This window comes from Sodiomyces alcalophilus (assembly GCF_042370955.1).
Source record: "Sodiomyces alcalophilus JCM 7366 unplaced genomic scaffold ACRALscaffold_1, whole genome shotgun sequence".
In the NCBI taxonomy this organism is placed as follows: domain Eukaryota; kingdom Fungi; phylum Ascomycota; class Sordariomycetes; order Glomerellales; family Plectosphaerellaceae; genus Sodiomyces; species Sodiomyces alcalophilus.
Genome location: NW_027263532.1, coordinates 8,683,763 through 8,755,851, shown reverse-complemented (window position 1 = coordinate 8,755,851; position 72,089 = coordinate 8,683,763). Strand labels below are relative to the sequence as shown.

Here is a 72,089-nt window from a genome sequence, read left to right as displayed (position 1 = left end):
ATCACCTTATTAGGAAAGGAAATCTCCTTTCCTTCTAGAGCTATTAGATTTTCTTAAACCTTATATAGGAAGAATTCGAGGGTTTTATGGTCTAATAGGGAATCATTAAAAAAGGTTCCTAGGGTATTAAAATCAGCTTAGAAGCCTCTCCTTTCGTATAGGCTTTTTAGCTTTTCCTAGACTTTATAGGCTATATCTAGCCCTTAAACCTGGGAGAGATATCCTTTAGAAAGGGTGGAGAGTATTTTACTAATAGGCTTAAGAGAGTCTTCTTTCTGCTTCTAAGAGGGATTCTGTAGAGGTTTGGTGATATCGTTTAGGAATTTCCTTTTATAGGCAAAATAGGCGTGTATAGATATCCTTTAGAAAGGAAAATCGGCACTGACCTATAGTTTCTTAACCGTGGGGATAAAATCCTTACTAGTTATCTTTCTAGCTTTAAAACGGTAGTCTTTTTACTAGTATTGGAAGGGAAAAGTGGAATTACCCGATTTCTGGTTCTGATTACCTGAGGGGTTGGATATAAGGGTGAAAAGTAGGTCTAAAGCGGGGAAAGGTGGGGCTATATAATAGTATAGTTTATGGATATTAAAAAAGTAGAGCCGTTTCTTATATATCACGAAGGAGAGATTAGCTTTTTTTAGAGACTAGGGTTTATAAGCCATGTAATATTATAGCCTTTATAGGGGTATAGTGGGGCGGTATAGCTAGTGTATAGGGGGTATAGATGCTAAGACTTAACTATTCGGAATAGGGTCCCTTTATAATATTTTTCCGTTTTTTCGGAAAAAAAAGGAAAAGAGGAAAAGGGGAAAAGGGGTTAGCCTTAGTTAGAGGCGGCCTAAAGGGGGCTTTGGAGGTGGACTTAGTTAGAGGCGGCCTAAAAAGGGCTTTAGAGGTGGATTTAGTTAGAGGCGGCCTAAAAAGGGCTTTGGAGGTGGATTTAGTTAGAGGCGGCCTAAAGAGGGCTTTGGAGGTGGATTTTAGGGTGGAGATTGCCTAAAAAGGACTTTAAGGGTGGAAGAAAGAGGGGATCTAGAAATTCCTTTGCTTTCCCGGGCTTATAACCTATTTAACGGGCACTAAGAGATAGAACAGAAGTGGAAGATATAGACGAAAAGAGGTAGTTTAAATTATAGAAGACTATAAAGACTATAGAAGTAAGATATAGAGAGAGAGAAAGGAAAGGAAGAGGGAGGCGGGCAGCCTAGTATATATAACCCTTTCCTACGGTTTATTTAAGCTACTGATTTAGTATCCGGACCCTAGAAGTATAGGCGAGGGTCCGTGGGCTCTTAGAGAGCTCGGGAGGTCCGTGGGTTCCCCCGAAGGTGTCGCACAGGCTGGCCCAAAGCAGGCCCGGAGCGGGTTGTTCCGGGCCCGAAAGTGGGAGTGGATCTGCCACAGGAATAAGGGCAGGAATTTAGCACTACGATCAGAGATTTCCACAGAGTTAATTAAATTAATAGATCGATCGCTTATTTTTACGTAATTGAGTTATACGCTGTTTATAATAATTAAGAGTCTTATTTTTACTCGATAACCTTTTAAAGCTTTTTACGCCGAGCTGCCTATAGCTATAACGATAATAACCTCTAATACGACTATCTATACGAGCCACGAAGACTAGGAACTATAGAAGCGCCTCTATAAAGTCAGGGCCCGTAGTAACGGAGTCTGGGACTTCCTACGCCCTAACGATCCGGCTCCGAGGCCATAGCGAGCCATCTATCCCGAATTTGCCTCCTATACCTCTATCGCTAACGCCAACGGGCAGCCTACTAATATATCCGAGCTAACGGTTATAGGCAAGGCCGCCTACGCCGAAGACTACCGAAGATATAAAGAAGATCGTAAAGACTATAAGACCTATTAGAAGGGTATTAACGGCATGCTTAAGTGGGTGGAAGAGTCTATCGCCGCGAAGAGACGGAAGGCCCTGATAAAGGGCATAACCCCGGAAGAGATCTACGTAGCAGTGTAAGCCAACGCCGTACCCTATATCGCGACCCGCATAAAAGACTCCTAAAGGAACTACGATATACATAAGAACAAGCCGCCCACTAACCCTCGGAAGGTAGGCGCCTGGCTAGACGATTAGCAGGACCGGCTTTAGGACTATTATAACGTCGGGATATATAATAAGCCCCGGGAGATTTGGATCAACGATTTCTTTAACGCTATAAGACCTGCCCTGGGTAACTGGGTGGATATAAAGGAAGCAACGCTAGACCTTAAAATAGTGACGGTGATAGCTCTTATCGCGGAAGGGAAGAAGGCGGCGGAATAACTAAACATGCCGCCTACTCGAAGCCATAGAACGGTAGCCTTCCCGGCCCTAAACCTAGGTAAAGGCGATAATAAAGAGCCGTAACGGACCGGGAGGGCTAACCGGACCGGAGCCTAGCGCGGCCGCAAGCACCGGCTACCCTAAAGGCAAGTTAACTAACCGTATAAGCTCTAAGCGCCGGTAATCACTTTTCTATAAGGATAAGTACCCCGCGTACTACCGGCGCGGCCACGATCTACAGGGCTACTAGATACTATTCCCGGAGTTAGCGCCGGAGGGTTTTTAAGCTAACGACCCTATCAGGAGGCTTATGGAGAAGTCCCTTAGGATAGACCGGGATTTATAGCACGCTATAGAGAAGATTAGGTCCCGGAATAAGAAAAAGAGGACCGCCGCCACCGCCGCCACCGAATATAAAGTGACCGATAATAATAATAAAGGTGGCGGCGGCGGCGGTAATGGCGATAATAATAATAAAGTCTTCGAGGAAGGGTGACTACGTACGGCGTCTAAGTACACCGCGAAGCTAGAAAAGCTTATAGGAGCTTTGTAAGGCAAGGCGCTAAATACCGTCCGTTACGAGCCACGCCGGCTAGAAGCTCCGGCGGCCGCCTTCTCGGCAGCTGTACATCCATTACGTTAGTCCGCTATATTAGACTTAGGTGCTATATCCCACGGTTTTTATAATAGAAGCAGATTTACGGATTATAGACCGGCCCGTCCCGATAACGTTATAATCGCCGGTACTATAACGGTGCCGATTTAAGGATACGGAGACGTTATTATTATAATAAAAGCAACGCCGGCCCGATAAAGTTCCGGTTAAAAGACGTGGCCCACTATAAAGATTTTATCTATAACGTAGTCTTAAATAAGAAGATACGGCAGAACGGTTACTAGTAGGATTAAGAGCCACTGAACGATTATATACGCCGCCGTGACCGATTAATCCTTTATAAGCTAAGTGTCCACTACGATTAAACCGTTATAGAGCTGTTTCTAGTTACTAACGCCCCCGCTACTACTACTCTTCTAGCCCCGAGTCTACTAATCCGAAAACCGATTAAAAGAGCAGCTAGCTAAGCCGACGGTAATCTATAGTATCTACGGTTAGGGCACGCTGGCCCTAATATAATAAAATAACTAGAAGAGCAGTCAGAGGGCGTTAAACTAAAGGGGCCAGGAACGGTGGAGTGTAACGCCTACGCCTAATCGAAGATAAGCCGCCAGATTAGCCGGCAGACCCGTATAGCTCTAAGCTACGCCGGCGAGAGATAGGCGATCGATTTCACGGATTTCCTACTAACCGCCGATAGATACGTGCGGATTATATTCTTCACGGATCGATATAGCGGCTTCGTGGCCTGCTACGTTATAACGTTAAAAAGGGCCTCCGAAATCTATATAGTTATAAACTAACATATCCGATAGGTTCAGAGTTAATTTAACCGGCAGGTACGGGTCTTTAAGTATAATAACGAACTAATACAATCGCTTAAAATACAGGGCGTGGTTAAGGGTTTTAGCATTAAGTTAGAGTCCTCTTTAGCAGAGACCCCCGCATAGAACGGTGGTGCTAAAAGATCTGGGGCTATTATTATAGAGAAGGCACGAGCTATACGAATACACTCCCGATTACCCGATTTTCTATAGGTTAAAGCCGTCCCTACTACCGCTTACGTACAAAACAGAACGCCTAAATAACGTCTTAGCTAGAAGACCCCGTTCGAAGTTATTTATTAACGTAAGCCGTAGCTAGGGCACCTTCGGGCCTTTGGTTACAAAGCTTTTCCTATAACCAGAGCAGCTCTAGCAAGGTCTGGAAAGCTTTAAAACCGGCTAGCGCCGCGGGCCTATATCGGCTACCTCGTAGGCTACGATTCAACTAATATATACCGTATCTGGGTGCCTGGCCTTCGAAGGAACGGGATTATCCGTACACGTAACGTTATCTTTAACGAATAAGAGTATTTTAATGGCAGACTCGAGACCCTAAAGGACGATTTACGTTAATTAACGGAAGAGTAGCTGGCGGATATTATTAATTAGATCCGCCTACTAGAGTCGTATATAATTAAATAAGGTAAACCGTAAGTAGCCGATAAGGTAGCTGATACGTTTATAACAGCATACTTCGAGCCTATTCTCTAGTCGGGTAGCGAGGTTAACGAACCTCTCCTAAGGGCTATGACTGCCGGCCTCGAGGCTTGGGGGGTGGAACCGTTTATAGCGCCCGAGAGGCCGGAATAGTGGGAGGAGCTTATAGAGCCTACGAGGCCGGAGCTAGAAAAAGACTTTTCTATATCCGTGATTAATCACTAACGCCTAGATAGTCACCTTCTAACTCTACTAGAAACCCCTCCTTAGGCAGGGCTTATAGCGGCTGCTTTCACGGGCTATATGCCTATAGAGCAGGGGGGAGCTAAATTTCGAAGCTATAGTAATAACCGAGTCTAGATCTCTATATTTAACGCAGGAAGATATACCCTATTAGTCCGTAATTTAAATAGCAAGCCGCTAATAAAGTTAAAAATCAAAAAGGCACTTAAAAGACCCCGTAAAATATACCGTAAATAACTACCGGCCCCTCTAAGAAATTAACAAGACCTTAAAGACCACCTATATAAAATCCTATTCCGATAAGCCTAAAGGGATCACTTAAAGAGTTATAAAGAGATAGGCTCGGGGATCACGGTGCCGAAAGACAGGGCGAAGGGGCATTAAGTCCTTAGCTGTATATAGGTGATAACCTATAAGTTTAATAAGCACGGCTTTCTATAGAAGTGCAAGGCTAGATTAGTGGTCCGCGGAGATTAATAGTATCAGGACTCGTTAGAAGATATATATACAGCCACGCTCGCTAGTCGCTCTTTTAGATCGTTAATAGCGATCGCTGCTCGCTTCGACCTGTCCTTAATATAGTATAACGTTATTAACGCCTTCGTGCACGCCCCCCTGCCCCACGATATATATATACGGTTCCTGCCCGGGACCGCGGTACCGGGTTAATTACTGCTACTAAAGAAGGCGTTATACGGGCTACGGGAGTCTCTACTGCTATAGTAAAAACATATCATAGAAGTGCTAAAAAAAGACGGGTTTAAGATAGTGCCGTAAGAGCCCTGCTGCTTTATACGCCGTGGGTTAATCCTGTTCTTCTATATAGATAATATCGTGATCGCCTTTAAGGAAGACTTTAGGGAAGAGATAGAATAGGCCGTCGTAAGCTTACGAGAGCACTACGCCCTATAAGGCGGGCAGCCACTATAGTGGTTCCTTAGGATTAAGGTTATTCGGGACCGTCCCTCAAGGAAGATATAGTTATTATAACGCGATTATATCGTGAAGGTAGGACATCCATTATTAACGGTATCTAACCATAAACCCATAAGTCCTATAAAGCCGGCAGAGCTACTACCGTACACTAGGAAGTCCACCACCATTAAAAGCTATTAACGAAAGATAGGATCCGTGCTATACACCGTAGTAATCACACGCCCAGATATCGCCTTTATAGTATCCCGACTCTATAGATTTAATATAAATCCAAGCCGTTAGTATTATAAAGCAGCCGACTATTTAATCCGATATCTGCTAGCCACCTAAACCTACGCCTTAGAATTAGGTGGTGGCGACTCTATTAAGGTGTTTATAGACGCGTCCTTTACGGATAATATAGAGGGGTGGATCGGAGACCCAGTGCCATGTCGTTAGGACGTCACGTGACATCATAAGACGCGCGCTTTTTCATTTATCTTATATATTATATATACGTGGCGACGCCACCTAGACACAGAGGATGCTTATTATCCTATACAATCATTATCCTTTTAACCCTAAGTTTTACCACGTTTATTATGTTCACTTTATTTAAGCTACGTTGCCCTGATTAGAGTAGCATACACCTCTAGGAACTTCTTTTAAAGGTCTCCTTATTATATATATTATTTTAGTTATATACACTTCGTGGTCTTAAGCACTCTTATTATCGAAGACTTATCCAAGATTATACTGCCTAAGCCGTTCTGTATAGTAACGGCTTCGCCTTTCTTTAATTAGTGCTCGGAGGCGGATCTATTCGGTGCCTAGGAAGTCCTAATCGTCTAATTAGGGTAACCGAAAGTACTTAAGGGGAGTTCCGGCCTACCTAAATAAACTATATATTAATTACGGAAGTAGGAAGGGAAGTATACGGCTAAGGGGCCGAGATTAAAATAAAGTATTAATATTTAAAATTAATATTAAGATTACGATAATAGCCTAGGAAACCTGCCCCCTATATAGCCTTAATAAAAACCTAGTAACTAAAAAACAAGGACGGATCCTCCCTACTAAAAATAAGATAAGAGCTATAGACGGAGAGACAGGCCCTTACCGCCGATAAGGTAAAGGTAGGAAGAAAAGCGAAAGATAGTTAAGAAAAAGGTATAACGAATAGAATAAAGAATAGATTAACTATAAAATAGATTCCGGATATAGTATAGATATAGATATAAAGGGCGCGCTCCCTTACCGGAATAGGAAAAGCTATAAATATAGACTATTAGGGGCTATAGAGCCTAGATATAAAAAAATCCTTTATTATAACCCTCTAAGTACGAAATAATAAAGGCGTAGGGTTAACCTTACTATAATCAGGGTAATAAAGGCCTATACGAATAGCGGTAAGTCCCTAGCCCCGAGAATTTTAAGAAAATCTAGTTATATAAGGCCCCGATAATTAGAAGAACTTATCGAGGAGCCCCGAGATACCGCGCCCTTATAGACCCAGCGGTTAAGTAAACCTACTAGTAGATCCCGGATACGACTTAAACTAATCTCCTATAACGGCTAGCGATACCTTATCCTATTCCTTATAGGTATCTCCGTTAGTCTAACTATAATAGGTTCCCTTCTAAGCCTTAGCGGAGAGTACTTATATTATATCCTTTAGGGCCCCTAAGAAAAGGGTTCCTCCTACCCCCTATCGCTAAGTGGAATTATCCTTAGACTTATAGACTTAATACACGACTACTTCTCGTTTCTTAACCCTTTCTTTCTTAAAGACCCTAATTCCCCTAATCTGCCTAAACCTATTATTATAATAGATTAACCCCCCCCTTTTAATAATATAATGGCTTTATAGTAGACTAACTATCGCGACCCTCCCCCTATAGTTATAGTCTATAACGACTCTAAGCCTAATAATAATAGTATACACGCGGCTATCCTAACCTTAGCGACTATAATTACGCCTAATTAGGGTAATACCGCTTTTACGGCTAACCCTCCTATTACGACCGCCTTACTTAGGTAAGGGGACGTAAACCCCGGTATCGGCCTATTAACGACCGTCGCTTATAGTCAGGGCGCCCCGGCGTCCGGCTATAAAGCCGTATCGGCCTCCCCTTCGCCTAGTTAGGGTAACCCGACCCCTATTAGCGGGCTAGCTCCCCCTACTCCCCCTATTTCCCCTATTCCCCCCGTTTCCCCTGGACTAAGCGCTCCCTAGTAGGCCCACGCTCCTAGTATAAAGGTCGCGCCCCCTAATAACGTCCTAAAGAACTTTAAGGCGAGCCTTACTATAAAGACGCTCGCGGCTATCCACTAGTATATTAGCCTATACGATAATAAAAAAACTCGAGCTATTATTATATCTTATGCGCCCCTAAACCCCTTCGCTATAAGAGCCCCTCGCTTTAGTAGAAAGGCCTTATCTAACTTCCTTAGGGACTATAAAGACTATACTAAGCTTAACCGCCTTAGCGAGGCTAATAAGATCTCCTATATTAGCCTATTCACGGAGCCTGGTATCTATCCTATAGTTAATAAGATAATCCGACTAGTTAAAGTATCCGGCGGCTAATAGAAGTATTTAAAGTAGCGGCTTATTAACGAATACTCTTACTTAGATCCCGACTAATAGCTTAACCTATCCGACTAAGTACGCTAATTATAACTTACTTATAGGTATAAAAAGGTTAAGACCGTCTAATAGGTTAAGTAGCTATTAATAAGCGTTATAGTTTAGAAGTTAAGAGTAGATAAGGTCGGCGGTACCTTTATCGAAGACTATAAGCTTTACGATATCTTCCTCGCTATCTTATATAAAGATATTAATATATGGCTTACTAACCGGATAAAGTATAAGTTCGTTAACCTAAAGGACCGACTACGCAGGTATTACGATTTATCGGATATATTAAAAGAGTGGGTAGAAGACGTCTAGGTAGCCGACGGGCGGCCTATTAACGAAGTAGCGAGTATTATAGATATTCCTACCCCTACGCTAACTATTAAACTAATACTAGCCGTTACGCCTTAGCCTGATTAGGCTAACCCGATAATATATACGCCGACTATTTTACGGAGGCCTACCGTAGTGCCTAAACCGGCTATATAGATAAGGAGTGATATAGATAAGTTAATAAAGCTTTTAGAGAAGTGCGCTATCCCTATAGTCTATGACGGTACGGGCGTTATTAGGAACGCGGTCCCCTAAGTCATAGCCCTCTCGCGCCGAGTAGGAGCCGATAAGGTTAACGCGATCCTGGCTACCGACGCCCACCTAAAGACCCTATTCTACGCCGCCCTAAAGCAGTCCACTTTAGAGAGGCAGGACGCCGCTCCGGCAGCTTATTATATTACCTCTAATTAGACTAATATTAGTATATATAAGGACGATATATAGTACGGGTAAGGGCCACCGCGGTATAGGAATAGGAATTCCTACCCCTATTCCGGCGGTCCGTTATAATACCACCCTATTAATAACTAACCCCCCTATTACTTTTATTATAGACAGGAGCGTTACCGCCACGAGTAATGCGCGGTACTATAGCTAGATAAGACCTAGCACCTAGTCAGGTTCCGCTACCCCGACTACCTCGCCTTAGACCAGAATAATAAGTAGTAGCCCTGCCCCTAGGATATATACCTTAAGCAGTAAGACTAGCCGCACCGGCGGTCCGTCCTCTATTAGCTTAGCACGCGCCTTTAAGGGAAGTATAAAGACCTGGCTAAAGCCTACCACGTTAGTATTAATTCTAGAAGCCTCCCTATTAAGATAAAAGATATTATAAGAGTAATATTAGAATATTATACTAGGCTAAAGGAGGAAGAAGCGAAGGCTAAGGCTCCCGTAGTAAGTATTAGTGTTAATTTCGTGTTTATTACGTCCGATTATTAGTAGGCGGATATCTATACCGTGTTAAAGGATACTCGGAAAGAGTAGCCCCCCGCGTAGCCTCTATACACGACTAGGAGTAGGAGGATCGTTAAACCCACTCCTAAGGTTATCCGTTTCCCTAATCAGGTTATTAAATAACGCCTATAAAAGTTAAACCCTGGTCCTAGCTACCGGGTACCGACCCCGATTATAGCCGAGGTTATTAATAAAAAAGTAGAGATAGATAAAGCGCTGATATAGCCCGATTAGTAATAACCTAAGGCCGTTAATAAAGGCAAAGGCAAGGCTAGTGCCTCCGCGGATAACCCTTACGACCTAGAGTAAGCATAGAAAGACCTGGATAGGTAAATTAGGGATCTCCGGATTAAAGTTCCTTTATAGTATCACCTTATTAACGACCTAGATATAAGGCTAAGAAATAATAAGAGAATACGCGCCGCCAAGACTAGTTAGCCTTAGCGTAAGATCGTTCGCCTAACCGCTAATAAAGCCTTCTTCCTTAATAGATAAGGTCCCCCTAGTATGCCTTCTCCCCCGCCTTTATCTAAGGGGTATACCGTCTTATTTACCCGACCTAATAACACTAACTCGAATACCCTTACTATTATCGAAAAGGAGGCCGTCCCTAAGACTAATAACCCTCTAGTTATTACCCGATATATAGTCTTAAAGTATAGGCTTACTTATAAGGGTACCCTAATATATAACCCCGACGTTTTTATTAAGACTATTATCGATATAGAGGCCACCTTTAATACTATCTTTATAGATACCGTAAAACGCTTTAGTTTAGAATATTATATTAGCTAGACCGAGATCCGAATTAAGGGCGTTAATAACCAGGAGGGGTAACCGTGTACTAGATACCTTAAGGAGCGTTTATAGGTTAGCGAGCAGAGTAGTGTTTTTAACTTCTAAGTTCTCCTTAGTCTAGGGCCCGATATACTACTTAGTATACCGTGGATCTAGGAGACTAAAGCGTCCTTTTCTTTTCGGGATAGTTAGATTAATACCGACTTTACGCTTAGTAATACCCGTATTCTTATACCTATCGCCTATTATAAGTGGATTAAGGAGATACTAAGGAACTAAAGCTAGCTAAACTATAAGGCTAATAAAAGGCGTCGGATCGATAAGGATTAGTCTAATTAGGCTAATCACTATTAGCTCTAGGATAGCGACCCTACCTATTAGCCTAGGGCCGCTACCTTACTATCCGTTAAGGAAAAGGCTAACTATTACCCTTTAGACGTTTTAAAGGAGGGCGATAAGATTTAATACACGATTAGGGACGCTAACGTAGCGTTTTTAGTAGCCTTTATATTCTTTAAGGAGATTAAGCCACTTTTACTAAGGGTATGCGTGGCCTTAAGGGCGATGCTATGGAATTAGGGCCGAGGGTATAGGAAATACGATAAGGAAGCCCGATAACACCGTAAATACCGTTTTTTTCCTTTACTACTATATTTTTCTATAAGCCCTTATCGTAATTACCTTAATTAGCCTAATTTATACTAAATCACTTATACTAATTTTAAGTTAGAAGCGTGGAAGTCTTACTAGTTATTAGCGTTATCGGCTCTAAGGGCTAAAGACGCGCGTATTATTAGCGCCGCCGTAGTGGCCGTGAAGAAGCTATAGACCGCGAAGAGGAAAAAGCACTAGGACCTAATTAAAGAGGTATACTATAGGCCTAATTAGGCTATTTATACTATATATAAGCCGAAAGCCCTTAAAATTCACCCTATTAATAACGCGCTATCCGATAATTCTGTCCCCGAAGGCGACCCCCTTTAGAAACAGAAGATCTTAGCGGAAATCCCCGAGGATATATAGGAATAAGAAGATAACCGTTTCGTTAGCCTAATCACCCTAAAGTTCTCTAAGATTACCCCTCGCTTAAGACTTACGGAAAAGCGACTTAAAGATATCTTAGACTCTGCCGGCTATCTGCTGCTTATAGAAAAGGAGCTCTTAACGAAGACCCTCCTAAACCACGAAGCTGCCCTTACGTGGGATTAGCAGGAATACGGGAGGCTTAACCCTAGAGTCGCCCCGTTATAAAAGATTAAGGTGGTTCCGTATAAGGCATAGTAGGCGAAAGGGATCCCTATCCCGAGAGCCCTAGAGTCTATTATTATTAAGATAATTAAGGATAGGAAGGATAAGGGGGTTATTAAGGAAAGCCACGCGGCTTACCGTAACCCCTGGTTCCTTATAAAGAAGAAAGACGGTAATATACGCCTTATTAACTCTGCTACTAAGATTAACGCTATTATTCTACGCGATACCCTTATCCCGCCTAGGGCTAACGAGTTTTCTAAGGACTTTAGTATATATAAGATAGTTTCCTTTCTGGATTTCTTCTCCGGCTACGACTAGGTCACCCTTAATAAGGAATTAAGGGACTTAATAACCTTCGCTATAGTTTTAGGACTCTTTAGGATATACACCCTTCTATAAGGGGCGACTAACTTAATAGCCTAATTTATATATACTATAACCTATATCCTCTATAACCTTATTCCCTAATACTATCGACCCTTTATTAATAATATCGCGGTTAAAGGGCCGACTATTACCTATAACGATACCCTAATTAAACCTAGAATTCGCCGCTACGTGGCTAAGTATATTAGTAATATCGATAAAGTCCTTCTTAATATAGAGCTCGCTAAAGGCACTATAGCTAGCGCTAAAAGCTAATAGTATTAGAAAGCAGCTATTATCGTGGGCTATATATACGGAACCGATAGCCGTTCCCCTAAGCAGGCTAAAGTGGCTAAATTAACTAAGTGGTAGAAGTGCCGGACTATTTCCGAAGTCTATTCTTTTCTTAGTCTCGCTACCTTTTACCGTATCTAGATCTACCGCTTCGCTATTATCGCGGGGCCGCTAATAAACCTACTAAAAAAGAGTTCTACCTTCCTATAAAGCGAACTTTAGTAGTACGCTATAAATACTCTTAAAGTTACCCTAACCTCTATACCGGTCCTAATTATTATCGAGTACGGTAAAGGGGCTAGTATTATCTATATTATTATCGACGTATATATTAAGGGCTAGGGCGGGATCTTAGGCTAGTATATCGATAGGAAAAAAGCTATCGCCCGGTATAAAAGCGGTAAATAGAACCCGGTAAAGAAGGTCTACGATACCGGTAAGCTAAAGCTAAGGGGAGTATTAAAGGTGCTTCGCCGACTTTATAACTATCTTTATAAAGTCCGCTTTATACTAGAAACAGATACTTAAGCCTTAGTGTCCTAGCTTAGTGGTTCTGCCACGGACCTGCCCGGCGTATTTATTACTTAGTGGATTACCTAGATCCGACTCTTTAACTTCGAGGTTAAGTATATTAAGGGAACTAAGAATACTATAGCCGATGGATTTTCGAGGATACCTACTACTCCGTCTAATTAGGCTAACGATACTATAAAAGGAGATATTAACGACTTTATTAATAGCCGAATCTTCTTTATAGATACGGATAAGAGGTTTAATAACCCTACCCTGGCCGAGGACGTTTTAGACCCGGATATTACTTAGAGCTAGTTCTCTTAATAAGTGGCCTTATATTTAATAAGCCTGCGGATACCCTCTGGAATAGACCCTTATAACGCCCGCCGCGTCCGAGATTAGTCGACCCGTGTTTTTATAAAGGACGGTCTGCTATAAACAAAAGTCATTAAAAAAGATTCGACTCCTAAAAGGTGGATTAACGATAAAGAGACTTAAGTTACCTTAATTAGGAGGGCCTATAACGAGTTAGGCTATTATATAAAGGACGGGATATACTAAAAGCTTGCCCCCTTATATACTTAGGACGGGATCTATAAGTAGACTAAGGAGGTTATCGAAGTATACGCCGAGTATTAGAGCCGCCGAGGTAAAGCACGCGAGGATCCCCTAATCGCCACTTAACTACCTTAATAAGCCCTCCCCTTTATATAGGTAAGTCTTAATATCTAGTATCTTAATAGGTACTACTTAGTAAAAGCTTAATATATATTTACGGGATAGGTTAAAGCCCGTTTATTATAGAAGAATATATCGTGAGCTATCACGATATTCTTATAGGAAGACGTTATTTACTAGCACGGGCTATATTAGTATATTATCGTGGATAGAGGTCCTAAGAATAAAGGTAGTATAATTAAGCTAAATCGGGCGTACCTAATAAAGCGGAAGGTTATCTCTGCCTATTACCCCCGCGCTAATAGTCTAAACGAGGTAGGATATAAGCCTATCGCCTACACGCTAGCTATCTAGTAGAAGATTTACCGCGGTATATTATATAAGATCCTGCCTATAGTCCTTTTCGCGGACTATATAACTATCTAAGTATTTACCGGGAGGACCCCCTTTTACCTCCTTTATAGCTATAAGGCTATCACGCCTATAAAGACGACCTGCCTTACTTAGAGAGTGCTTAACTAGGGCCGCGTTAAGACCCCTAAGGAAGAGATATTACTACGCCTAAGGGCCTTCGCCTAGTTAGAAGCCGACCGGAGGACTATTACCGATATAGTTAATAAGTAATAGTAGCAGAAGACGGACTCTATTAACCGTTTAAGAGTTAGGACCCTGCGTAAGTAAAGACTCCGAGTCGGCGACCTTATCCTTATACACGATACTAAGCTGGCTATCGATATAAGCCGCGATAAGAAGCTAGACTACCGCTAGAATAGCCTATTTCGTATTATATCGTCTAATTAGGATAATAAGACCTTTAGGTTATCGACTTTATTAGGGGAAGAGCTCTAGGGCGTTACTTTTGCCGCTAACCGCCTTAAGAAATTTATCTAGGATAAAGATAGATACTAGGAGCCGGAGGACTAGACGATACTAGAAAGGGACTGCGCCAGAGAACTAATAATTACGTACCCTGCCCGCGGCGTCCCTATTAATAGAGAGCTAGTTAAAGCACCCCTCCTTCTAGGTAAATCCACTAATAAAGATACTAGGGCTAAGGATAATAAGCGTTAAGATAACGCTGGTTCCCCTGATTAGACCGTTAACGCACTCCTATAACGGTTAGCGAGACTTCGGGATATACTAGGCGAGTATTATAAGAGGTTAGAAGCGGAGCTCTGGAAAGCGACGTAGTTAGGAAGAGTCGAAGTCTATATCCTTAGAGATCCTGACTTTAACTTAAGTGAGTATAAGGACTATATAGGAACCTTATACTTTATTCCCTACTATTACTTCCTACTTAGTTAACCTGATTATAGTAATACTATACTTAATAGGAGTCTTATGTGTAGTATTAGGGTTAAGGATATATAAGGCACCGCTATCTGCTTATTATTAAAAACTAACCACCACCCCCTAAAACAAAAATACTACTTTTAGGACTCCTTAACTCGCTTTTTTTCCTATTTCCCTCCTGTTTACTCTTTATTACCCTAATCACCCTATTCCACGCCCTTCCACTTATTATTTTATTTATTAGTTCCTTTTATTTATATTTTATTATTACTATTTTCTGTTTATACGTATTAACTAAGTAGACACCGTAAAGATATATCTACTAAATATATTTATTATTTATCTATCTTTCCTTTACCCGTTTACGCCCCGCACCGAAATAAAATATCCTAATTATACTAAGGTTACCCTGATTATAGTAATTATTACCCGAATCACCTATCTATATCTTACTCCGGCTTACTTTTATAGTTATTATTACTAGGGCCGTATACTTCCGACTTATACCGCTAAACCTAAGCCCCAGAGATAAAGGGAATATAATGCCACTTTACTGTCTTTTCTTAATCCCTTTTTATCGGGTTATTCTGAATAGTGTAACAGAACTTCTTAAGATCGTCCTTATATTTATACGCTAATATAGGGACCTATACTATTATATAGTCCCACGGTTTAAGACCCCTTCCTTTATAAACGTTACGTATCTGCTAAGCACTTTCACGGTATAGAGTAATAGTGCTTACTATAAAGACGCCGTATTAAGGTAATAGCCGTGGACGTATCTTATTATCGTATACAGACTATAGTAGTACTAGTAAGTCTTTAGTACACGGATTAGCGTGACTAATACCTATATAGTCACTGTTTAGCTATAAGACCTCCTAATTAGACTAATAGAACTGCTTTCGGAGCTTATTATCACGATACGTGTAAGCTATCTCGTAAAAATAGTAGTTAGCGTAGTCCGGAAATCGATTATTACGTTAAAGCGATATATACTCGAAGAAAGGATAAGTGATCTTATTATTAACCCGATCACTTATAGCCGACCACCGTTCCTTATAGCACTAGCATAGCACCTTATTAATAACCCCGAACCCTTAGATAATTAGGGCTCTAACCGTATAGGCCCGGGTCACCGTCTTTATAATATACTCCCTTTATAGACTAGTAAGGTCCTTAGCCACGAATACGCGGCGGCGAAATAGAGACGAACTATTATTAGACCTTACCTTCTTAAATAGCTCCTATTCTATATCTTTATTAGTAAGATTTAGTAGGCTATCCTATACCCGGCCTACGATAATAGCCTTAGAGTCGCCCTAGATAACCTAGCCTATAAAGTTAAGCTCGATATACGATACACCACCTTTACTAGCTATTTTATACTAAATAAAATACGAGTTTGCCTATATCTATAATATTAGCTTGCCCTGATTAGGGTAACACGATAAGAAGCGTAAAGAGAACTCACTACTATGTCTTAGACTATCGTAAAAACATTATACTTATTAACCGCACCCGCGATAAATCGTGTCTTAAACTAAAAACACGGTATAGGATAAACTAACTCTTAACGAGCCACGGCTTTCTTATACTTATAAGAGCTAAGGTTATTAAGCCCCGTGATTAGAGCTTTAGCGGATATATCGATAATCTTATTATTAATATTAATAGTAGGAAGTTAGTAGGAAAACGCGATATCGAGTTATAAGATAATATAAAGACGTAGAGCCCGAAAGATACGCCTCTAGCTAGCAGCCCTCCGCCTTATATCCCTTAACGATAGGTGACGTGGCTTAGCGATTTATAGTTTAGTGACTTAAGGAGGCGTAGTTAAATAAGCAGCCTATTTTAAGTTACTAAAAAGATTAGGCTTTAAGCGTGATTCACGATTACCTTCCTTATATCGCTTTATTATATAGTCGCGATTATAGGTATAATAGAAAAGGTACTATCTAATCTTTTTATCTAATTAGATCGGTTACACGGCAAGCCGACTTCCGTATTTAGATCCCGCGCCTAATTCACTAAGTTACCTTTATCCGAAAACCATAAATAGTATCAGGATTACCCTTTCTTTAATAATCACGACCCTATTTAACTAGTAGCCGTAATAGGAACTCCGGTTAAAGCTAGTCTTATAAGGGAGGCACTGCCTAGAAATATTAGATATCGATAAAGGATATATATCCCCTATTACTAGCTTTAGTTAACCCGTTTTCCCTCTCTTCCTCTCTTTTCCTATATTATTAAGTTTATTTTTCTAACTTACCCCCGCTATCCATTTCTTTACTATCTACTGCCTCGCCGCCCTTATATATTTTTCCCTATATCCGCTACCTATATATTACTATAATTAGGCTAATAAAGATATTTAGAATATCTATATCCCCTACCTTTAACTACTAGGAGCCGGCTCCCGCTAGTCCTATCCTTACCGCTAATATTATTCCCGCTACCCGTGTTACTATTAATAAAACTATACGCCCCCGCCGTATTAATAACCCTAATAATAGCCGATAGGTATTCCCTATATAAGGACTACCGTACCGTTTATTTAATATCCCCGATAACGCTACCCCCTTTATAGGTTTTCCCTAGTAACCGGAAGATAATATGCATATAGTCTAACGCCTCCTTAAGAATACTATAGATAGCGAGCTTAATACTATTACGGTTAATATAATACTGCCTTATATTCCTATAGTAAGTATATTCGCCGAGAGGCCGCGGGATACTTACCCGGTAGTTTAGTCGTCTTTTAGGATATATTATAACCTAATAAATAAAAGATAGTTAGAGCGGGGTAGTCTAGAAGATATAATACGCGCTATATTTAAGCGTAGATAAGGGGACACCCGTCCTATAGCCTGGATTAGTATTATACCTTACTAGGAGCTAAATAGCCGCGCGGTAGTCTACTCTCCTTAGCCGCTTAAAGAAATTAACTATATTAAGAGAAGTCGTTTTATCCCTATTATTTATTACTTTAAGAATCACTTTATTAGTCTAATTATAGATTAAGAGATATAGTGTATATATAGGTATAATAGTATTTAGAATACTAGTAATACTAAGGACCGCCTTTTACGGTTATTTAAGTACGCTATAAGATAGTTACGTAGTATTAATACACCTAATAAGGCCGTCTCTAACCTTACCCGCCGTTTCTATATTATTCCCGGTCCTTATTAAACGGATAATTACTTATACGGCCTTTTTGTTATTAAGTAGATACAAGCTATTATCTAAGAGGGCTACTTATTCCCTTAAAGCTTTAAGATTCACCGGTTTATATAAGGACGTTACTATAGAAGTGATAGCGTAGCTTATACTCGTTATATTAAGGAAGAGTGGCTATCCTATACTAGAGTAATTCTCGGTTTCGGTTATTAGAAGATACTAGCGGTCCCGGTAGTCCCTTAGTCCCCTCTGCCACCACCTCCTAAGAGTATAGGTTTTACCCCTATTAATAAACCTGTTATTAAGTCTAAGCCCGCTACCCCTAGTTCCTCTAATTAGGCTAAGAAGAAGACTTAGGCCCTAGTTACGAGTACTCCTAAGTTATAGGAGCCTAAGAAAGATGCTAGTGTCCCGGTGCGTCCTAAGACACCTAAGGTTATCTCTAAGAAGCCCTTGGCACCGAGCACGCCTAAGAAGATCGCTAAGGTCACGAAGAGTCCTAAGAAGACTCCTAAGTCCTCTAAATCTTCTAAGTTTACTAGTATTAACCTAAATAGCTATAAGATTATTTAGATATCGCTAAAGAAGGTCTTAGTATAGCCTAGGAAGATTAATATCTAAGGTAAATAGGTTAAGGATATAGAGGAGCAGGATAAGGGCGTTAAGATATCTTATAGTTATTTATTCTATAGACTATATAATCCTCGCCCTGCGGACTCTTATATTAGTCCGATTAGACCTAGCTTATTCTCTCGAGATAATTAGGTTTATTTATATAATAGTGTCTACTAGGCGATACTTTATAATACCGCCGTTAATAGTTCCTTATATATACCGCCTTTACGCGCGATTCCCTAGGAAGGATAGTTACGGTATAATACTAGGATTAAGTGGGATAAGGATATAGTTACGGCCACTATAAAGCGAGTATATACTAAGAAGGAGGATTATATAATTAGTAGACGGACTCTCCGTAAGCGTAAATAAGTTTTAGGATAGTTTTACTAGATTATACTTAGCTTAATTAGGGTAACCTAATTATATTTAGAGTTATTATAGCCACGAGGGCGTAAGTAAGATAATTAGGGCCGATTATAAAGGGGTGGATCGGAGACCTAGTGCTATATCGTTAGGACGTTACGTGATATTATAAGACGCGCGCTTTTTTATTTATCTTATATATTATATATACGTGGCGACGCTACCTAGACATAGAGGATGCTTATTATCCTATAAAATTATTATCCTTTTAACCCTAAGTTTTGCCACGTTTATTATATTCACTTTGTTTAAGCTACGTTGCCCTGATCAGAGCAGCACACACCTCTAGGAACTTCTTTTAAAGGTCTCCTTATTATATGTGTTATTTTGGTTATATGCACTTCGTGGTCTTAAGCACTCCTGTTGTCGAAGACTTGTCCGAGATCATACTGCCTGAGCCGTTCTGCATAGTGACGGCTTCGCCTTTCTTTAATAACTTAATTCATCGAAAGAGTAGTTAGGCGTTTATAATACGTCTATTTAGAGGCATAGTGGCCTAGCGAGCTAATAAGTAAGTAACGGTGATAACGTTAATAATAGAGGCAGAGCTGCTCTTACTTATATAAAGTGCGAAGGAAGGGATATTCACGAAGAGGCTATTAGAGGCGATAGGTATAACTTTTAACGACGATCCACGATTATAAATATAATACGATAATAGCTAAACGATACGCCTACTAACGGCGGAGATCGCTTAATTAAATACACGATTACGGCACGTGGATATATATAACTATTAGTTATAAGAGGCGTAGTAGAGTAAAAGGATTAAAGTTAGTTACGTTATAAGCGCCGATATAATTACTAATAGATTAACGAAGGTCCTGTCTAGGGAAAAGTTTATAAGCTTCAGGAAATAGGTGGGAGTAATGGATATACAGGGACGTCTCTATATAAATAAGCTAGAGGAGATCTTACCGGAGCACCTAGAAGAGCTAGAAGAGAAGTTCGATAGGAGCTACGTGGACGTTATAGAAGGAGATATATCGATAGAAGACGCCTATAAATAACGTTAACTAAGTAACTGTCATATAGTTATTTAGTTAGGGGGGTGTGTCGCATAGGCTGGCCTAAAGCAGGCCCGGAGCGGGTTATTCCGGGCCCGAAAATAGGAGTGGATCTGCCATAGGAATAAGGGCAGGAATTTAGCACTACGATCAGAGATTTCCACAGAGTCAATTAAATCAACAGATCGATCGCTTATTTTTACGTAATTAAGTTATACGCTGTTTGTAATAGAAGGTCCTAAAGGTCCGTGGGTTCACTTAAAGGTTCGTAGGTCTACCTAAAGGTCTATGGGTCTACCGGAAGGTCCGTGGGGCTACCTAAAGGTCCGTGGGTCCACCTATGGTCCCGGGGGACTCGGGAGGACCCTAGAGGATATAGGAAGTTCCTAGGGGACTCAGGATATCCCTGGCTTATAGGAGGTTTCGTATATCGTACTATACCGTATATAGATATCTTTATTTTCTGGGTATAGTACTAACACCGTTATCGCCCGAGATATATATAATAGTATACTTTAAGATTATTCTTTAGTCGGGTAGCGAGGTTAATAAACCTCTCCTAAGGGCTACGCTTACCGGCCTCGAGACTTAGGGGGTGGAACTATTTATAGAGTCCAAGAGGCCGGAACGGTAACAGGAGCTTATAGAGCCTGCGAGGCCGGAGCTATAAAAAGACTCTTCTATGGCCGCGATTAATCACTAACGCCTGGATAATAGTCACCTTCTAACCCCACCAGAAACCCCTCCTTAGGCAGGGCTTATAGCGGCTGCTTTCACGGGCTATATACCTATAGAGCAGGGGGGAGCTAAGATTCGAAGCTATAGCAGTAACCGCGTCTAGATCTCCGCGTTTAACGCACTTAAGAGACCCTATAAGGTATACCGTAAATAACTGCCGGCCTCTCTAAGAAATTAACAAGGCCTTAAAGGCCACCTATATAAGATCTTATTCTGATAAGCCTAAAGGGATTACCTAAAGAGTTATAAAGAGATAGGCTCGTGAATCACGGTGCCGAAGGACAGGGTAAAGGGGTATTAGGTGCTTAGATATATATAGGTGATAACCTATAAGTTTAATAAGCAAGGCTTTTTATAGAAGTGCAAGGCTGGACTGGTGGTCCGCGGAGATTAATAGTAGTAGGACTTATTAGAAGATATATATACGGCTACTCTTACTGGTCGCTCCTTTAGATCGTTAATACCGATCGCCGCCCGCTTCGATCTATCCTCAATATAATACGATGTTATTAACGCGTTTTTGCACGCCCCTTTGCTACGCGATATATATATATATACGGTTCCCACCCAAGACCGCGGTGCCGGGTTAATTATTATTACTAAAGAAGGCGTTATACGGGCTACGGGAGTCTTTATTACTATAGTAAAAGCATATTATAGAAGTGCTACAAAGGGACGGATTTAAGATAGTGCCGTAAGAGCTCTGCTGTTTTATACGCCATGGGCTGATCCTGTCCTTCTACGTGGACGATATCGTGATTGGCTTTAAGACTTCAAGGAAGAGATAAAATAAGCTATCGCGAGCCTCCGAAAGCACTACGCCCTATAAGGCTGGCAGCCACTATAATAGTTCCTTAGGATTAAGGTTATTCAGGACTATCCCTCGAGGAAGATATAGCTGTTATAACGCGATTACATCGTGAAGGTAGGATATCTGTTACTAACGGTATCTAACTATAAGCCTATAAGCCCTATAAAGCCGGTAGAGCTGCTGCTATACGTAGGGAAGTCCACTACTATTAAGAGCTATTAATATAAGATAGGATCCGTCTTATACGTTACAGTAATATCACGTCCCGATAACGCCTTTATAGTATCTCGACACTATAGATTTAATATAAACCTAAGCCGTTAGTATTATAAAATAGCCCACTATTTGATCCGATATCTACTAGCTATATAAACCTACGCCCTGGCATTAGGTGGAGGCGACTCTATTAAGGTATTCACCGATGCGTCCTTCGCGGATAACTTAATTAATCGAAAAAGTAGTTAGGTATTTATAATACGCCTATTTAGAGGCATAGTAGCCTGGCGAGCTAATAAGTAAGTAACAGTTATAACGTTAATAATAGAGGCAGAGCTGCTCTTGCTTATATAAGGTGCGAAGGAAGGGATATTCACGAAGAGGTTATTAGAGGCGATAGGCGTGATATTTAATAATCCACGATTAAGGATTAGATACGATAATAGCTAAACGATACGCCTACTAACGGCGGAGATCGCTTAATTAAGTATATAACTACGGTACGTGGATATATATAATAGTTAGTTATAAGAGGCGTAGTAGTATAGAAGGATTAAAGTCAGCTACATGGTAAGCGCTGATATAATCGCTAATAGGTTAATAAAAGTACTATCTAGAGAAAGGTTTATAAGCTTTAGGAAATAAGTGGGGGTGATGAATATACAGGGACGTCTCTATATGAATAAGCCAGAGGAGATCTTACTAGAGTATTTAGAAGCGCTAGAAGAGAAGTTTAATAGAAGCTATGTGGATATTACTAAAGGGGATATATCGATAGAAGAAGCCTGTGAATAATTTTAACTAAATAACTCCCGAATAGTTATTTAGTCAGGGGGGTATATCGTATAGGCTAGCGTAAGGCAGGTTCGGAACGGGTTATTCCGGGCCGGAAAGTGGGATTAGACCTGCCGCAGGAATAAGGGCAGGATTTTAGCACTACGATTAGATTTTTTTTATTATTATTATTCTCTTACTCCGCTATTCTATCTAATCTAGGAGCTCAGCTTAGGCTATACGGTCCTTCTTAGATAGTTATAGGGGGGAAAAACCCGTACAGGTAGAAAAACCCCTATACTCTCCTTATTAGGGTCAGTGCCGCGTCAGGGCCTCGGCGGCCCCGGTAATAACTCGATATATATCTGGATCGCACCTCTAGTCTAATAGCTAACGGGAAAGTAGTGAGCTAGGGATTTCGGGTCAGCCTAGGGTATAGTATACTATACAGGGGGCTAAAAGAGGGCCGAAGCGGTTCCGCTTTCTAGGAGTCCTCCCTGCGTCGGGGTAGCCGGCTTTATTTACACCTTCCTTTTAGGCGGGGGTTTAGTAGGGGCTCCTGCCTTTATTATATATACCTACCGAATTCGACAGCCTTCTATAACTATAATTAGGTTAATTAGAAATTTTAAGGGCCTCCGCCCTTCTTCTTATTTTCCCTCCTTTAACCCTCTTATTATAATATCGTAGGTTTTCCTTTAAGCTACCCGCCCCTCTATTCCCGTCTTTATTCCCGGCCCTATACCGTAGTTACTAATAATACGTGTTTAACGCCTTATAAATAGATAGTGTCTTCTTATTTCTCTAATATCACCTATTTATAAGTGGTAGCGCAGGCGGGAAGCTAATAGTCTTAGGGCGGGCTAATAAGGTGGATCGTAGTTAGTTATATAGTAATAGTTAAGTTAATTAATCTAAGTCTATCACTATAAGTAAAGGGGTGCCGTAAAGGGCGCGTATCGGTTTAGGTTCGGCGCTAACTATTTCTAAGATACCTCCTAAGAAAAAACAGGCTAAGAAGAAGAATAACGCGCGGCTCTATACTACCGGCGCCATGCGAGTCTTACTATAGGTATTCCTGGGGACGCCCTTAGGGTACTAAAGTAATACCGATAAGTGGCCGGTTCTAACTTTAAGTAGATATCTTAGGTGCACTAAACGCCTTAGGGGCGATAAGCCCGAGGATATAAAAGTATATACTAATACTACTAGAAAAGGAGCGGTATACTGCTAGTATACTAATAGTTATCGGACTTATAAGAATATAAGTCGGTCTCGTGGTGGTGTCTTAGTAGTGCCGGAGCGGTAATAGCAGGGTTCTAATAATTAATATAGGTTCCGGCTATAGCCCTAAAGTATTAATAGCGGGTTCTTAAATATCACCGGGAGCTTATAGGGGCTATTAATAAGGTTAGAGACGGGGCGGTTATAAGTCGTGTCCCTAGGGGTGCTAAAACTATACCGCGCTAACTTCAGGTAGGCTCGGGGTCGGCTTATAGCGGCGGTAGCATCCTTTAAGCGCGCCGCTAGGCGTGCTCGCCCCGCCGGTCGCCGTCGCGGTAGTAACGCTACGTTAACGAGTCTAGAGCGTCGTCTAAACAGGCTAGAGGGAATAATCGCCATCCTATTAGAGGTGGCTATAGGTCTCCTAGCGGTCTCTTAGCGGTCTCTTAGCGGTGCAGTGGTGCTAATATAGTAGGACAGGGACGCGAGTATATCAGAGATTTTTATAGAGTTAATTAAATCAATAGATCGGTCGCTTATTTTACGAAATTAAGTTATACGCTGTTTATAATAAGTGCAGGCATAGATATAGTTCCCTAGGCTAAGTACCGGACTTTCGTATATACCGAGCTAAAAAGGGACTAGGGTGGTCCACTTCCCGATATTTTATACGGCCCCTGCGGTTAATCCATAAAGGTATATCCTAACAAAGATCCTATAATAATTCCCCGACTTATTTTCGGACTTATAAACGAACCGGCTCTTACACTACCGACCCGGAGTTAATTATAAAATAAATATAATACGAATGCCTAATAGGAAAGGGCCAGAACTACGCTAGGGGCCCCTAGCACCTATTACATACTGTCTCCATTCGGTTCCGAACAGGCTAATCTAAAGCCGTGGATAGGCCTGTAATTATTCGATAAAGAGGGTAGGGTAAAAGTTATACGAGGAAAGAAAGTATCTTATTATTCCTGCCTTAATACAGGGGTTAGAAGGTATCCACTTTTCTACCCCTGTCGCGTGGGTCTATCCTTCTTAGGTGTCCGAAGGTTAGGCCTATAGCTATTATATAAAATATAATTATATTATAGTTATATATTTCTATATAAAAATTACACTCGTAATACTATATAACCTCTATTTTATTATATTAAAGGTACTTACGCGGTTTACCCTTTTAGGAAATTCAAAAAGGCTTAAGAAACGTACGTTTACTAATATTACCTGCCTATATATATATAATATAATATATACTTCGTAACGTAATCGTATATTATATATTAATCCTGGATCCGATTTTAATTCCTAGTTAATATCAGGTGTAAATAGCGAATATTTCCAGCTAAAATAACTGTCTAGTCCCCGGGCAGTCCTAAAAAGAGAATAAGGATAAGAGCAAGGACAATATTAGTTACGTTAATGCCACGTTAAGGAGCTATAAGTTAGACAGATAGGATACTTAGTCCCTTTGGTTTAGTATATCCAAAACCCTGTATTTTATACAGAAAACGCCTTTTCTTAATATACCTACTTATACTCTATCCGCTTATTATCGTGATACTATTAGTGTATTTGGATCCGTAATAAGTATACCACACATAATGAAACAGGGCTTAGGGCGTATGTCCTGACTATGCTTGCTTCTTATTGGCTATGCACCTCCCAGGTCAAAGTTAGGATAGTGTCATTTCCAAGGATAGCTCCATATCCAAGGATAGCCATATATTTAGCCGAAACAAACCCAGCAATAATAGGCTTCTATCGGAGGATAACTAATACCCACGAACTCCCGGTAAGGTACATATATACGTCGTACTGATACTACCCGTTCGATTAGGCATGTGGATGCCCTGTTGGCTTTGAAAGGAAGACCCTGGATCCTGGAACTGTCTGTCTGGGCGATTGCGGCTATAGCCGGCACGATGAAGGCGCAACTCGACTAGGAACTGTACCCTGTACCTGCCCTAAGGTTGAGTATCACTATTTGTAGCCGCCCTGTTTGGTATTTGCAGCCCTCTTTATCCTATTTTAGAAGGTTACGCGAGCCCGCGTAGTAGTCTGTATACGCTATTATCTTGGCTGTATATATCGCGTACCGGTATATACCCCGGATCACGATAAAACTTTTATAGTATTAAGTTTTAAATAAGTCTAAGAAAGACTCGGTATTCTTAAAATCAGTTAAATTAGCTAGTAAAATAATATATTTCTAGATCGACTATCTTATTTAAAACTACCCTAAACTTAATCGCTATTTACTATAAAATAACTATTTAACTAATATAAGCGGCTGGTTATAGGGTAATCGTACTAAGTAAGGCCGAATAATTATATTAGCTAGAATTAAAGGAGAGGAAGAGAAAAGGTATAGGAAGGTGGGTATAGAATTTGCTAAGTATATACGAGTCCGCTATAAGGGCAGAGCATGGTCCGAGTATACGACTCGCGCGCTGGTTAGTTATTCCGGCTTTTACTAGATCTATATATAAATAGGGTTAACCTATAATAGTACCCCCCTCCCCCCCTCCTCCTCCCGGGTTAATTAAGACCCGAGCTAGATTTCCTAGAATAGAAGTAAGGGAGGCGCGACCTGCCTATTAACACTCCCTGCATCTAGCTTAGGTGGTCCGTGCACTAAGGTCGCGACGTGTTTGCCTTGATATATTCCTAAGATCGTATATCCCTTAGATCTCGCGACGTGCTTACTTACAGTATTAAACACGCTACGTTATTCCTGCCTTTTTATTTATAGGCCACGTAATCGGACGGTTCCGAGGGCTTTAATCGATTTCCGCCCTTATAGTATCGTAGTATAAGCGTAGTTTTCCTATTTTTTGTTTAGCGTAGTTGTTTTTTCTTCCTATAAGCCTATAACCTTATTTTAGTAGTAAGCTTAATCCCCTAGGCGTGCTAAGAATAGTCTAACTTCGTGCTAACTCGTTACCGGGTCGTGTGCTTCTAGCTTTATTAGATTTTGTTTTATTCGTTAGCGCCTTTAACTCTTAACTTTGTTTTCTTATATACACTGAGCCTGACCCACCTCAAAGGTGGTTATTCATTTAGTACAGGTACCTGCGGTCGGCCGTTTTCTGCTAATTTTACTGCTAAGTTCCTTGACTTACGTCCACAGTGCCGTACCAGGTACCGCAAACTTAACAATTATTGAAAAGTGCTTAACAATTACGAAAGGTACTTCCATAATATATGGGCGGGCCAGCTAGATTAGAAGTCACCGTATTTCACCCCCTTCTTTTACAGTATGGATCACTATTTCTACTGTCTTATAATACTGTGTTCTAATATACTTGCCTATGTCTATGTACCTATGTACCTATACTACCTTTAGAGCCATACTTAGTAGTATTATATTATATATAATAAATACCGCTATAGTTCTATTCTTTAGGGCTATAATAATATATAGTTTAAAATATATAAAGACTATAATTAAGTTATATAAGTGTTATAGTATATAGATAGTCTTTAATTTATATATTTTATATTTATAATAATAACTTTTTAACTTACTTTTATTTTAAAAGCATTATTAACTACTATATATACCTATAAAAGACTAAATAAATTTATAAACGATATTAAAGAACCTATAATATATTAGTATTATAATAATAAAATAAGAGAGTAATAATAGAAGTAATATAATAATAGTATAGCTGGCGAGTATAGAATTATATTGTTATTTAGTATTAGGTGGTACGTTATAGTGATTATTAATATTAAGACTTACTTTTAAGCTATAAAAAATATAAAGAACTAAAGCAGTACGAGAGACAGAGTGGTAACTATAGAAATAAAAAAGGTATTCAATAGATATAATATTAAGAATTATTATTTAGAGAGTAATATATAAGAGGATTTAAACTATCTAATAGTAGTAATAGTAGTATTATATATTATTTAATAATATAATATAATATAATATAATATAATATAATATAATATAATATAATATAATATAATATAATATAATATAATATAATATAATATAATATAATATAATATAATATAATATAATATAATATAATATAATATAATATAATATAATATAGTAGTCGATAATATATAAGAAAATTAAAAGAGAAGGGTAAATAGTAGTTCAAAAGTATTTACATAATATTATATAATCTAAGCGTTATACTAATAAGATATCTATTTTTAGATACTTAAGGATAAATAAATATTTTATTAATTAATCTAAATATTAAAACTAAACCTATAATAGAAGGTCTTATAATTGATAATAACGAAAGCAAAGAATAATAGAGATCTAATTTTAGTATATATAATATATCTATTATAGACTAAAAGTAATATATAAAAATAAGTTAGAAAGTTTAAAATCTAATTATAAGCATATAATTACTTAGAAAGATATTATAATATATAAAGTACTATCTTCTTTAATATACCATGCTTCTAATAGATTATACTACTAAGAGAGAGAGTATATTAAGGCTAAGAAATAAGTAATAGAAAATATAATAACTACATAAGTAGATAAAACTAAGGGAGTAGCCGGAGGTCGCTTTATAAGACTATAGAGCTTATAAATAACGTATAATACTATATAAGGGGCCGTGTTACTTAATAGGCTATCCTTATAATAAAATACACTCTTAATAAAAAATAGTACGAGGTACTTAGGGGTTAAAAGACTATTAACTTAGAGACTATAGAGAGAAATAAATAGATAGAATTTAGAGGAACGGCCGAGAGATAGCAGTATAACTAATAAGCATAGAATAATTAACTTAATTAAAATATATAATATTTTATTACAGCTATTAATATTAGTACTTTCTTTCTTTATAACTCTTAGACTTATCTAATCATATCTACGAACTATATGTAAGTAGTAAAGAGGTTTATTATTATTAGTTAATTTAAAGAGATATAATTAAGTAGTTATTAATTATTTATTCAGTTATTTAATAGTCTTAAATAGTAAAACGATTATTAATAATAAAGTTTCTAAGAAAGAGATAAACATAATTATTTATATATATATAAAGAATATAATAGATACGATTTATTTTAGAAAGCTAAAAATACCTACTATAAGCTAACAGAAATAAGCTAATTAATATTCGGGAGACTAATTACGGCTATACGATCGCTTAATAATCTATTATATTAGGAGCCCGCTTAAATTTATCGTATAGGGAGCCAGCTAAAAATCGCAGTCGCGCCCAAGGGGCGAGCTTTAGCTCGTAATTAATAACGCCTTTAATATAAGTGCCCTTATTCTTTAGTTATTCGCGGCTAGTGCGCTAAGGCTAATTTCGGAGTCGTAGATAGCTTCTCCTTATCGTAATAACCGTCGCGCCCGCGAGGGTAAGCAAGCGTCCCCCCTCCCCTAGTAATAAGGTCGCCGCGCCCGTCTCCCCTGCCGATAATAAGTTTAAGCGTGGAGCTTCTATAGAGGACGTAGCCGGTTAGGCCCTCGCTATAATAGCGGATTTAAGTAAGCGTTTAAAATAATAACGATATACGTGTTAATTCGGTATACTTTCTTACGAGTATTTTATTAACTTTTTAAAAGCAAATAACTCCCTTTAAGCGCTAGTAAGGACCCTGTAACCCCCCTAGTTAGCCCCGGAAGGTTATATATCGCCCTTATAATAATCGAGTTACTAGTATAAAATTCGAGTAAATATACTATTATTAGTCTAGGCCGGGAGCTGCCTAATATAATACTAAGTGTTATAACTATTTAGTCGGAACGTATAGTTATAGCCCTATAAGTTATCCGCGACTTTATATATAACTTATTATACTAATACTATACTCCTTATAGGTCCCTCCTAGCGTTATAGAATTTATTCCCCTTATAATTAAGGTAGGAAAGGCTTATAAGGCCGCTCTTAACGATATAGATATAAGTATAGCCTTACTTACTTTATAATTTACTTACTAATTCGTGTATAGTTTAAGGAGGCCTGGGTTATAGCCCGAGGCGATTATTATACCGTTATAGGTAAGGAGAATCCTGATAATACCGTTACCCCCGCTAAAAACGCTAATAACGATAAGGAAATCCGTTGGGAGCTTATAACGCTACGGCGCGAGACCGTAGCGTAGACGGAACTGTTTTATGGTATCCTAGCCGCTTTTTAGGTCAAGGGCGCCTCCGCGGCTACTAGTAGTAATAGTAGTAGCGAAGCTGCTAACTAAAATTAGCTTAAGGAGTATTTATACTTAGCCTAGAGGCTAGAGGGGGGGCCGGCGAATACCCCCCTATTAAATAAGGAATATCGGTTAACTTTTAAGAATACACCGCGGGTTCCTTATAACCTTATATTCTTTCCGTAGTATAGTCGCTAAGAGGTCCGTTATAAATATCCGCTATCCCGTATCGCTCCTCGAAAACGTCTAGTGCTTAAGTATCTTATACGGCTTTTAGGGGTTCCTAAGTAGGCTCCGCGTAACCCGCCTAGTATACTAGGACTTCGTGTTACGTTCTATAACCTCGCCGCTTACTCCTCGTGTATAGGATCTTTTTTACTTCCTACTCTTCGCTATTATAGAGCGCGTCCCGAATTAGTTCGGGTTAGGGGTCGGTTACGACCTAGCTAGGGAGGGGGTCGCGACTAGTTTACTTTAGGATATCGACGTAGAAATAAGGATATATTCCTAAGGGCACGTTTAACTTAATAATATAGGAGTTAATTACTTTTATTACTCTATACTTCTAATATAGCCAGCTTAGCTTCTTCGAAGGCCTTAGCGTGGAATAGTTAGCTATAGAAAGCCAGGTAAGGTCTCCTACTTCGAAGCGCTCTGCTAGGAGTCGCCGCTTATTCGCGGTTTCCTTATCCTATAGTTACTTTAAGGCTATAGCTACCTATACGAACTCTATAGCCCCTTATAAGCGGCTTAGTAGATCGTAAGCGGCGGCTTCCTTCGGGTATACGGGTATAGGGTTATAGATTTAAATAGGGTCGATATAAAACCCGTATGCTAGGAAAAAAGGACTTAGCTAGGTTATTAAGCTTTTCCTGTTATTTAGCGATAACTACGCGGCGGGTAGTAGGCAATCCTAGTTATCCTAGGAGTAGTATATAAAGGCATAGAGGTAGGCCTAAATATTTTAGTTTAGTTTTTTAGGTCCTTTATCGGCCTAAGGGTAATAAGCCGTGCTAAGTGGCTACTTAATCCTTATAAGCTTATAGAAGTGTTACTAGAACCTTTTAGTTTAGTTTAAGCCTTAGTCGCTAATAATTAAGAAGGGTATACCGTGGAACCTAAAGTAGTAGTTTAGGAAGCGGTCTACGTAGGCCTCCGTGTTTATGATTTTTATCGCTTTTAGTATCACTAACTTTATTAGCCGGTCCGTGATTATTTATAGGAACCGCGCCTTATCCTTACTAGTAGGTAGCAGGTCCGTTATAAAGTCTATCGCGAGGTGGTTATAGATTCGCTTTAGTATAGGTAGTAGTTTTAATAGTCCGCGCTTCGCGTTCCGCTATTAGTTACTCTTATTACACGGATCGTAGTTATATATAAACTTCTATATATCCTTATTTATACCGGGCTAGAAGAATTATCGGGCTATTATAGCGATTATATTCTCCTTACCCGGGTAGCCGCTAATAGTAAAGTCGTGGATCGCTTATACTAAGCGTCCCCTTAGCGGCGAGTTTTCTCCGGAGCTTAGAACCTAGAGGCGATCCTGGAAGGTCACGTATTCTACGGGGTTAAGAGAATATTCCGTGATCTATAGCTATAGTCTAAGGGATAGGTTAAAGCTATAAGCTCTTATCGTAATCATGGCGAGGACACCTTAGTATTAGGGGTCGGTTATTATAGTCTTGTCCTAAAATCGTTAAAGGTCTTTGTTTATTTTAAACACGCGCTTAATAGACGTTTTCTGTATCGTCGGCTTAGGGATTGTTTTTAGGATCGCGGAGTTAGGTATTAATTAAATTACCTATCCTTATTCTTAATCGTCTAAGCTATCCTTCGGGGCGTCCTATTTATAATAGGAGAGCGTATCCGCTATAAAGTTCTTTATACCTCGCCGGTACTTTAGTATAAAGTTAAACTAAGCTAATTCGCCGGCCTAGCGGCTTTACCTTTTAGTAAGGGACCGTTTAGTTATAAAGTACTCGAGGGCCTTATAGTCCGATAATATTATAAATTACTTATAGCTAGTTAGTTCTGCCTTCTAGGCGAGTATATAGCTTATAATTACTAGTATCTCCTTATTATAAATAGGGTAGTTATATTCCGGTAGGGTAAGCTTATACGAGTAATATACGACTATATAGCGATATCTTAGCTTATCTACCTAGGATAGGATACCATTTAACGCATAGCCTGAATAGTTAGTTTCTAATATAGTCTTATAGTCTAGGTTCTATAACTATAAAACGGGTTCTATCTAGAAAAGTTGTTTTAGCTCCTTAAAGGCGGCGTCTTCCTTAGCCCCCCACCTACAGAGCCGATCTTTCTTTATTAGTGCCGAGAGGGGGGCCGTGATACCTACGAAGTCAAATATCCGGTAGTAGTTCGTGAATCCTAAGAAACTTTATACTCCCTTTACCGAGGTAGGGGCCTCCTAGTCGCGGATAGCCTTTAACTTCTTAGGATCGTAAAACACTCCCTTATCTATTATAATAATAAAGCCTAGGTATTTAACCGTTATTATACTAAACTCGTACTTAGCCGGGTCTAGGTTTAGGCCGGCGCTTATAAGCCTACGTAGTACTAGCCGGACCTTCGCTTTATAGTCCTTATAAGATCTACTAGAGTAGATTAGGACGTCGTCGATATATATAGTAACGAAGTCGTCGAGGAACTCTTATAGCGTTTAGTTAATATAGCGTTAGAAGGTAGCGGGTGCGCCGCTTAGTCCGAAGGGGTATACTAGCCACTTAAAGAGACCGAAGCGCGTCCTAAAGGCTATTTTACTTTTATACCCGGGAGCTATACGGATCTTATAGAAAGTAGCGACTATATCGAGCTTCGTAAATTACTTAGCGTTAGCTAGGTTATATAGGGTCTTAGTGATTAGGGGGAGGGGGTAGCGATCTTACTAGGTAATCGCGTTTAAGGCTTTATAGTTATAATAAGAGGCAGGATGTTCCGACTGTACTATTTGGATATTCCGACTGTAGTTCTGATATGGGCCCAGTTTCTTCCTATTTCGGAATAACCGACATAGTTACGGTCGCAAACCACACTCTAACGCCTTTTAACGCTTTGGATCAATTTGATCGCTTAGTAACTGAAATGATTTTGGCTGCTTGAGTAAGAACAGCAATTCCATTTCGTATCTATTTACCACCAAATAGAGCCTCTTTACAGAATCCAGCTCCCCGTTATTTATCCTTATATATCCAGCCTACTCCTGCTGCTGCTCCTGTTGTTGTTGTTATTGTTGTTATTATTGCTGCTGCTGTAATTAACGGATAAGCGTTCGATTAAAGCCAATCGTAGAAGAAATAGCTCCGCGACCTCCGCTAGTAAGAACAGCTCCACGACCTCTTTCTTCCACGACCTCTTCCACGCCCACGCCCACGCCCACGCCCACGGATATCGCCTTGTTGTTATTGTTGTTGTTATTGTCGACGTTGTTATTCTAAGGCAAGGAATAGGTAGTAGAAGCGTAATCGCGTTGTTGATTGAAGCATATTGAGGTTGCGTGTATGGGTTGAATTGGTGATCGTAACTTTGTGTGTGTGTGTAGGGTCTAGGACGTAAAAGTTGATTGGTCGGAAAAGTGGGCCCACCGGAATTACAGTCGGAATATCCAAGTGGTATAGTCGGAATATCCTGCCTCTGTAATAAAAGCGTAACCCGCCCCCGGCTTTTTTATAAACAGGACTAGTATAGCCGCCGCTAAGCTAGTAGCTTATATAAATCCCTTATCTATTAGGTCGTTAAGCGTCTTCCGGAGTACTAGTAACTCTTCTCTAGATATACCGTAAAGGGGCCCCTATAGCAGGGTCGGCTTAAGTCTATCAGGACCTCGTTTTAGGGTGATTTCGTGGTCGACGCCTAGTTAGTATGGGGGTAAGTTATTAGCCTTATCGGGCGTAAAGACGTCGCCGAACTCTTATAGTATATTCGTAGAGATATAGTCCCGAGGGTCTATTAGTTCCTTTTTACGGAGGGCCTTATTAATATCCCATATATTAACGGCACGGATTAAGGCGTTAAACTCGTCTTTTTCTTTTCCTTTTAACCCCCTTTTTATCCGTTATATTATAGCCGTAAATACCGATCCCGAGATTAGCCTAGCCTCGTGGATAGCTTATATATTAGCTGGTTCTTCCTCGCCTACTAGTTATAGGTTAATATCGGCGACTCTATGATATAACCTATAGTTCTTCGTGTAATACGTAACGTCGTTATATTTTAGCCACGGCTTCCCTAGGAATATATCCTAATTTAGTCCTTTTACTATATAGGCGAAGACTCGTTATATATAGCCGCTAATCTCTAGCTTAAACATAGCGATCCCGGCGCTAATAGCCGGCTCGGATATATCCGAGAATCCTTTTAATAGTTATTTCCTTTTATCGACTAATAGTAACTAGAGTCTTTAGGTAAAGCGTTTATTTATAGTAGCGTAGCAGTTATAACCTATATCTATAAGAGTATATATATATCTTTTATTTACTCGCGTTAATATTAAGGCTAAGTCGCTGCTAGCTAGGTATTTAAACGCCTCCTACTCTTATTATAGGGCGGCCATTAGCTTTAACGCCTATTTTCGTGTTAAAGCTATTCTTTTTCCGACTCTTTATTATCCGAATTATCCGAGCTCGCGGCGATATCGCTATCCTTAGCCTAAACCTTCGCTATACGGGCGCCCTTAGCTTTTAAGCCCTTATCCTAGGACTTATAGTTTATACGGATATATCCCTTTTTCCTATACCCTTAGCACTCTTAGTTATTACGAGGTCGGTCCATGGTTATATCGGGCTAGACCTAATTAATCCCTCCTATTATAACGTCTTTATTAGCGTTAGTCTTTTTATATCGGCCCTAGGTTCCGTTCGGTATATAGGTATTCCGGCTAGTTAGGCGTAGGCCTTCTAGCTTCTAGGCGATACTTTAGACCTTAGTAATCTAGCTTAGATAATTATAGGGTAACTTCGCGATAACTAGGGCGCTATATAGCTTCTGGCTTAGGGCTCCCTCGAGGAAGGTGATCTTTATTAAGTCTACCTACTCGCTACCGCTTACTTAGGCGATCTATTTCTTAAATTTTAGTAGAAACTATATAAAGGTTTATTCCTCGCGCTATCTAAGGGAATATAGCATAAAGGCGGCGCGAGGCTATTCGTTCTGGTCCTTATATATACGGTCCAGGTAGGTAAGGAACGACTCTGGGTCGCGGGTACCTCCCGGCCTTTTAGCGGCGTAAAAGGCCGATATTATTTACTAAGCACTCCCCTTTAGGTATAAGTTAATATAATACTATATTTTAGCTAGGTTATTAAATAAGTGTTTATCTAATAGTAGCTTATTATATATCTGCTATAACTAGGTGGCGTACTCTATTCGCTTTTTACTAAACTTTGTAGGGTATAGTAGGGGCTTAGTATATAGCGGACGTGGTTCCTGATATAGCTCCTATAGGACTTCGATTTAGGGAGGGGGAGTAAAGGTTACTAGGGTTAGAGGGCCCGCTACTAACTCCGCGGGTGTATTTATAAGGGCTCCCTTTAAGGGAGGCGCGAGGTTAGAGTAGGTTACTACGGGACCTAGGCGTTCGCGAGACCGTTCGTAAGTTATTAAAGCAGCTCTTATTATTAAGCTATCTATTCTTATAAGGGACCGAGCGTCGTATTAATAGCTTCGGTGATCCTTCTATCTATCTACTCGGCTAGCTTAGCGGGGTTCGTGGGACCGCCGCCGCCTAATAGCGTGTTTATATCTAAGTCTATACTAACATAGCGCGTAGGGTTTACTGAATTCTAGCTATATAAGCGGCTAGTTATACGGTAATCGCACTAAGTAAGGCCGAATAATTATATTAGCTAGAGTTAAAGGAGAGGAAGAGAAAAGGTATAGGAAGGTGGGTGCAGAATCTGCTAAGTATATGCGAGTCCGCCGTGAGGGCAGAGCGTGGTCCGAGCGTGGGACTCGCGCGCTAGTTAGTTATTCCGGCTTCTGCCGGATCTATGTATAAGTGGGGTCAACCCATAACAACTAAGGCTACTAATTACGCTATATTACCTGCCGCTGCCGCTATGGCTACGGCGTAACCTAATACTTACTCCCGGCCGCCTATTAATTCGAAGGCGGTATATTTATATATGCTTAGAATACCTGCTATTAAGTAGACTGATATACCTGCTAAGACTCTAGCCACTATATTTAGCTAGGCGGCTGCCTTTAAGGTATATAGCGATGCCTATTAGTAAGTGCTAAAACTATCTCGGCCCTAAGCGTAGTAAATAATGCGCGGGTAGTCTTTATAGCAGCTACTATAGCTACCTAGACCGGATTAATCCTCCTACGCTGCGGCCTTAGTTAATCCCTCTTATGCTACGATAATAAGCGGCCACTCCGATATCATAGGATTTAAGTAAGGAGTAAAGGAAGCTATCATAAGAAGAATAAGGAGGCCTACTAGTAGACTAAGGGAGGGGGTATTATGCTGAGATTGTTCGTTAAGTTCCTTTAAGAAGATATAGGCATAGAGGTCTCTACTTATAGACCTCTGGGTGCCACTTAACAGGAAGGTATTAGTTATATAATCTCCTCTTAGAGTAACTAAGGGACCTTCGTAAATAAGGTAGCCTTACTAAAAAGGCTACCACCCCCTCTATATACTCTAAGCTAGCTCTCGTATTCTAAATACACGATAAGGCTTCCCTGAACACGAAGCCACCTAGTAGTTAATACGTAAGCCTCTAGAACCTCTTCACGAGAGGCCTCTATGGCTTACGCGATAATCTGGTACTAAGCACTAGTAGGAAGCCTAGAGCCTCGTGACACGAATTAACAAGACCTCTTTATGCCTCTCACATCCGAGCCCTAGGGCCTTAAGCCCTAGGCGCTTAACTCCTTTAAGTGCCGGCAGTGCGCGATCGCTGCGGCCGTCGCGGCTCGCTAGGAGTATTAGGCAGCTCCCTTAATTAATTCCGAGTTGATTGGACGGGAAGAGGATTAAGGATTCGGGTCCTTTCACGTATCTATCGTATTTCAAGCTAAAATAGGTGGTAAACGGTTAGAAATAAGATAATATAAAAGGAGCAGGTAAATATACTAGGCTCTAATTAACCCACTAGTACGGATTAACTTAAGTATATTCTAGTACGCCTACTACCTCTAGGCAGCGTAATATAGTATAGCGGTATAGTAGTCCGTACTACGCCTAAAAGGTCCCTGTATAATCAGGAAGAGGCTAATAAGTCCTAAAGGCTTCCTCTATAATCAGATACTATTACTAAATAAGCTCTAGCGCCTTAAATATAACCTCGAAGACGAGGCTAGAGATAACGGGTCGATTTATATATATCAGTGCGTGCTTTATACCCGCCTCTGCCAGGCTAATCCTTAGTCGCTTGCTCTTTTTAGCTATTATCTATTAGACTTACGAAAAGAGCTTATCGAGGTTGATTAGACGATTTCGAAGATACGTCTTAAGCTCTGCGTGGGCGGACTCTATACGGCTTATTGCTCTGATACCGTAGTTACGAAAATACTTTACTATGTAGTTATAGAACTAATCGCGATACGGGAGGTAGGTCTGTTTAAGATAATTAATAAGAGCTGTAGTAAGGTTAGTAATAATAGTGGTAGTAGAGGGTAATAGTAACGTACCGAACTGTTTCTGGCTAAACTGCCGCTTTAATAAGCCCTAGTACTTATTAAATAAATCCTCTGTTAGTGTATAAACACAGGACCTCTATAAAGCTAGGAACCCGTTAACTATCGGCTAATTAGACTACGCCAATACAGAAACACGCGAATCTCGTAGTGCCCTAGTATAATTACTATCTCCGATTTCGTTAATAATTAAGGCGGCGATTTCCGGATTACCGGCGAGTTATAAGGCGACGATATCGTTACTCTTATCCTTTTCGCGGGCACTAGTATCATATTTATCGTTAAAAGGATTATATATGGCTATTATTCGGTTAGTAAAAGATTTTTATATACTAAACCCGATTTAGGTAGGGTAAGCGATAAGATAGCTAATACTATTATAAGAATAATTTTTATAGACCCACTGCCCTACCCTATATATATATATATAATTAATCTATTTATATATAGTAATCTAAAACACTAAAAAAGAGATTATAGACTTAACTTACCGGGCGGGAAAAGGCTGCTTCCCTTAAGAGGGCCGTCCTATGTTTTCTTAGTATAAAGATTAACGTTCTTTATAATATACTATGTACAGATCTATTAGTTAATAGCAGGGAAAATAACACTTAACGTATTTTTAAGAGCTTTATCGAAATTAGTTATAATAGAACTTAGAAACTGGATAGCCTTAATTACGAAGATCGCCTTTATCCTTTTATAGACTTATCTAAAAGCCTCTTAATTTTCCCTGGATACTAGGGTAAAGTAGTAGTTATAAGAGCTATAGTCTACGGCTATGCCTATAACCTCGAAAAGAGGTATATGAAAACGATTTACCTAAGTAAAGGTTAGTTAATCGTAAATAATCTTAGAGTTCGTGGCCGGTATTTACTAACAGAATAGGTGGAATCCATAAGTAATAACTCCGGATTCTTTTTCTATTACTCAATATAGTCTCGATAGGTCTAAAAGATTATATCGATATAATTCGTATCGCGGTTAAAGTGCTAATAAACGTGGTATTCGCCTAACACCCCTATCTATAGCTTCTCGAGGAAATACTGCATTAACGATAAAGGTCCGTACTTCTCCCGCTATAGCTACCCTTAATAGTTACGGATATCCTATATGTTGATTAAGAGGCTGTAAAGGAGATTCTCCCTAAATCTTTACTATATTTGCCTAGTAATTTACGGGGCAGAGAGCTTATATATACCCGATAATTACTTGATTATTATCTTAACCCTTACTGCTTTAGTAGCCTGTTATGAATCTAGCCTCGCTATTACCGACGTAGCTGCTATGTCCGACGCGAGGGGAGGGTGGTTATAGAAATCCTTATCCGCGATAACGAATTCCCACGTCTCCCTAATCAGTATTATAATAGTAGCCTAAGGGTATCCGATTTTAGTTATTTTAGTAGCTCTTTTAGTAGCTTTAGATAGCCTCTATACGCCGCCGCGGTTATAGACGAGTCGGATATAGAAGAGCTTACCGGTGGCACGCTTCCTGTTACCCGACTTTACAATACTAAAGCTATACTAACGATAATACGCCTTTACGGCTATAAGGAGCTTATCGTGATTAGTAATAGCCGGGACAATAGGCCTAGGGCAGGAAAAGGATATCGTGTATTCTGAGATACTTAAAGATAAATAAAAATAATCGAAAAATAGCAGTGATTTTATAGTATAGAGTATTCGAGATAAGTTATAGTAAATAGCGGCAGTCTTAACACTATAAAAATTTTATCGTGATCCGGGGTATATACCGGTACGCGATATATATAGCTAAGATAGTGGCGTATATAGACTACTGCGCGGGCTCGCGTAACCTTCTCAAATAGGATAGAGAGGGTTGTAAATACTAGACAGGGCGGCTATAAATAGTGGTACTCCCTAAGGTTACCTCGAACCTGACTAGGCAACTACTAAGAAACTGGGTACTATACCTACCCAGCCTAGTCTATAAGGACTGAATTCATGCCTCGTAAAGATATTGTATTTTCTAAGTCTTCTGCCTACGGCCACGGCAGGCGTAATTGCTTAAGTTATAGTACCCCGCTTTCCTATAGGTCACCTAACCTGCCTATTAAGTCCAAGGCACCGCTTATTACTATTTAACCCCTGTTTTATTATGTTAAAGGTACTATCGCGGTTTACCCTTTTAGGAAATTCAAAAAGGTTTATCGAATATACCTTTACTAACAGCACCTATAAAAGTATAATGTATAACGTATTCGTATATTAATATCCTGGATCAGATTCTAATCGCCAGTTAACACCAGGTTCGAATAGCAAAAATACTAGCTAAATAACTATCCGACCCCCGAGCTGTCTTAAAAAGAGAACAAGGACAAGGGCAAACGAGGGTAAGGACGATATTATATTATATTATTAAGGAGTACCAGTATTTATAAGCGGCATGTCTACTATTTGCAAGCGTCCCAAACCTAATTAGGAAGGTTACGCGAGCCCACGCAGTAGTTTGTATACGCCAGGATCTTAGGTGTAGATATACTGTATAGATATATTATATCACGATAGACGTTTTGTATACGTAAGACAGCCGTTAATCACTGTGATTTATACTTAATGCCCTACGCTATAAAATCGTAGCTGTTCTGACCTGTTTTCTATTATGTCAAAGTACCCCAAAATGTATTATATCCTCGAGGTAGAAAAAGGAGGTCGAAAAGAAGTGGAAAAAGAGGTGGAAAAAGGAGATAAATTTTTTTTAAGGTAACACATAGTAGTGGTTACGTAACCTTATCTATATAATCTTATCTTATCTATTACATAGATAAGGTCTTATCTATTATATAGATAAGGTCTTATTTATTATATAGATAAGGTCTAATCTATCGCCCAGATAAGGTCTTATCTATTATATAGGTTACGTAATCACCACTACGTGTCTATAAAAATTTAAGGCAGGATATTCCGACTATACTATTTGGATATTCCGACTATAGTTCTGATATAGGCCCACTTTCTTCCTATTTCGTAATAACAGACATAGCTATAGTCGTAAACCACTCTAGCGCCTTTTAACGCCTTTTAACGCTTTTAATTAATTTAATCGCTTAGATGAATTAAAGGTAGTAACTAAAATGATTTTTTTTGACTGCTCGATTAAGAATAGCGATTCTATTTGGTAGCTATTTACCACTAATTAGGGCGTCTTGATAGAATCCAGTTCCCCGTTATTTATCCTTATATATCCAGCCTACTCCTGCTACTACTCCTGTTATTATTATTACTGCTGCTATAATTAACGGATAAGCGTTCGATTAAAGCCGATCGTAGAAGAAATAGCTCCGCGATCTCCGCTAGTAATAACAGCTCCACGACCTCTTCCACGACCTTTTCCACGACCTCTTCCACGCCCACGCCCACGCCCACGGATATCACCTTATTATTCTTATTATTATTATTGTTGTTCTAAGGTAATAAAATAGGTAGTAGAAGCGTAATCGCGTTATTAATTGAAGCAGATTAAGGTTACGCGTCATAATAGGATGGCTTAATGAGTTGAATTGGCGATCGTAACTTTTTGTATGTGTGTGTGTGTGTGGTCTAGGATGTAAAAGTTAATTAGTCGGAAAAGTGCATCCACGGGAACTATAGTCGGAATATCCAAGTGGTATAGGCGGAATATCCTGCCTTAAAAAATTTTCCACCTGCTTTTTCTACCTTCTTTTTGTACCTACTTTTCCTACCTCTTTTCCTACCTCTTTTTCCACCTGCTTTTCCACTACCTTTTCTATCACGATAGCGTGTATTCTTCTTAACTAGAGCTTTAGGCAAGGAGGTTAAAATAAGCAGTGAATTTACAGTAACGGATATTCGTAATAAGCTACGGAGAGAAAACCTTATCGTGATATATCTGTACAGGACATCTATAGCCAAGATCGTGGCGTATACAGACTACGACGCGGGCTCGCGTAACCTTCCTAATTAGGTTTGGAACGCTTGCAAATAGTGTCGCACAGGCTGGCCCAAAGCAGGTCCGGAGCGGGTTGTTCCCGGCCCGAAAGTAGGAGTGGATCTGCCGCAGGAATAAGGACAGGAATTTAGCACTACGATTAGTGCTTTCCACAGAGTTAATTAAGTTAATAGATTAATAGCTTATTTTACGCAATTAAGCTATACGCTGTTTCTAATAATTACGAGTCTTATTTACTCGATAACCTATTAAAGCTATTTACGCCGAGCTGCCTATAGCTATAACTATAACCTTAAATACGATTATCTATATAAGCGACGAAGCCTAGGAGCTATAGAAACGCCTTTATAAAGTCAGGGCCCGTAGTAACGGAGTCTGGGACTTACTACGCCCTAACGATCCAGCCCCTAGGCCATAGCGAGCTACCTATCCCGAATTTACTTCCTACGCCTTTATCGCTAACGTTAACGGGTAGCCTATTAATATCTCCGAGCTAACGGTTATAGGTAAGGTCGCCTATACTAAAGACTACCGACGATATAAAGAAGGTCGTAAAGACTATAAGACCCATTAGAAGGGTATTAACGGTATGCTTAAGTGGGTGGAAGAGTTTATCGTAGCGAAAAGACGGAAGGCCCTGATAAAGGGTATAACCCCGGAAAAGATCTACGTAGTAGTATAAGCCGACGCCGCACTATATATCGTAACCCGTATAAAAGACTCCTAAAAGAACTATAATCTATATAAGAATAAGCCGCCTATTAACCCCCGGAAGGTGGGCGCCTGGCTAGACGATTAGTAGGACCGGCTTTAGGACTATTATAACGTCGTGATATATAACGAGCCCTAGGAGATTTAGATTAACGATTTCTTTAACGCTATACGACCTGCCCTAGGTAACTAGATAGATATAAAGGAAGTAACGCTAGACCTTAAAATAGTATCGGCGATAACCCTTATTGCGGAAGGAAAGAAAGCGGCGGAATAACTTAATATACCGCCTACTCGAAGCCATAGAACTATAGCCTTCCCGGCCCTAAACCTAGGCGAAGGTAACGATAATAAAGGGCCGTAATAGACTAGGAGGGCTAACTGGACCGGAGCCTAGCGGGGCTATAATACCTACCCTAAAGGCAAGTCAACTAACCGTATACGCTCTAAGCGCCGATAATCCCTCTTTTATAAGGATAAGTACCCCGCGTACTACTAGCGCGGCCACGATCTATAGGGCTACTAGATACTATTCCTAGAGTTAGCGCCGGAGGGCTTTTAAGCTAACGACTCTATTAGGAGGCTCGTGGAGAAGTCCCTTAGGATAGACTAGGACCTATAAGGCGCTATAGAGAAGATTACGTCCCGAAATAAAAAGAAGAGGACCGCTGTTACCGGCCACGAAGTTAGTAGTAATATTAAAGCCACCGATAATAATAATAAAGCCGGTAGCGGCGGCGGTAACGGCGATAACGATAATAAAGTCCTTAAGGAGGCGTGACTCCGTACGGCTATAAGAGCTGCCGTCACCGACTATAAAGTAACCGATAACAATAATAAAGTTAGTAGCGGCGGTAAAGTAACCGATAATAATAATAAGGTCTCCTTTAAAATTAAGGAGACCACGAAGCTAGAAAAGCTTATAAATACATTCTATAAAGAGTAAGGTAAGGCGTTAAACACCGTCTATTACGAGCCACGCCGGCTAGAAGCCCCGGCGGCCGCCCTCTTAGCCGCCGTATATCCTTTACAGTAGTCCGCTATATTAGACTTAGGTGCCACCTCCTATATTTTATATAATAGAAGCAGATTTACGGATTATAGACCGGCCCGCCCTGGTAACGTTATAATCGCCGGCACTATAACGGTGCCGATCTATGGATATAGAGACGTTATTATTATAATAAAAGGAATGGCCGGCCTGATAAAGTTCCGGTTAAAAGACGTAGCCTATTATAAAGATTTTATCTATAACCTAGTCTCTAATAAGAAGATGCGTTAGAACGGCTACTAGTAGGACTAGGAGCCGCCGAACGATTATATACGCCGCTATAATCGATTAATCCTTTATAAGCTAAGTGTCCACTACGATTAAACCGTTATAAAGCTCTTTCTAGTCACTAACGCCCTAGCTACTCTTCTAGCCTCGAGTCTACTAATCCGAAAACCGATTAAGAGGGCAGCTAGCTAAGCCGACGGTAACCTATAGCACCTTTGGCTAGGGCACGCCGGCCCCGATATAATTAAGTAACTAGAAGAGCAGTTATAGGGCATTAAACTAAAGGGGCTAGTAAACGTGGAGTATAACATCTACGTCTAATTAAAGATAAGTCGTTAGATTAGCCGGCGGACCCGTATAGCTCTAAGCTATACCGGCGAGAGGTAGGTAATCGATTTCACGGAGTTCTAACTAATAGCCGATAGCTATATACGGATTATATTCTTTACGGATACATATAGCGGATTCGTGGCCTGTTATGTTATAACGTTAAAGAGGGCCTCCGATATCCATATAGTTATAAACTAATATATCCGATAGGTTTAGAGTTAATTTAACCGGCAGGTACGGGTCTTTAAGTGTAATAACGAACTGATATAATCGCTCGAAATATAGGGCTTAGCTAAGGGATTTAGTATCTAATTAAAGTCCTTTTTAGCAGAGACCCCCGCTTAGAATAGTGGTGTCGAAAGATCTAGAGCCGTTATTATGTTAAAGGCATGAGCTATGCGAATCTACTCCCGATTACCTGATTTCCTGTGGGTTAAAGTCGTTCCTACTACCGCTTACGTATAAAATAGAACGCTAAAATAACGCCTAGGCTAGAAGACCCCGTTTAAGGTCCTTTATTAACGTAAACCGTAGCTAGGTTACCTTCGGGCCTTTAGCTATAAAGCTTTACTTATAACCAGAGCAGCTTTAACGAGGTCTAGAAAGCTCTAAAATCGACTAGCGCCGCGGGCCTATATCAGCTACCTCGTGGGATACGACTCTATTAATATTTATTATATTTAGGTTCCTGGCCTTAGGAGGAACGGGATCGTCCGTACACGTAACGTTATCTTTAACGAATAAGAGTATTTTAATAGCAGGCTCGAAGCCCTAAAGGACGATTTACGTTAATTAACGGAAGAAGAGCTAGTAGAAATTATTAATTAGATCTGCCTACCAGAAATATATATAATTAAATAAGGCGAGCCGTAAGATAAGGCAGCTTTATCGCCTAATATATATATAACAGTATACTTCGAGCCTATTCTTTAGTCGGGTAGCGAGGTTAACGAACCTCTCCTAAGGGCTGCGCCTGCCGGCCTCGAGGCTCGGAGGGTAGAACCGTTTATAGCGCCCGAGAGGCCGGAATAGTAGGAGGAGCTTATAGAGCCTGCGAGGCCGGCGCTAGAAAAAGACTCTTCCACGGCCGCGATTAATTACTAACGCCTAGACAGTCACCTTCTAACTCCACTAGAAACCCCTCCTTAGGCAGGGCTTACGGCGGCTGCTTTTACGGGCTATATGCCTATAGAGCAAGGGGGAGCTAAATTTCGAAGCTATAGCAGTAACCGAGTCTAGATCTCTGCTTTTAACATAGGAAGATATGCCCTATTAGTCTGTAATCTAAATAGCAAGCCGCTAATAAAGTTAAAAATCAAAAAGGCACTTAAGAGACCTTACTATAAGATACACCGTATATAACTGCTAGCCTCTCCGAGAAATTAATAAGACCTTAAAAACTACCTATACGAAATCCTATTCCGATAAGCTTAACGGGATTACCTAAAAAGTGATAAAGAGATAGGCTTATAGATTATAGTGCCGAAGGATAGAGCGAAGGGGTATTAAGTGCTTAGCTATATATAGGTGATAACCTATAAGTTTAATAAGCACGGCTTTCTATAGAAGTATAAGGCTAGATTAGTGGTCCGCGGAGATTAATAGTGTTAGGACTTATTAGAAGATATATATATAGCTATGCTTACCGGTCGCTCCTTTAGATCGTTAATAGCGATCGCCGCCCGCTTCGATCTATCCTTAATATAGGACGATGTTATTAATACGTTTATGTACGCCCTACTGCCCTACGATATATATATACGGTTCCTGCCCGGGACCGCGGTGCCGGGTTAATTATTATTACTAAAGAAGGCGTTATACGGGCTACGGGAGTCTTTATTGCTATAGTAAAAGTATATTATAGAGGTGCTAAAAGGAGACGGGTTTAAGATAGTGCCGTAAGAGCCCTGCTGCTTTATACGCCGTGGGCTAATCCTGTTCTTCTATATAGACGATATCGTGATTAGCTTTAAGGAAGACTTTAGGGAAGAGATAGAATAGGCTATTATAAGCCTACGAAAGCACTACGCCCTATAAGGCGGGCAGCCACTATAGTGGTTCCTTAGGATTAAGGTTATTCGGGACCGTCCCTTAAGGAGGATATAGCTATTATAACGCGATTATATTATAAAGGTAGGATATCTATTATTAACGGTATCTACTATAAACCTATAAGGCCTATAAAGCCGGCAGAGCTACTACCGTACGCTAGGAAGTCCACTACTATTAAAAGCTATTAACGAAAGATAGGATTAGTTCTATACGCTATAGTAATTACACGCCCCGATATCGCCTTTATAGTATCATAACTCTATAGATTTAACGTAAATCTAAGCTATTAGTATCACGAAGCAGCTAACTATTTAATCCGATATCTGCTAGCTATATAAACCTATACCTTAGAATTAGGTGGTAACGACTCTATTAAGGTATTCACCGACGCGTCCTTTACGGATAATTTAATTAATCGAAAGAGTAGCTAGGTATTTATAATACGCTTATTTAAAGGCATAGTAGCCTAGCGGGCTAATAAGTAAGTAACGGTAATAATATTAATAATAGAGGCGGAGCTGCTCTCGCTGGTATAAGGTACAAAGGAAGGGATATTCATAAAAAGGCTATTAGAGGCGATAAGTATAATATTCGACGATCTATAATAAAGATACGATATAATAATAGCTAAACGATACGCCTATTAACGGCGGAGATCGCTTAATTAAATACGCGATTACGGTATATAGATATATATAACTACTAGTTACGAGAGGCGTAATAGTATAGGAGGATTAAAGTTAGCTACGTTATAAGCGCCGATATAATCGCTAATAGATTAACGAAGGCCCTGTCTAAGGAAAAGTTTATGAGCTTTAGGGAATAGGTGGGAGTAATAGATATATAGGGACGTCTTTATATAAATAAGCTAGAGGAGATCTTACCGGAGTATCTAGAAGAGCTAGAAAAGAAGTTCGACGGAATGTTATAGGTTGACCCTATTTGATATAGTTCCGGCTTATAGCCGGAACCGCTAATCCGCGCACGAGCTCCCACGCTCGGGCCACGCCGCGCCCTCACGGGCAACTCGTATAAACCTAGTAAATCCTGCGCCCCTTTTACACTTTCCTTCTTTCTTCCTTAATTCTAGCTAATATAATTACTCGGCCTTACTTAGTGCGATTAACCTATAACTAGCCGCTTATATAACTAGAATTCAGCGAACCCCACGCGCTACGTTAGCATAGACTTAGATACGAACGCGCCGTTAGGCGGCGGTAGTCCTACGAACCCCGCTAAGCTAGCTAAGTAGACGGATAAAAGGATCACCGAAGCTATTAATACGACGCTTAGTCCCTTATAAGAATAGATAGCTTAATAACAAGAGCTACTTTAATAACTTACGAATAGTCTCACGAATACCTAGGCCTAGTAGTAACCTACTCTTAACCTCGCGCCTCCCTTAAAAGGAGCCCTTACGAATATACCCGTAGAGTCGGTAATAGGCCCCCCTACCCTAGCGACCTTTACTCCCCCTCCCTAAATCAAAGTCCTATAGGAGCTATATTAGGAACTATACCCGTTATATACTAAGCCCCTACTATACCCCGCGAAGTTTAATAGAAGGCGAATAGAGTACGCTACCTAGTCGTAGCAGATATATAATAAACTACTACTAAATAAACACTTATTTAATAACCGCGCCGAAATATAGTATTATATTAACTTATACCTAGAGGGGAGTGCTTAGTAAGTGGTGTTAGCCTTCTATGCTACCGGGGGGCCGGGAGGTACCTATAACCCAGAGTCGTTCCTTACCTACCTAGACCGTATATATAAGGATTAGAATAAATAGCCTCGCGCCGCCTTCGCGCTATATTCCCTTAGATAGCGTAAGGAATAAACCTTTATATAGTTCTTACCGAAATTCGAGAAACAGATCGCCTAAGCGGGCGGTAGCGAGTAGGTAGACTTAGCGAAGATCACCTTCCTCGAGGGAGCCCTAAATTAGAAGCTATATAGCGCCCTAGTTACTACGAAGTTACCCTACGATTACCCTAGCTAGGTTACTAAGGTCTAAAGTATCGCCTAGAAGCTAGAAGGCCTATACCTAACTAGCCGGAATACCTATATACTAAACCGAACCCGGGGCCGGAATAAAAAGACCGATACCGACGGGGATATCGCGATAAAAGGGATTAATTAGGTCCGACCCGATATAACTATAAACCGACCTCGCGATAACCGGGAGGGCTAGGGGTATAGGAAAAAGGGATATATCCGTATAAACTATAAGAATAGAGTTAAAGGCTTAAAGACTAAGGGCGCCCGCGTAGCGAAGGTACAGGCTAAGGATAGCGATATCGTTACGAGTTTAGATAATTTAGACGATAAGGAGTCGGAAAAAGAGTAGCTCTAACATAAAAGCGGGTATTAAAGCCGATTGCCGTACTGCGGCAGGAGTAGGAAGCGTTTAAACACCTAGCTAGCGGCGACTTAGCCTTAATATTAACGCGAGTAAATAAAAGATATATATATACTCTTATAGATACGGGTTATAACTACTATACTACTATAAACAAATATTTTACCCGAAGACTCTAGTTACCGTTAGTCGATAAAAGGAAACGACTACTAAAAGGATTCTCGGATACGTCTAAGCCAGCCACTAGCGCCGGAATCGCCGCGTTCGAACTTAAGATTAGCGGCTATATATAGCGAGTATTTACCTATATAGTAGAAGGATTAAACCAGGACGTGTTCCTAGGGAAACCATAGATAGAATATAACGATATCACGTACTACGCGAAGAATTATAGGTTATACTATAGAGTCGCCGATATTAACCTATAATTAGTAGGAGAAAAGGAACCGGCTAATATATAAGCTATCCGCGAGGTAAGATTAGTCTCGGGGTCCGTATTCGTAGCCATAGTATAACGAATAAGAAGAGGACTAAAAGGGAAAAAGAGGGACGAATTTAACGCCTCTCTCCGCGCCGTTAGTATATAAGATATCGATAAGGCTCTCCGTAAGAAAGAACCTATAGACCCCCGCGACTATATCCCCGCGAATATCTTACGAGAATTCGGCGACCTCTTTACGCCTAATAAGGCTAACTAATTACCGCCTTACCGTCCAGGAGTCGATTATAAGATTAACCTAAAGCGAGATCGTTACCCCCTCCCCCTAATTACTAAGACCCTTCGTAACTTAGCTAAGGCTAAGTGGTTTACTAAGCTAGATATAGTAGCAGCCTTTTATAAGATCCGTATAGCTCCCGGTTACGAAAATAAAACCGTATTATAAATAAGGTTCGGTCTCTTTAAGTAGCTTATATACCCCTTCGGACTTAGCGGCGCCCCCGCGACCTTCTAGTATTATATTAACTAGACCCTCTAAGAGTTCCTAGACGACTTTATAACCGCGTATATTAACGATATCCTAATCTACTCTAGTGGTTCTTATAAGGAATATAAAGCGAAGGTAAGGCTAGTCCTGCGTAAACTTATGGACGCCGGCCTTAACCTAGACCCCACTAAGTATAAGTTTAGCGTAAAGTCTATAAAGTATTTAGGGTTTATTATAATAGCGGGTAAAGGAGTTTCGTGTAACCCGGATAAGCTAAAGGCTATCGCGGAATAAGAAGCCCCTTTATCCGTTAAGGGAGTGCAGAGTTTCCTAGGGTTCGCTAATTACTACCGGATATTTATACGCGACTTCGCTAGTATCTCCGCCCCGCTTATAGCCTTAATAAAGAAGGACCGACTCTTTAGGTGGGGCTTAAAAGAGGATACGGCCTTTCGGGAGCTTAAACGACTCTTCTAGATAGAACCCGTTCTATAACTCTAGGATCCCGATCGTGATACGATCCTAGAGACCGATTATTCGGGCTACGCGCTAGGTAGAGTCTTAACCTAAGTGGACCGCTTAGGGCGTAGGTGCGTGGTCGTATACTATTTACGTAAACTTATACCCGCCGAGTATAATTACCCTATCCACGATAAAGAGATACTAGTAATTATAAGCTATATCCTCGCTTAGTAGGCGGAGCTAACTAGCTACGAATATTTTACGATCTTATCGGATTATAAGGCCCTTAAGTACTTTATAACGAAATAAGTATTAATAGAATAATAAAGCCGCTAGGCAGGAGAACTCGCCTAGTTTAACTTCGTGCTAGAGTACCAGCGAGGTATTAAGAACTATATAGCTAATACGCTCTCCCGCTAGGAGCAGGATACCCCCCGAGACTTAACGGATAAATATAAATAAGGTAGGGTCGTTTAACTAATACCTAACGCCGCTATCCTAGCAAAGTCGCTAGCTATTCGATAGGTGCTCGAAAAAGGGGGGGTTATTCGACGAGTCTTTAAAGCCGACGACGACCTTTAATAACTATAGGATAAAGCGATACCTAATAACGCCTAATACTAAGGAGCGCTTACCGCTATTACCTCGCGTACTTACGGGTTTAACCCTTCCTTAAACCTTAAGCTATAAATAGCCGAATATTCCGTGAACCCCGAAAGGCTATTAACGTTCCGCGAACGCCTTTAGGTACCGGGCCCTATAAGTTCGCTATTAAGGGGGGGCCTTATCTAAGCGATCCACGACTTAGTTATCGGCGGATACCCGGGCTAAGAAAACACTATAGCGATAATAGCCCGGCAGTTCTTCTAGCCCGGAATAAATAAGGATATCCGTAAGTTCCTATATAATTACGACCCCTATTACTAAGGGAATTAGTAATATAATACTAAGCGAGGACACCTAAAGCTATTACCGGTACCTAAACGTATCTATAGCTACCTCGCGATAAACTTTATAACCGATCTCCCTCCTATAAGGAAGGAGAAGGCCCGTTACTTATAGGTTATTACGGATAGGCTAATAAAGGCTATTACGTTAAAAGCGATAAAGTCGATAAAAGCGGAAGCCTACGCAGAATGGTTCCTATACTACTATTTCCGATTCCACGGTATACCTTTATTAATTATAAGCGACCGCGGCTTAAACTAGACTAATAGGTTCTAGCGATACTTTTATAAGCTCGCATGGACCGAATAGCGACTTAGCACGGCGTACCACTTATAAACCAATAAAGGCCCCGAAAGGCTAAACTAAGATATCTAAGCCTACCTTAGAGCTTTCGTCTACTACACGCAAAACGACTAGGGTCGCCTATTACTAGCGGCGTAGTTATCACTAAATAACCGGAAAAGCTCTACGACCCAGCTAAGCCCGTTCTTCTTAGAACACGGCTTCTATATAGACCTAATCTAAGTCCGTAAAAAGGTGCCCTTATATCCTAAGGAGTTCGCGGCGTATAAACTACTAAGCCGCCTATAAGAAGCCGTGGAGTTCGCCTAGGCCTTTATACCCACGAAATAATTATAAGATAAGGAGACCACGAACCGGCGGCGATTTCCCGCTAAGCGGTTTAAAGTAGGAGACTTAGCCTAGCTATCTATAGCTAACTATATAACGCTAAGGCCCTCGCGTAAACTAGGTTAGTTATACTAAAAGTATAAGGTTATAAAGGTTATTAGCCCCTATATCGTAAAGTTAGATATACCCTCGGGGATCTATCTATACTTCTATATTAATATTCTAAAACGAGCTAGCCGCGACCCCCTGCCTAGATGAATCGTGGACGACCCTTAACCCGAACCTATATAAGACGCACTTTATAACGATAACGAATAGGAAGTAAAGGAAATCCTATACGTAAGGAATAAGCGGCGAGGTTACGGGACCCGATATAAGGTTTTAGTATAATAGACTAGCTACGTGGAACCTACCTAGGAACCCTTAGACGCCGTAAAAGAAACACGCGCGCTAGATAACTTCGAAAAGCAATACGGTCTAGTAGATATTAATAACGGACTATTATATAAGTATACCGTAAGAGGGACACGAGGTCGCTAGGAAACCGCGATACGTTCTTAAAAACCGGCCGATATTAATTATTTATCAGGAGGGTATTCGCTAGCCCTCCCCCCGGCCTCTAGGCCTATTAAAGTTACCCTAAGGGCGGGTCTTAGTTAATAGCCTCGTTACTATTACTACTATTACCTTTATCCACGGTCTTTTAAGCACGGATCGTAGCCAGGACGTTATAAGGAAGCTACGTCTGCTTCTTAACCTCACGATAAAGACCCGCGAGCTCGCGGCGGACCTCCTTATCGCCGTTAGGGTTAGCGGCGGGGGCGGGGAAAGCGTCGGAGTCGTCTTTACTAATAGCGGCGTAATAGTCGCCGCGTACTATAATCCAGGCGTCCTTAAGCTATGCGCGAGTTAGCTTAGAACGTAAAAGAGGAGGAGGAAACTACTTATATCTATATCGTTAGGCGATACTTTATACGCCTATCCGGCTATAATTATAAGAGTAATAAATTCTATAGTACTAGGGGGTAGCTATAGGGCGAAGAATTAGTATAAAGAACTAAAAGCGAGGTTATATAATACTTACCGGGTAATAACTATATATTCTAACCGAATACTTATAATATTTAGCTTTATACTAAGCGGCGCCCGGGCCCGACTAGTTATAGCACTTTTAATTAAATTTTTTATTAGTAATTCGATCTATATAAGGATAGTATATAACCGCTTTAGGATAGCCGGGAGGGTAACGGGGTCCTTGCTAGCGCTTAGAGGGAGAAGGCGAGGGTTATTACCGGAGAGTTAATAGGATATTCGCCGCTAAGATAGACAAAGTATTACTTATATTTTCTTTATTTAGGCGTTTACCGGTATTCGCTATTATAGCGAGGGCCTTACTAGCGTCGGACTTAATAAAAGCGGCCCGGTTATCTGCCTTACCGGGAGGCGGGGGAGTAAGAGCGGCGACCTCGCGGTTAAGGGGGGCGGAGTGCTGTTTACCCTTACGGGCACGACGATTACTATAATAAGGGGACGTTATCTGCGCTTATAAAGTTAGCCGGTACGCGCGCTAGCGGCGAGCCCCTAAGGATCGTGGACTTATATTAACGAATTTAATATAAAAAGAGAGGTGGATTAATAGTTAAGATAAAAGAAATCGACTAGGAGGGACAATGTCATAGGTTTGTGTGAGGAGTAAAGAGAGTCGTTAAGACTATAACAAGGATAGGTCACGAGGCTAACCTTAGGGGGGAATGATTATAAGATTATTCGTTAAGCCCTTCTAACTTAGGACTTAACGGGAAACACCCTACTTAAGGGCCAGTGACTATCCTCCCTAGGACCAGTATATAATAACCTAAGGCTCTAAGACGACAGGTCTTAGGCTAGCTTAATAGTCCTAAAATATAACTCGGTCCTAAATATCTCCTAGGGTTAACCTTAGGGCCGGTTCCGGGTTCCTAACGCATTCCTTACCGCCTCTAAGTCCCCCTCGAATAGAATGCCCCTAATATCACGCCCCTCCTTCTAAGGCTCCTGTCTATAGGAGCCGGTAACTGTTACTAGTCCGGACCCGTCCGTTAATCTATCCCGACCTAGGGACGGATAGGCCGGCCTAAACCCCACCTATCGGGGCTATTAACTCCCTCCTTATCTATCCGAGCTAAACTAGACGTCCCTGTTAACCTGGCCTAACCTTCCTCTAATTAATCCCATCCTCCTTATATAGTGTAACCGTAATCCTTATAAACCGGGAGACCTTATTGTCTTTAGATAAAGCATAACTCTCCTAGGTCCCCTTATTTATTACCACCACTATAACTATACCCTAATAAAGCCCCGAGCGCTCTGGCCGGGGCCCCTTTAATAAAGGGCTTTAGTCTAGATAAACTATAATTCTAAAGGCAGGTATTATATTAGTAAATAGTGGCACTTATAGGCAGTAAACCGTAGTCCTTATTACTTTGGTAATCCTTTAGGGCTCCTTTTATCTACTCTTCTTATACTACCATTATTATTAAAGCGGCCTAAGATATATATATAAAGGGCCTATCCTAAATAAAGCCCGTTACTATATAGTCCTAAATAATAAAGAACTTACCCCGTTTCCTTTATCGCCCTCTCGCGGCTTATCTAGCTTAAGGCCGGGTAATAATAAGGCGTGATATCTATTATGAATATTAATAATAATAAAGCCCCTCCGTAGACGCGTGTTCTATAATAGCACCCTAGACGCGCCCTTTATTAACTAAATAACCGTATCGTAGAAACCCGTAATAGGTAGTCGTATCTGGGTAAAAGGGGAAGGAGTAATATAAGTAGGGCCTATATTAGGTTATACGCCTATTCTGATATAGGACTTTTCTATCTACCTAACTTATCTTATTATTTTTCCTTTTCCTTACCTATTCTTATTTACCTATCTATAATAATAATAACGCTATTACTATTAATAGTAAGTTATCTGCCCCCGTCTATATTAAGGGTATTAACTTATCCTATTAACTCCTTATTAGGGTATATATTATCTTTGCGTGGTTCCGTGTATCGTATATAGGAACACGGGCGGCTTAGGGTCCGGCTAATATCGTAGCAGATTATTATTATTATCACCACCATTATTATTATTACTACTATATAAGTATTATACCCCCTTCGCGTAGACTATAGGCTAACTTATAGTATTAGAGCAGACTATTATTATATAATAGCGCCCCCTGCTTTAGCTAATAAGTATAAAAAGTCCGGTATAGCTAGTAAATCTAAGAAGTCCGGTAAGGCCGGTATAAAGTCTATTAAGGTAGCACCTAAGGTTATCGATAAGGGGATAACTAAGACTACTAGGAAGAAGGCATGGCGGGCCGCTAAGAAGGCTTAGGCTAAGGCTAAGGCCGTGGCTATAGCGGCTACTCTTAAGTAGTAGTAGTAATAGTAGTAGTAGTAATAGTCTGACTCTTTATCGGACTCGTTATCGGATTCGTTTTCGGATTCGTTATCTTCTTCCTCCTCGGAGGATAAAGCTATCGAGTAGCTAGGTACGGCGGCTACTCTAGCTAAGTAAGCTACGCCGGTTAGGACTATTAAGAAGCCGGCTATTATAGCTACTCCGGTTACTAAGTCGACCGGCCCTCTCCCTTTAGGGTATAATAACTCGCTGTAGGGTACTCTTAAGCCCCTCGGTAACCTAGAGGGCGTCCTTAACTATATTAGTCAGGACGTCGTTATAAGCGGTAGTGCCGATAAAGCCACCCTTTTTAACGATAAGGAAGCTAACTCTAATAGGTTATCGTTATCAGAGTTCGCTCTATCCATAAATGGGTTTAGCGATAGACCCTCGGACTTTAGCGACGGCAATAGTATTAAGATACCGGTATATCCTATTATCTTAGTTAGGTCGGGCCTAGAGCTTTATACTCCTTATAGGCGGTACGCCCGCGTACTGGGTTTCCTAGTACTACGTGGCGATAACGCCACCGGTCCTATTACTATACGGCCTTACCGTGGTAATAAGGTATCTAATAAATACTATTACTACTATAATAATAATAGCCGTGACTATAAGTTAGTACGTTTATATAGCTATAGTCCCCTTTACTTTAACCGCTCCCGAGGTTACTAACTGGATATATAGCTTTTATTATAGGCGGAGAGGGTAGCTAAGAAGCTATAGAAGATATTAGTGGCGGCCGCACGGGGCGGCGGTGGTCTAGACGACTAGGCGTTTATAAGTTAGCCCGATGTCTTTATAAAGAGCACCACTAATATATATAAGCGCCGGGCCTTCCGGGTCTAAATTAAGTTACGCCGGGCCCTTAAGGCTATAAAGAAATACGCCCGCGATAATAAGGGGTTCGACCCCCTAGAGCGTTGCTGCTAGGAGGAGGAGGAGGAGGCGGAGAAGAAGCGCCGCGATACTCCTATTAATATAGAGCGCTACCTAGCCACTATTACCCGCCGTCTAGGCTAGTTAGTTAAATAAAATTCGAAATTAGCCGGTCTTTATAAAAAAACCGGCTATAAAAAATAAATAAGGACTATTTACGGTTATTATTAGGCTCGGACTAGGGGGAGTTAGGGGTAGGGGGGGGGGGGGCGTTAGCGTTTGGTTTTTTTTGATTTTTCTTTTTTCTATTTTTTTTTTTTTTTTTTTTTTTCTTCCCCGGCCTAAATAAAAAAAGACCCTGCGGGGCACCGACGATACTATTAATTAGCTTCCCTCTTCCGATTATAATACTCCTTAATAAGCGTGTTAGGGAGGTATCTTTATGGTTCCTAAGTATTATATTTATACTCGTACCCGGCCTACTTAATAAGGTATTCGCGCCTATTCCCGTTATAGCGATAAGCCAGGACTTCCTTTACCTCGTATTTATCCGACTCTTATAGTTTAACCTTAAATATCCGCGGGTATAGGCGACCTGCCGTCCCGAGACTTTTATGGTTCAAGGAGCGAGATCGGGAAAACGTTATAAATCTTTATTAACTCTAGGAGCTATAGCTTACAGGCGAGCCTATACTAACTTATTACGGAGGTGATCTTATAGGGGCTAAGGAACTTATCTAATAGTTTCTTATTAGGGCGATATTACTTAATATTCTTCGAAGATAGCAGCACGTAGTTACTAATCTTAAAGCGCTAGGCTGCCCGGCCGGCGTTATAGTATTATTCGTAGGTGGTTTAGGCTTTCCTAATAAGGACCTTTATAGCCCTATAATTCGATATAAGGTGCTTTACCCTTTACTCGGCTATAGCGGCACAAACCTTACCCGACTTACGTATCTATATATTATATAGTCCGCGTGGGTTAAAACCTATTAGCGTAATAGAAGGGGTTTACCGGATAGCTAAATACTATACGGTGTTATAGGTGAACTAGGCTAGGGATAGCTGGTTAACCTAGTCGTCCTGTTATAGGGCACCGAATACCCGTAGAAAGTGCTCTAAGTTCTAGTTCTATTATTCTGTCTAGCTATCCGTCTAGGGGTGGAACGCGGTTAATAACCGCCGCTTAACGCTTAGGAGGCTATATAGGGTGGTCCAGAACTTACTAGTAAATAGGGACCCTTAGTCCGAAACGATACTATTAGGTAGGCCGTGGATACTAAAAACGTGCACTTATAGAATACTAGCGAGACCCTTAGCTATTAAAGAGCTGCTATAGGGGATATAAATCGTATACTTAGTGTATTAACACACTATAACCAGGATAGAATCCCTTTTCTTTCCCTATAAGGTTATAGGGGGGAGGCCTATTACAAAGTCTATTAAGATCTCTTAGAATGGCTATTCGGGTATAGGCAGAGGTGCTAGGTACCTAAAGGGCTTATACTAGCGCGGCTTAGTCCTTTAATAGATACTACACGTAGGCACGAACTTCTTAACGTCTTACGAGAGGTATTCTTAGTAATAGGACTCGGAAATCCTCTTAATCGTCTAACCTAACCTATAATAGCCCGTAGTAGGCGCGTTATAAAATACCTAGAGGACCTTATCGCGTAAACCTAACTAGTTCGGTATAAAGAGACGGTCCCTAAAGTAGACCGTACCCTGACCGTTATAGGATTATAGGTCCGCTAAGTTATTTTTCGATACTAAGGAGATATAAAAGGGATCGTCCTTCTAGGCAAAGATAATCTTATCCTTTAGGCTAGATAGACCCAAGGGCTTAGGTATACCTCGGGCCCTTATAAGGCTAATAATAAACTTCTTAGTAAATCCCTTAACGGGTTTCTGCCGCTCCGCTTCGAGATCTGCCTAATCTATAGCGAGCTACGGCTTTTATAAAAGCCTATCTACGGGGTTCTAAACGCCCGGGCGGTAATAGATCTTAAAATCAAAGCTTAATAGCTCCTTTAGTTAATAGGCGTGTTAAGGTTTAATTCGAGGCTTATTTAGTAGATACCGGTGGTTTAAGTGGTTAGTTAGTACCTTTACTAGGGTCTAACTATACGCTAAATAATAGCGTTATTACCGGAACGCTTCGATAATCGCTATTAACTTAGTATCTAGCGTCGGATAGTTTAGTTCGGGTCCCCTTAGCTTCCTAGATAGGAACGCTATAGGTCGCTATATTCGGTCCTTATACTAGCTAATTATAGCGCCTAGTACGAAGTTAGACGCGTCGGGTTCTACACGAATAGGCAGGGCTAGGTTAAAATACCGTAGCACGGGTACCGACTAGAATAACGATTATAACTTCTTAAAAGCGGCCCTCTCTATATCCCCTAACTAGAACGTACCTGGTCTACCCCCTAACCTTAATAGGTCCGTAAAAGGGGTAGCGACCTTAGAGTAGCCTTCGATAAAACGTCGGTAGAAACCGGTAAAACCCAGGAAGACCTGAATCTTTTTAACGGAAGTGGGTTCCTCCTAATCCTTAATAGCCTCGACCCTTTTTAGGTCTATAAAGACCCTATTAGGGCTATATATAAAGCCTAAGAACTCGACCTTTTACGTCTTGAACACGCACTTCTAAGGGTTTACGAATAGGGACTATTCCCTTAGGCGTATAAGGATCTCCTTAACGTGTACGCGGTAGGTACTAAGGTCCTTGCTATAGATTAGGATATCGTTTAGATATATAACGTAGATAGTGTTAATAAGACCCTTTAAGGCTTTGTTAATATAACGCTAAAAGCTAGCGGGGGTATTATATAGACTAAAGGGTATTACTAAGTACTTAAAGTGTCCGTACTTAGTTCTAAAAGCCGTCTTCTACTTATCCCCTTCTCGAATTCTTAAGCGATAGTAGGCGTCCTTAAGATCTAACTTAGTATAAACCGTGGAGGATATAAGGCGGTCGAGGATCTTATATATTAGGGGGAGCGGGGTATAGTCCTTACGGGTAACCTTATTAAGACCTCGATAATCTATATATAGGCGTAGCTATCCACCCTTCTTTAGTATAAATAGAATCGGGGCGCCTATAGAGCTTATCGATAATCGAATCTACCCTTTAGTTATAGCCTCCTTAATATATTCTTATAGGATAGCCAGTTCTTACTTAGCTAGGGGGTAGATAGGGCCGAATAGGGGTAACTTACCTTCTTTTATCTTAATAGCGTGATCCTAACGCTAGTAGGCGGGTAGACGGCTAGCCTCTATAATATCGAAAATATCTAAGAACTCTTAATAGTGCTCGGGGATAATATTTCTTAACTCGTCCTTATCTAGCGATTCTTAATACGGCCCGGGATTAAGATATTCTAGGATCCCTTTATTTAGTCGGGTCGGGTTAAGAGGTATAGGGGGTATAGGTTACGACGGGTCTAATTAGATAATAGGGATTAAAGGACTATTAGGTAATATATCCTCTTTTTCCTTAATAGCGTTCTACTTCGTGCTAATAACTTAGCCGATACAGGGGGTACCGGACTTTATAAGGCGGATAATAAGCTATACGTGCTCCTTCGCCTTCTTTAACTCTCTTTAACCCGGGACGCCTCGAAGGTCCTCTTACTAAAGTCGATATATCTATTCGCCGGACTAGAAGGAGGTAACAGGGTTATATTCTACTAACTAGGGTATACCGAGGATAACTTAGGACCTATCGGGGTCTATATCTAACACCTCGAACTTAATCGGATATATCCGGGTCCGGTCCTAACTATTCGTGACCTTAATATACGTCTTAAAGGTCCTAATAGACTATACGTTAACCCTAGGAATAACCTATCTAAGTCGCTTTAATAGTCCTAGGGGACTATAGGCGGGAGGCAGGGCCTTTTAGTCGATTAGGTTAACCTTAGCACCTTTATTAAGCTTAGCGCTCCGGCGGCCCTATCCGCCGCTTAGCCGTATCTTTAACTTCGCCTTAATCGCGCCCTTACTAATAAAGAACGGCTAAGACAGCGGCCCTTCCTAGGCCTAAGCCTATTTAATAATAGGGTGCCTTATATTAACCGGTAGGTTATTCGGGTTCTAATTAGCGGAGTATCCTAATAACTAACCTAACTTAGGGGGTTCCTTCGGGTATTCGTTCTGGTAGTGCCCCTTTTTATTATAGCTAAAATATATAACGCCGGGGTGGTAGCGCCTTTTAGGAGGCCCGGGGGCTTTTATATCGTCTATTTCGATTAATTCCACGAAACCTTAGGGAGGTATAGAGGGCCGAATAGTTATAGTACGGGCCCTATTAGGGGCCTTATTTCGCCTACGCTTCTCGCCGCGGGGCTGCCTTAGGCGATTATTCCGGGGCGTCTTTTCTTTATTCTTATATAAGAGAGTAATCTCTGCTTATTAGGCTACGATACCTAACGCCTTACTATTAGTAGGGATACCGGCGGCTATGATTTAGTTATATAGCGGCTTATTAAGCTTTATTAAGATTAACTATATACGCTACTTATCGGGGAAGGGTAGGGATACCTTATTAAATAACGAGTCTAGCCTATTAATAAACTTAGCGTAGGTCTAATTTGGTTTCTATATAGTCTAGTCCGAGAATAGCTTCTTAGTTATAGATATCTTACGGGTTTTATTATTAACTAATTACTTAGTTAGGAAGGTTTTAAGGTCCTCCTAGGTAGCACCTTTAGTCTTCCTATAAACGCGCCTATAATAGGCACGCTATCGGGACTTTATAATCTTTAGTAGTAGGGTAAAGGTAAAATAGATTTTCTTTGCCTTAGACGGCTTAACCTTATCGAGTATAAAGCGCTCCTTGATTTCTTCGATAAACGTTTAGAAATGGTTATAGGACTGCCCGTCCTATTCCGGGAGCTTCTACGGGACCTTATACTAGCTCTTACGGGAGTCCCTTTAAGGGGTATATTCGGAGGTGTCGGGGTCCTTCCCTTATTAGAGGGTAAGGAGACGCTTCTCCTTCTTTTCGCGCGCTTAGTAGTCCTCGTGGTGCTTAATCAGGAAGTCGAGTTCCGCCGATAATAAAGTGCCGGGGGGGCGGCCCTTAAGGTCTTTAATATCGAATTAGGGTCCTATACGGATAACTTAGGGGGTCCCTTAGTCGAGTAGTGGTCCTATTATAGGATCACGAGCGCCCGGGTTAGCTTATCCGCGAATCTCGAATTCGGGGTTATTATCTTTATCCTCTAACTTAGGCGTAAGGGATTACTCGTGATTAACGCCTAATAGCCCGGCTTCGGCTCCTTTAGTAGCGGGGAAAGTATCCCGGGTATAAACGGGGGCGGTGCGCTTAGGGGGTATCTTAGGTACTAGTTAGGGGTAATAATAGGATTTAAAAAAATAACTAGTCTTTTAAACTCTTAATAGTCGTTATACCCGTAAACGGTTAGAACGAATAAAATATTATAGGTTTATATAAGGAGTGAAGAGAGTCGTTAAGACTATAATAAGGATAGGTTACGAGGCTAACCTTAGGGGGGAATAATTATAAGATTATTCGTTAAGCCCTTCTAACTCAGGACTTAACGGGAAACACCCTACTTAAGGGCCAGTGACTATCCTCCCTAGGATTAGTATATAATAACCTAAGGCTCTAAGACGATAGGTCTTAGGCCAGCTTAATAGTCCTAAAATATAACTCGGTCCTAAATATCTCCTAGGGTTAACCTTAGGGCCGGTTCCGGGTTCCTAACGCATTCCTTACCGCCTCTAAGTCCCCCTCGAATAGAATGCCCCTAATAGATAATAATTAAGAAAACACTAAAAATAAGCCACTCCGCGGCTAGTTAGCACGATATTCGCCCGTATATAGCTTAAGGGGAATAAGAAAACGTATAACTAAATAGCGTTATGGACTTATAAGAGGAAAAGAACGATCCTATGTTATAAGCCTAGGAAATCTATGCTTATACTACGATTATAGGTATAAAAAACGGTAAAAACCCCCGGAATCGTCTAATATCGCGGTTTACGAATAAAGAGGAAGGCATAATAGGGCTATTATTTAATAGCTTAGGTAGGTATACTAAGGGAGCCGAAAACCGGCAAGGAATACTATAGGTCGCGGCGAACCTAACACGACCCTAGCGCACGGATTAAACGCAGGGAGAGGGTTACGGCTAATAGACCTTAGCGCACCCCTCCTTTATTTCCGTTTTAGGAACGCCGGCCGGCCTAAGGTTAACCCGAGCCGAGGAGGGGGGGGAGGGGGTAATATTATAGGTTAACCCTATTTAATATAGTTCCGGCTTATAGCCGGAACCGCTAATCCGCGCACGAGCTCCTACGCTTAGGCCACGCCGCGCCCTCACGGGCAACTCGTATAAACCTAGTAAATCCTACGCCCCTTTTACACTTTCCTTCTTTCTTCCTTAATTCTAGCTAATATAATTATTCGGCCTTACTTAGTGCGATTAACCTATAACTAGCCGCTTACACGGAAGCTACGTAGACGTTATAGAAGGAGATATATCGATAGAAGAAGCCTATAAATAACGTTAACTAAGTAACTATTATATAGTTATTTAGTTAGGGGGGTGTATCGTATAGGCTAGCCTAAAGCAGGTCCGGAGCGGGTTATTCCGGGCCTAAAAGTGGGAGTGGATCTGCCGCAGGAATAAGAGCAGGAATTTAGCACTATAATCAGAGATTTCCATAGAGTCAATTAAATCAATAAATCGATCGCTTATTTTACATAATTAAGTTATACGCTGTTTCTAATAAATAGTAGACAGCCTGCTTATAAATAGTGGTACTCGTTGTTAAGGAGCTATAAAGTGGACTAGCAGGGTACTTAGTCCCCCTGGTTTGGTATATCTAAAACCCTGTTTCTTATATAGAAAACGCCCTGCCTTTGATATACCATATAACCCCTGTTTTATTATGTTTAAGGTACTATCGCGGTTTACCCTTTTAGGAAATTCAAAAAGGTTTATCGAATATACCTTCACTAACAGCACCTACAAAAGTATAACATATAACGTATTCGTATATCAATATCCTGGATCCGATTCTAATCGCCAGTCAACACCAGGTTCGAACAGCAAAAATACTAGCCAAATAACTATCCGATCCCGAGCTATCTTAAAAAGAGAACAAGGATAAGGGCAAACGAGGGTAAGGACGATATTATGTCATATTATTAAGGAGCTACAAAGTGGACTAGCAGGGTACTTAGCCCCCCTGGTTCGGTACATCCAAAACCCTGTTGTTTATATAGACAACGCCCTGCTTTTGATGTATCTACTTGTACTCTATCCGCTTATTGCCGTGATGCTATTGGTTTATTTGGATCCGCAAGTACACCACACACAATTAAACAGGGGCTGGGGTGTATCTACTTGTACTCTATCCGCTCATTGCCGTGATGCTATTGGTTTATTTGGATCCGCAAGTACACCACACACAATTAAACAGGGGTTAGGGTGTATCACCGTTCCTTTCATGCAACCTGCATCCCTGTCCACCCCACCGACCTCTTTTATCCCAGGGCCATGGCTCTCATCCGTCACGACTCGTCTACATATTCTTTGTCGCCTTAAAAAGAGGCAAAGACGCCCCTAAAGGTCTATTCTCGCTTAGGATTCTTTTCGTATTCCCCGGCCCCTGAAGCCATGAGGCGATTCGAATAAGAACAGAAATAGCGACCGACTCGTCAACTAGGAGGAATTGCTTCATTCTATTCTTGCCGAATCGAAGATTCAGGTTTCCAGCAGCGCCTGTGGTATCGTTTCTACGTCGTTCCCGCTTCTTATCTTCTCCGACTATCTATACCTTACCCATACTTGATCTCGCGCCACGTTCTTTTTTGGCGGTCGTCCACACGCCATTATCTTTGGTTTACCAGTTCGCGGGGAGCGCAAACGTAACGTCATAACACCACGGATCTCGGATTTGCCTTGTCTTACATCCTATCCTGTCCGAGGCGGAAGCCGTTCTTCTTCCGGACTCGACCGCTGAATTTCCAATATCCTACGTTTACTGCTTAAAGGCCTGCAACCCCCTCATCCTCACTTGATCCAAACGTCCGGGTCATTTTGTCGGAAAACAGCTGATTCGTCGCTGTTCCGCCCCATACATTATTCTTCTTCGTCTTACTATTATAAAAAACCGCTCATTGCCCGTCCTCTCTACAATCTCTTCTTTCCCCCCACGGCTCGCCTGTACCTGGGCAACCCCAAGTCCTTCCTGTCCGCCCCCTATCTCGATTTGACTTTTCGTCCTCTATCCGCCGCCGGCCTCCCCGTTTGCGAAGGACTCACTGCGGTGGCAGTCGTCGCGGGGCACATCCATTCGTTTGACTATGTCGGTCTTTTCGTCTATCAGGAAGGCGCGATCGCACGCGAAGGAGCACAAGGAAAAAAGGACTGAGCAGGAGAAGAAGGAGAAGGAGTCTCATGTTCCCTACAGGCACATCCCTACCCATGCTGCCAGCGATGCCCTCGCCAATGCCCCGCCCAGCTGGAGGATCGACGATAGGGAGAAGATCGTCGAGCAAAATCGACGGAGAAGCGCCATGGCCGCCAGCGGCATGAACATGAAGATGCCCGGCCCGCCTCGTATCGCCAGCAGCCTTTCCCAGATCTCGTTCCCGGCAGCCCATGCGAACCCAATTGGCAATTTACCTCGAGCGTATAGCTATACCGGCGTTCCTCCGATGCCTGGTTGGGGAGACTACGGCAGTGACGCTGTCTACTCGCCGTCGCTGAAAGGTAAAGACGTGGAGAGGTCTTTTAGATTCGACTCAGGCCGCACCAGCTCTCTCTCGGGGAAGGGTAAGTCTCTCCAACGGGGTTATTTGGTCGTCTCCGCGGGGCCGAAATCCAAACAGCGTACTGACGCAGCGTCGTCGTTTAAGGTTCTCCGGCCGGTAGCTCAAGCGACTCCACCAGCTCGCAAGACAACCTTGAAATTCGGCTGGCTTCCCACCGGAACGGTGGTACCATAATCCCGCTCACCCCGAGTATCGCAACGGCGCCTTCACTTTTCCACCAGGCAGCACCAACTCGTCCCGCCCACCGCTTGCATCCTAGGTCACGAAGAGCGTCCGACACCTCTGACCGTGGCGACCCTACTCCGGCCCGGGCGGCCACAATATCCATGCACGATCGGAGACCGCCTCCGTCCATGATCACGCGCGGCTACAATACGATACCAACCGGTCCAGCCCGACACGTACAATTACCGGGTACACTTCCGCGCGCCGAGCCGACTGCTTCGTCGTCGGCCACCACGTCTACACCGAGCCTGCTACAGAGCAACCCTCCGAATCATCCATCAGCCTTCGCGTCGTTCGACTTCGGTACTGTCACGTCGTCAGTCGCGTCATCGGGTCCTCCCTCGCTATCCACCTCATCCAAGTCGTCCATGTCCAACTCGGCCCCAACGACGCCAGCCGCCATCATAATCAGGGACGAACCGATCTGGAAGGCGGCGCGCCTGCCTTTGCCCGCTTCCCAGCAGCAAGAAGTAGCTTCCCAGCAGCAGAAGCAGCCCCCTTCGCCGGCGAAAGCGAAGAACCATCGGGTTCCCAAGGCCAAAGTCACCCGCTTCACCGAGCATGATATGATTGACTCCATCGCGGGGCACTCCTCAAACATGGAACCGTCACTGGTAGCAGTGACAGTTAGGCCCGCTTCAGCATTGTCTCGCGAATCCGTTCCCCCAACGCATAAGACACCCCGGGTTGCGTCGCCGGAGCCCATGCCAGATAAGGTTGGAAAGCGACTCTCAAAGCAAAGACCCGGTAGAGGGAAGCTTCAAAAGAAGACGCGCCAATCCCAAGCGTCTTCAGCTGTTGCTGTGTCGTGAGGATGAGAGGATGAGGTTGACAGGTGCGAAGAGGTTTTCTGGTTCATCTGATCGATGAACCCTTTTTCCCCCCGTGTCTTATTTGTTTTGCCCATTTCACTCTGTTTAGTGTCGCAATCTCCTTTGCGATGTGTTCTTCTCTACGCTAGATTTGTACTTCACCCGAGCGGGATGGCTGGCGTTCCCTTCTCGAAGGCACTTTACAACCTGGAAACGATGAAACACAAACGTCTATTCTGTTACTGCTGGATGGTGCGGAACTGGATGATATGATAAGGTGCTCCTAGCGTTGGACCATTTACGGGTTTGTCTTCGGTGCCTTTTAATGTGGGTCTTTGAAGTTTACTGGGATGAGGAATAAAAGGGAAGAGGAAGGAGACGGGATATGCTAGGGCAGGGGATTTGATCTCGCCGCCACGGCACGTCGGTAGGCAGACATATAGGATTGGAAAAGCCATGGAGGCTGACGGAGAATGCTACGTTAGGTACGTAGACAAAGGTTAGAAGGGACGTGGTTCTAGGCCCGGACAATTGGTGACAATTGCTCTTTGAGGAGCCATGTGATGCTATAGGGGAGCATAGCAGGGCGTCTACGAAGTAATATATGCAATATATGTCATATGACTAGATAGGTTATGTAAATACAGCTTCTGTCAGGCATTTATGCCCAAGGTCCCCGAAAAGCCCGATAAGCCCGATGGGTTATATTCGCAGAGCTATGTTATACACTGCTCCGAATACGGCGGTACTTCTATTAGATATATTATAGTGCTTTTTCCCTGTTTTTGCCTATATATTTTAATATCGTAGACTGGTACTCTTTGATAGTCTATAATAAATATAAGTTATACTTTATACGATATTAGTATCCTGATAGTTATAAGCCCGGCGCTCTAGTAATACGCCTCTATTCCGGTCGATCTAATAGTTCTAGGCTTTATACCTCTCTCTTTTAAAGCCCTCTTTTTAAAGTTCTTAATTGTTAAGATTCAGCCTCCTTTTAAGTCCCTGCTCTGTTACGGATAGAGTCGTCTACTAGCCCGTCCGCCTGCCTATTATCACTAACCCCTTTAACCGCCTTTATTAATTCCTCCTCCTTTTCCTTCTCCTTCCGTCTAATTAACTACTCTTCTATGCCGTCACGATAACCTTAGTTATACTAACCTCCTCTAAGGACTAGTACTAATAGTATCTATATGTAATAGAAGTCGCCCTCTTTAATAAGGTTACCGAGCTTATAGACCCGGATCTTAAGGATAATAAATATCCGGAACGCCTCGAAAAGGTTAGTTCCCCTGCCGAAAGCAAAGATAGTAATTAGAGCCACAGATATAAGCTATAGCTCTTCGCCTATAATAAATATAAACAGGAAAAAGCCGCGATTAAGGCGGTGCTGGATTATATTACTATTACCGTGGACCGGAGCCTCGCGGAGTCCTATACCGGCTAAGACGGCCCGAAGGAAATCCTGCGAATCCTGAAGGCACGCCTTAAGCCTACTAATACCGACTAGAGGTCCCTTATTAAGCGCTATTAGGATAATTATATATAATCTATTAGGAAGATGGTTTACTAACCCTGGCTTAACGATTTCCGTAACTTATATAAAGAGGTAAAGACGTATTAGGTTTATATAATCTATTCGAAGATAGACTAACTTAACGGATTTTTTAACATAATTAGATCAATTTCCCTAGAGTAGTCGGAAGCCTGGTTTTCTATAATACTAACCGAAAAGGACGAGGCTAGATTACGGGATATTAAGACCGTTATTAACGAATATACTACCTGGTTATATTATAGGTACCCTCTATGTTTAAATTGGAAGCCGGGATTGTTATTATTATATATAGCTATATTCCTAGGAAAATATAAAGAACGTTATTAATAGGATCGTTAATCGGATTAGTAAAAGAATCGTTGATCGGATTAGTAAAAGGATCGTTAATAGGGTCCGGGTACTAAAGGGGAATGTATCTATGATTATTATATAGCCCGGAAAACCCGTACCTACTATAAACTAATTTAGACTTACCTAAATATTAACCTGGCCTGAAGAGGGAAGGCCCCTAAGCTATCTAGGGAGATAGGGGAATGCTATAACTGGATTATCGCTAGCTAGGATAACGAGCGCTAAAAGAGGTTCTAAAATAACCTTAAAAAGGACGCCGAAAGTAAGGGAAATACAGGTTAATAGAAGTTACCCTTAAAAGAACCCTTTAACGATTTATCCATTTTTATAGCTACTGGGGGCGCTGTCTCGGACTCGGATTCGGATAATAGAACTGGATTATATAGTATATATAGCTTTTTATTAATAATAGCTAGAGCCTTTAAAAATAAGCTATTAGTTAATTCCGGCACTATAAGGTATATCACTGATAAACGTTACCTACTAGAAGATTATCGGCCCGCGGAAAGGCTTATAACGCTTAATGCCGGTAAAGGAGAGTCGGATCCGGTTACTAGATTCGGAACTATAAGGCTATAAGTTAAAGATCGGAATCGTTAGCCTTATACGCTGATTTTATAGGATATAGCGTATATTAAGGGATATCCTATAACGGTTATATTAGCTATCTGCTTACTTCTGATAGGATCGTTTATTACCGGTAGATAGGCGTTAGAAATTAAGGAAAAAGGTGGGACCGTTACCCTGCCTTTAAAGAATATAGGAGGTTAGTTAACCCTCTAACTAATAGAATAACAGAGCTTTTTTAATAGCTCGAGAGCCCCGATTATAAGCGTCGCTAACGCTTATTTATAGAATAAGCGGCTAGGTTATGTAAGCGCCGAAGCCCTTAAGTATATCACGACCGCCTATATAGGCAGTGCCGTCTCTAGAGGGGACTTTCCCTAAACAGCGAGTATAAGAGCTGCTTTATTAGTAAGGCCCGAAGGCTAATATGACGATAATCGCCTAACTACCGGCCTATACGCCCTTAGTAGCGTGTAGATATCTATATCTTCTCTAATAATAAGTCCTTTAATAGGCATATAAACCTAATCCTATACCACTGCCCCTATACTTACTTTATAGTGGGGGACTTCCTAAACGACCTTAAGTTAGCCTTTTTATCGGTGATATCCTTTAAGCTGCGTATAGTAAGGCAATACCTTTATCCTATTATAGTGATCCGCTTAGATAATAAGCGAGCCTTATAAAGTAATCTTAATAACTAGGCTTATCTTAAAGGGATCCTGATTAAAAGGTTTTTACCTAATACGGCCGTATAGAATGCCGGAGCGGAACGCTATAGGGCTATAATATACGCTATCGTCCGGGCCCTTATTATCGCCTCCGGCTTTTAGTAGGATATATAGCCGGAGATTGTGACCGCCGCAATATACCTATATAACCTGATTTTACGCCGTGACCTTAGGTAAAAGTCGCTAAAGGGTTAAATAGATAAGTGGGTTAGTAAGATAGGTATTAAGTGTCGTATAGGCTAGACTAAAGCAGGCTCGGAACGGGTTGTTCCGGGCCTAAAAGCGGATTGGACCTGCTATAGGAACAAGGGCAGGATTTTAGCACCACGATTAGAGATTTTTATAGAGTTAATTTATATTAATAAATCGACCGCTTATTTTATATAATTAAGTTATACGCTATTTATAATAATTAAGAGTCTTATTTACTTAATAACCTATTAAAGCTATTTACGCTGAGCTGCCTATAGCTATAACCACTATAACCTTAAATACGACTATCTATACGAGTCACGAATATTACGGGTTGACCCCGTGGAGATAATCCAGTAAAGCACCGGATCTTCCGACCAATTATATCGCGTGTCTAGTGGGTCGCCGCGATATTATATTTAGGTTATAAGCGCTTATAGAGATTTCTCCTTTTCCTCCTTTTCTCCTTAGCTTTAGATAATTTAATTATTCGGCCTTACTCTATAAATAACTTATAACTAGCCGCTTATATATCTAAAGCTTAGCGAAACCTACACGCTACGCCTATAGAGATAGATTACTAGTTCGATCCACCTCCCGGCGCTCCGTCGCCTAGCGGGCGAGTCGCCTAAGGCTACGGAGTAGAGGAGGGAGATTATTAACCCTTTATAGACTTAGGTCGCTATATTAACTACCTAGATCTAAGAATAACAGAACGCTATTAACTAACTACTATAAGCGATATAAAACTAATAACGTATAGCTACGCCGCGCCTAACCACCCTATTAAAGAAGGTTATATAAGGCTCCTAAATACCTGCCCCGATGTATACGTCTAACCCGACGCCCGCTACGAACCTATAAACCATAGCACTCCCACTACTATAGAAGTTTAATAGACAACGCTTAGAGTATATTAGCTGGTTATCCGCAATATATAAGAAGCTCCTATTAGATTAACACCTCTTCTAGAGCCCTCGCGAGAAGTGGTACTTGATTAACGCCTATCTAAATAAAGCCCCTTACCGTATCGGTACCTCTTTTTAGGCGGTAGGCAGAACCGACGGTTATTATAACCCCGAAGACTTCCCTAATTACCTTAATTATATATATAAGGACGCTAACGAATAACCTCGCGCGGCTAACGCCCTATAAATATTATAATAACGCGAAAACTAAGTATTCGGTAGTTTTATACCCGGCTTCGAATAATAGCTAGCTATCATGGGCGGAGGTTAATAGGATAATATAGCGAAGATTACGTTCCTAGAAGGAGCTCTTAGTAGCGGCCTTTATACCGCTTTTATTACTATAAAATTCCGAATAATTACCACGCTTAGATGGTAAAGGTATAGAGTATTACTTAGAGACTCGAAGCCCTTGCTATAAAGCCACGTTTTAGTTAAACACCCCGTAATAGCAATAATAATAATAACTACGCCCGCGACTATAACGGTAATATAAAGATAGGAGGGGTTAATTAAGTATAGACTAAGAGAAAAGAGATAAGAGAGTACTATAACTACGGGAAGAAGGGACACCTTACTAGGAAATCCCGCTTAAAGAAAAAGGATACTAAAGATTAAAAGGAAAGCCGCGTAGCTAAGGTCTTAGTAACCTCGGATAATAAGATAACCTATATAAGAGTTATAGATAATAATAAAGACTCGGAAAAAGAATAGCTTTAGTATAAAAACGGGTACTAAAGCCTATTATAAAGGAATAAAGGGATTAAAAAGAGTTTATATTATAGTCGCGAAGTAATTACTTAGCTCTTATATAAGCGCGGATAATTAAGAAGTTAATTACCGCTTTTATAGATACTAGATATAACTATTACGCTGCTATAAGCGAACGTCTTATAAAGTCCCTCCGCCTCTTATTAGTCGATAAGACTAAAAGACCCCTCTTAGGGTTCTCCGACACTATAGGGTCCACTAAGAGTTCCGGTATCGCGGTATACGATCTTAAGATCGGTAGATATATATAATAATTATTCGCCTATATAATACCAGGATTAGATCACGATGTATTCCTAGGGAAACCTTAGATAGAATATAACGATATTACCTATTACGTAAAGAGATATCGCCTTTACCACGGAGTAGCTCGGATTAATATCCGACTCTAGGGCGAAAGAAAGCCCGATAATATCAGAGCTATTCGCGGAGCTTAAGTAATAACCGGGTCGGTATTCGCCGGTATTATACACCGGTTATAAAGAAAGTAATAGTTTAAAAAAAAGGAACTAGCGCTCTACGCAGTTAGTATTAAAGATATTAATAAGGCCCTCCTAGGTAAGTCTTTAGTTAACCCCCAGAAGTATATCCTAAAGGAGATCCTACGACGATTTCCTAACTTATTCTCTAATTCGTAAATAAACCCCCTTCCCCCTTATTAACCCGGGGTAGACCACGAAATAAACCTTATATAAGGGCCCGATAGTAAGGAGCCAGAACTACCCTAGGGCCCTCTTTATAATATATCTAGAGAAGAACTGCTAGTCCTACGGAAGACCCTTACTGACCTAATCGATAAGGGATTTATACGAGCTAGTAGCTCCGCCGCTAAAGCTCCTGTTTGATTTATAAAGAAGCTAGGAGGGGGGCTATAATTCTATTACGACCACCGCGCCTTAAATACGATTATATAAAAAGACCACTACCCTCTCCTATTAATTATAAAGATACTCCGAAACCTAGAGTAAGCTAAGTAGTTTACGAAACTCGATATAGTTATTATATTCTATAAGATCCGAATAGCCGCCGGCCACGAAACGAAGATAGTATTCCGAACCCGATTCGGCTTATTCGAATAGTTAGTATACCCCTTCGGACTTAGTAGCGCCCTCGTGTCCTTTTAACGATATATTAATAAAACGGTATAGCGTTACCCTAATAATTTTATTACCGCCTATATCGATAATATCCTGATTTACTCGAATAGATCCCTATATAACTATAAGAAGAAGGTTAACCTAGTACTATAATTACTAAGCGACGCAGGGTTAACGCTTAACCCGGCGAAGTACGAGTTTAGCGTAAAGACTATAAAGTACTTAGGGTTTATAGTCGCCGCCGGTTAGGGTGTTTCGTGTAACCCCGATAAGCTTAAGGCGATCCGAGAGTAGGAAGCCCTAACCTTAGTAAAGGGAGTCCGAAGCTTCTTAGGCTTTATAAACTATTACCGTATATTCGTGGAGAACTTCGCCTATATCACGGCCGCCCTAATAAGACTAATAAAGAAGGATCGAGTATTCTCCTAGGGTCCTAATAAATAAGCGGCCTTCGAAAAGGTTAAGAAGAGGTTCTAGGAGGAACCGATCCTACGGTAATAGGTCTTAAGTAATAAAACCTTTATAGAACCCGACTACTCGGGATTTATACTAGGAGGTGTA

The 72,089-nt window shown here is 41.1% G+C and overlaps 3 protein-coding genes across 3 annotated transcripts; 2 read left to right on the top strand and 1 right to left on the bottom strand.

Moving 5' to 3' along the window:
* Positions 1-32,772: 32,772 nt before the first annotated feature.
* ACRALDRAFT_2016250 (uncharacterized protein) lies at positions 32,773-41,531 on the top strand (the record flags this gene model as incomplete). Its single annotated transcript, XM_071019836.1, has 6 exons — positions 32,773-32,825; positions 32,944-32,964; positions 33,323-33,353; positions 33,389-33,434; positions 41,374-41,381; positions 41,451-41,531. The coding sequence occupies 6 exons, from the start codon at positions 32,773-32,775 to the stop codon at positions 41,529-41,531; spliced, it is 240 nt and encodes a 79-aa protein (XP_070880242.1).
* Positions 41,532-63,705: 22,174 nt separating this feature from the next.
* ACRALDRAFT_1073288 (uncharacterized protein) lies at positions 63,706-65,979 on the top strand. Its single transcript, XM_071018084.1, has 2 exons — positions 63,706-64,254; positions 64,338-65,979. The coding sequence occupies exons 1-2, from the start codon at positions 63,783-63,785 to the stop codon at positions 65,288-65,290; spliced, it is 1,425 nt and encodes a 474-aa protein (XP_070880240.1). The 5' UTR covers positions 63,706-63,782; the 3' UTR covers positions 65,291-65,979.
* ACRALDRAFT_204912 (uncharacterized protein) lies at positions 65,396-65,850 on the bottom strand (the record flags this gene model as incomplete). Its single annotated transcript, XM_071021562.1, has 4 exons — positions 65,396-65,411; positions 65,453-65,488; positions 65,534-65,753; positions 65,820-65,850. 4 exons carry the CDS (start codon positions 65,848-65,850, stop codon positions 65,396-65,398), a joined length of 303 nt encoding a protein of 100 aa, XP_070880241.1.
* Positions 65,980-72,089: the final 6,110 nt, after the last annotated feature.

Coding starts and splice junctions, on each gene's coding strand:
- ACRALDRAFT_1073288 (XM_071018084.1), top strand. CDS start 63,783: ATGTCGGTCTTTTCGTCTATCAGGAAGGCGCGATCGCACGCGAAGGAG. Junction 64,255..64,337: donor CAGCTCTCTCTCGGGGAAGG/GTAAGTCTCTCC, acceptor TCGTCGTTTAAG/GTTCTCCGGCCGGTAGCTCA.